The sequence below is a fragment of the Manihot esculenta genome, chromosome 18, assembly GCF_001659605.2.
Source record: "Manihot esculenta cultivar AM560-2 chromosome 18, M.esculenta_v8, whole genome shotgun sequence".
Lineage (NCBI taxonomy): Eukaryota > Viridiplantae > Streptophyta > Magnoliopsida > Malpighiales > Euphorbiaceae > Manihot > Manihot esculenta.
Window position 1 is genome coordinate 12761749 of NC_035178.2, and position 72089 is coordinate 12833837.

Sequence of the window (72089 nt, forward strand, 5' to 3'; positions counted from 1 at the left end):
ATAATAAAACATTTAAAAACATATGATATCATGGAATGCATCACATCACAGCTAATCACATCAAGGATGAACCTATCACCAATAACCCTCAACATGGTCCAACTGTGCCAGAACGTAGAATGGGTCCTGGTCTTTCCCTTACATAGCATAACATAACATGGTCCAACTGTGCCAGAACGTAGAATGGGTCCTGGTCTTTCTCTTACATAGTGCCAGCGAACGTAGAATGGGTCCCACTGGTCTTACTTTCCGTACCGTACATATCACATCGTCATATCATAGATCGAGGGCTATGGATCTCCAGCATTCATCCACATCATCATTTAAAATGTGCAATGCAACATATTCGTGAATTCTAATGCAAGCAACCTAATTCATCACATGGCATTCATGATGCATGAACATGCTCAAAATTATACGATTAATTTGCTTAAAAACATAAAGGTTTATTCCACTCACCTCTGGATAGCTCTGACCAGACACTGGGGCAACAGACTCACTGCTGGGGTACTTGGTTCCTCGGGTCCGAACCTACACAGGTGGACTCAAATGAGGGACCAAACAAACATGAACATAACTCTAAACTACTCCCCAAAAATCCCCTAAAACATCATGAAATAATCATAGAGAAACATGCAAGAAATGGCTGAACAGGGCACTTTCGGTGGCAGGTTCGGCGGCACCTTCGGCGGCCGAAACTCCCAGACAGAGGCGAAACTCATGCATGTTCGGCGGCATTTTTGGCGGTCGAAACTCCCAGACAGAGACGAAAGTCTCCTTTCGGGGGCAAGCTTCGGCAGCCAAAGGCTGCCTCCACAAGCACGTTCGGCGGCCGAAAGTTCCTTCGGCTGCCGAACCTGGTTTCTCCCAGAATGGCAGAAACTCAGCTCCCTTATGCATTTATGCCTCCAATCTCATCCAAACATGCATAAACCTATTCTACAACACTCATACACAAGCATACAAGTTCCTAGGGGCATCAACTAGCTAAAACCCCATCTATAACACATTCAACATACATTTGCAAGCCACATTGATCAAAATCACATTAAAAACCCATAAGCTCAACATAAGCTACACATGCATTTTCTACCCCATGAACTTGCATAAAACTTGTTTAAAACATAATGTAAGCTAGAGATCGACTCTTACCTCTTGAAGATCGAAAGTGGAGGCGATCTAACTTGGAGTTGGGAGAGATTTGAGTTCTTGAACCTCAAAGCTCCAAAACTTGCTCAAAACTCGGAAATCTTCAAAACAAGATGAAAACTAGTGAAAAACTTGAAAGATCTAGAGGAAAAACATCAAATATCGGTGAGGGGCGGCGGAAAGCTCACCTTGGCCGAAAATGGGGAAAAGCTCGCCCGTTTTCGGCTAAGGGACCCTTTTATAGTGGCTGGCCAGGCCACGTTCGGGGGCCGAATGTGCCTCCGCATGCATGCCATGTTCGGCGGCCGAACTTGAGGTTCGGCGGCCGAACCTGGACTTCCCTCACTTATGCTTTCGGGGGCCTAAAGGCGCTCCCGAAGGCATGCATGTTCGGCGGCCGAACCTGAGTTTTCCTCTAAGGTTGTTTTTGTGCAAAAACTCATTTCCATTTTACTTAAAACCATGAAATACCTTAAAACATTTTATGAAAACATGATTCTACCCTACTAGAGGCCTCCGACATCCGAGATTCCACCGGACGATAGGAATTCCGATACCGGAGTCTAGCCGGGTATTACATTCTCCCCCTCTTAAGAACATTCGTCCCCGAATGTCCCTCAACTAGCACACATAGCAAGGCATAAAGCATAATATACATACATAACACATAAACACATAGAGATCTAACCTTAAAAGAGATGAGGGTACTGCTGGAGCATAGACTCTCGTGTCTCCCAAGTGCATTCCTCCAAATTGTGGTGGTTCCACAAGACTTTCACCATCGGGATTTCCTTGTTCCTTAACTTTCTGATCTGGGTGTCTATGATCCGTACTGGCTGTTCAACATAGGTGAGATCCTCTTGGACCTCCACATCAGGCTCACTAAGAACCTTGCTCGGATCTGACACAAACTTTCTCAACATTGAAACATGGAAAACCGGATGGATTCTTTCCATTGAAGCAGGTAAATCCAGCTTGTACGACACATTCCCAATCTTTTGCAAGATTTCAAAGGGTCCGATGTATCGTGGGGCTAGTTTACCTTTCTTTCCGAAGCGAACCACTCCTTTCATAGGAGACACCTTGAGCAATACCAGATCCCCCTCCTGAAACTCTAACTGCCGTCTGCGGATGTCTGCATAACTCTTCTGTCTGCTTGCAGCAGTCTTGATCCTTTCTCTGATTATGGGTACTACCCTGCTGGTAATCTCTACTAGCTCAGGCCCTGCCAAGGCCTTTTCTCCAACCTCTTCCCAGCAAATAGGTGATCTGCACTTCCTTCCATACAAAGCTTCATATGGAGCCATCCCGATGCTAGCATGATGGCTGTTATTGTAGGCAAACTCCACCAAAGGTAGATGCTGCCTCCAAGAACCGCCAAAGTCCAGCACACACATTCGGAGCATATCCTCTATGGTCTGGATGGTCCTTTCTGATTGTCCGTCCGTCTGTGGATGGAAAGCAGTGCTAAAATCCAACCTAGTACCCATGGCATTCTGCAGACTCCGCCAAAACCTGGAGGTGAACTGGGGCCCTCTATCTGACACTATCGAAACAGGAACCCCATGCAGTCTGACGATCTCATCGACATACACCTGCGCTAACTTGTCCACAGAATAGCCACTCCTGACAGGGATGAAGTGAGCAGATTTGGTGAGTCTGTCCACAATCACCCATATGGAGTCCAATCTGTTGGACGCCGCCGGTAACCCCACTACGAAATCCATAGCTATATTTTCCCATTTCCACTCTGGAATAGGTAGCGGGTTAAGCATTCCAGCCGGCTTCTGATGTTCCAGCTTCACCCTCTGACACACTTCGCAGGCTGACACAAACTGTGCCACTTCTTTCTTCATAGCTGTCCACCAATAAACCTTCTTTAGATCTTGATACATCTTGGTGGCTCCGGGGTGAATGCTGTATCTTGCATTATGAGCCTCTCTCATAATGTCTCCTTTTAGCCCTATGTCATCTGGTACACATAGTCTGCTCCCATAGCGGAGGATCCCCTTGCTGTCGAATCTGAATTCACTATCATTGCCTGACTAAACAGTCCTGGCAATCGTCACTAACTCCGGGTCCTCATGCTGTTTCTGAGCCACCTGCTCCAGAAACACGGGTGCCACTCTCATCTGGGCCACCAAGGCACCTGTACCAGACAACTCCAACTGTAGACCTTCCTCAACGAGCTTGTAAAACTCCTTCACCACTGGCCTCCTTTCTGCCGATATGTGGGATAAACTGCCGAGTGATTTCCGGCTTAAGGCGTCTGCCACAACATTCGCCTTACCCGGATGGTACTGAATCTTGCAATCATAGTCACTCAGCAGCTCCACCCATCTCCTCTGTCTCAAATTCAAATCTCTTTGACTCAGGATGTACTGCAGGCTTTTATGATCTGTAAAGATCTCACATTTAACCCCATAGAGGTAGTGCCTCCACATCTTGAGTGCAAAGATTACTGCTGCCATCTCCAGGTCATGTGTGGGGTAGTTCAACTCATGCTTCTTCAGCTGCCTAGAAGCATAAGCAATCACCCTCTCGTTCTGCATTAGTACACAACCCAGTCCCACACGGAATGCATCACAAAAGACCGTAAAGTCCTCATCACTGGATGGCAGAGCTAACACTGGTGCTGAAGTCAACCTCTTCTTAAGCTCTTCAAAACTCTCTTCGCACTGGTCGGTCCACAGAAACTTCTGATTCTTCCTGGTTAGTCTGGTTAGAGGAGCTGCTATTTTCGAGAAGTCCTGAACGAACCTCCTGTAGTAACCTGCCAAACCCAAGAAACTCCTGATCTCCGTCACTGAAGTGGGTCTAGGCCAGTTAGCCACAGTTTCTGTCTTCTTGGGGTCCACCTCAATCCCATTCTCTGACACTACATGCCCCAAGAACGAAATGCTCCTCAGCCAGAACTCACACTTAGAGAACTTGGTATACAAGCCATGTTCCCTCAAGGTCTGCAAGACCAACCGCAGATGATGGGCATGCTCCTCTGCATTCCTAGAATACACTAAGATATCATCTATGAAGACAATAACGAAGTGATCCAGGTATTGGCTAAACACTCTGTTCATGAGATCCATGAATGCTGCAGGGGCGTTGGTTAACCCGAACGGCATTACAAGGAACTCAAAATGCCCATATCTGGTCCTGAAAGCTGTCTTTGGCACGTCTTCTTCTCTTATCCTCAGCTGATGGTACCCAGATCTCAAATCTATTTTGGAGAAACAACCCGCTCCGGCTAGCTGGTCGAATAGATCATCGATCCTTGGCAGAGGGTACCTATTCTTGGTAGTGACTTTGTTCAACTGCCTGTAGTCGATACAAAGTCTGAGGGACTCATCCTTCTTCCTTACAAACAAGACTGGAGCACCCCAAGGTGAGGTACTCTGTCGGATGAAGCCCTTTTTTACCAGCTCTTGCAACTGTTCCTTCAACTCCTTCAACTCGGCTGGGGCCATCCTGTAGGGAGGGATAGAGATCGGTCTAGTTCCAGGCACTAACTCTATCTCGAACTCTATCTCCCTAGCAAGTGGTAAACCTGGAAGCTCATCTGGAAAGACATCCTGAAACTCTCTGACAACTGGCACTGAGGCTGGCTCCCTGACCTGACTGTCTAGCTCTCTCACATGAGCTAAGTACCCCTAACATCCCTTCCTAAGCAACCTACGAGCCTGAAGAGCTGATATCAGACCTCTAGGTGTGCCCCTCTTGTCTCCTCTGAAGACGACCTCTGACCCATTCTGATCTCTGAACCTGACTACCTTGTCCCTGCAGTCCAAGGTAGCACCATGGGTAGATAGCCAATCCATCCCTAGAATGACGTCAAAGTCTGTCAAATCTAGAACCACAAGGTCGGCGGAGAGGCATCTTCCCTCAACAAAAACTGGACTGTACTGGCAGACTGACTTTGCCACTGACGGGTCACACTTGGGTCCACTGACCCATAGGGGACACTCTAACCCAGAGACTATCAGACCCAACCTCTCAACGGCTCTCGGAGCAATAAATGAATGAGATGCACCCGGGTCCATTAAAGCATACACATCAGAACACCCAATGACGAGATTACCTGACACCACGGTGTTGGATGTGTTAGCCTCCTGCTGAGTCATGGTGAAGATCCTGGCTGGAGCTGATGGACCTTCACCTCGGGAACCAGAAGAAGAGGCTGCCCCTCTCCCTCTACCTCTGCCGCTGCCCTGAGTTGTGGCTGGAGCTGCTGGCTGTGCCACACTACTAGAAGCTGTCTGCTGGGGCTGGCCCATAAAAGGTGCTCTAGGACACTCCCGAGCTATGTGTCCCTCCTGTCCACATCTGAAACATGTATTAGTCCCAGCTCGACACACTCCCCTGTGCGGCCTTCCACATCTCTGACATTCTGTACCATCTGAGCCTGAGCTCGAGCCACCGCCAAATCCCAGACCGGACTTCAGCTTATTCCAAAACTTATTCTTCTTCGGCTTCTTGGTGGTGTTGTCCCACCTCTTCTTACCTGAGCTCTGAGAAGAGAGACCTGGCCCTCCTCTGCCTGGGGTCTTGACCCCTGAAGACTGGGTCACTGGCTGCTTCACTGACCCCTCAACTATAGCACTCGCCTCCATTCTTCGAGCCATATCCACCACAGTGTGGAAACTTTCCCTCTCAACTGACTGAATCAACGAGGAGTACCTAGAATGCAGCTTCATAACATACCTCTTGGCTTTCTTCGTATCGGAATCTAGAGCTTGCCCTGAAAAAGGCAATAGCTCTAAGAATTTATCCGTGAACTCCTCCACACTCATGTGCTCTGTCTGCCTCAGTTGCTCAAACTCAATCATTTTCAGTTCTCTGGAACTGTCTGGAAAAGCCCATCCCGCGAACTCATTCGCGAATTCCTCCCATGACATACCGTCTAGTCTCGGGTCCACATAACACTTGAACCATTCCCGTGCCTTCTTGCACTTTAAAGTGAACCCTGCCATCTGAATGGCCCTGCTATCATTCGCCCCTAGCTCATCAGTTATTGTCTTCACTACTCTCAGATACTCAAAGGGGTCATCCCCTGACTTGTACTTGGGAGCATCCAGCTTGAGGTAATCTGTCATCTTCACTTTGCTCCCATCGACTGAGCTAGGTTTGGGAGGTTGAGTAACTGGGGCTGCTGGTTCTGTAGGTGGTGGAGGTGGGGGCGCAGCATTCCCCGAGGTGGGGTTTGCCGGGTTAGGATAGAAGGGTGAGGGTGGATAAGCTGGGTACTGTGTATAAGGTGGATAGAAAGGTGGATAAGGCATGTAGGTAGGGTAGGGGTTAAAGCTGGAATAGTCCGATGTACCTCCCATCGGATACCCTGAACCCTGTGGAAAGGGAGAATAATGGGGTGAAAAACCATACCCCGAGGCCTGAACGCCTTCCTGAGACTCCCCTGTCCCTTCTCCCTCCATGCTCACATCCAGGTTCCCATCCCTCCTCTGATCCTCTTCCATAACCTCCCTCACATCTGAAGAACTTCCTCCTCTATCTGTCCCCCTTCTGCTAGCGTCAAAAGACCTTCTAGGGTCCCTTGACACTCTTTCTCTGTTGGCTCTACAAGACATTGCCCTAGGCAATGTAGGAGGACGGGCGCTCGTGCCCTCATCCTCAGGTGGCACTCCAGTCAATCTTGCAGATCGACGGGTTCCTCTCATCATATTTCTGAAAAACAGTACACATCATACAAACATTAGCATCATATGGTTCATGTGGGCACACATGAACCCTCATCACATATACATCATTCATATCATAGCATCAATGCACATGTATATAATCATGGCATTTCACATCATCATACAAGACAGGACTCCACATCCTATCCTAGTGGACATGATCTTCCTATTGTGCTTGACTTTCTAGAACATCTATGAGCCCGACACCCTAGGTCTGATCCTATGAACCTAGGGCTCTGATACCATTCTGTAACGACCCGAAAATCGGACCGCTACCGACGCTAGGATCCGGGTTGGCTTAAGGCCGCCAAGACCCGTAGCAAGCCTGACATTCATCATGAAAACCTGTTTAATCCCATACATGATCAACAACATACATAAATATTTAAAACTTTTCTTTCACTCATAAGCCAAACTCAACCTGAACATACTCATAATCATAATCATGACCCCTCTGTGGGATCTCATCAATGCCCCAATGGGCGATACATCATAAGATGAGTTGGCTTTCATGAACATTATAAAACATTTATGATCATGTAACAAAAGGGATACCTCATACACAATGTCAAGCACAATCTCTAAACCTCAATATCATTACATGACTGAAACTGTACTTTTACATAACATTAATACATTTATCATGTCCACACTATCTATTACATATACCAGACTTCATTACTCTTGTAAACCTCCTGGTCTACCCTGTACCTGCAATCCTGGGGAAATGGGAGAGGGGTGAGCTACTAGAGCCCAGTGAGCAGAATAATAAAACATTTAAAAACATATGATATCATGGAATGCATCACATCACAGCTAATCACATCAAGGATGAACCTGTCACCAATAGCCCTCAACATGGTCCAACTGTGCCAGAACGTAAAATGGGTCTTGGTCTTTCCCTTACATAGCATAACATAACATGGTCCAACTGTGCCAGAACGTAGAATGGGTCCTGGTCTTTCTCTTACATAGTGCCAGCGAACGTAGAATGGGTCCCACTGGTCTTACTTTCCGTATCGTACATATCACATCGTCATATCATAGATCGAAGGCTATGGATCATCCAGCATTCATCCACATCATCATTTAAAATGTGCAATGCAACATATTCGTGAATTCTAATGCAAGCAACCTAATTCATCACATGGCATTCATGATGCATGAACATGCTCAAAATTATACGATTAATTTGCTTAAAAACATAAAGGTTTATTCCACTCACCTCTGGATAGCTCTGACCAGACACTGGGGCAACAGACTCACTGCTGGGGTCCTCAGTTCCTCGGGTCCGAACCTATACAGGTGGACTCAAATGAGGGACCAAACAAACATGAACATAACTCTAAACTACTCCCCAAAAACCCCCTAAAACATCATGAAATAATCATAGAGAAACATGCAAGAAATGGCTGAACAGGGCACTTTCGGCGGCAGGTTCGGCGGCCGAAAGTCCCTCCAGAGCCGAAAGTCAGGCAAGTTCGGCGGCACCTTCGGCGGCCGAAACTCCCAGACAGAGACGAAAGTCTCCTTTCGGGGGCAAGCTTCGGCAGCCGAAGGCTGCCTCCACAAGCACGTTCGACGGCCGAAAGTTCCTTCGGCTGCCGAACCTGGTTTCTCCCAGAATGGCAGAAACTCAGCTCCCTTATGCATTTATGCCTCCAATCTCATCCAAACATGCATAAACCTATTCTACAACACTCATACACAAGTATACAAGTTCCTAGGGGCATCAACTAGCTAAAACCCCATCTATAACACATTCAACATGCATTTGCAAGCCACATTGATCAAAATCACATCAAAAACCCATAAGCTCAACATAAGCTACACATGCATTTTCTACCCCATGAACTTGCATAAAACTTGTTTAAAACATAATGTAAGCTAGAGATCGACTCTTACCTCTTGAAGATCGAGGGTGGAGGCGATCTAACTTGGAGTTAGGAGAGATTTGAGTTCTTGAACCTCAAAGCTCCAAAACTTGCTCAAAACTCGGAAATCTTCAAAACAAGATGAAAACTAGTGAAAAACTTGAAAGATCTAGAGGAAAAACATCAAATATCGGTGAGGGGCGGCGGAAAGCTCACCTTGGCCGAAAATGGGGAAAAGCTCGCCCGTTTTCGGCTAAGGGACCCTTTTATAGTGGCTGGCCAAGCCACGTTCGGGGGCCGAATGTGCCTCCGCATGCATGCCATGTTCGGCGGCCGAACTTGAGGTTCGGCGGCCGAACCTGGACTTCCCTCACTTATGCTTTCGGGGGCCTAAAGGTGCTCCCGAAGGCATGCATGTTCGGCGGCCGAACTTGAGGTTCGGCGGCCGAACCTGAGTTTTCCTCCAAGGTTGTTTTTGTGCAAAAACTCATTTCCATTTTACTTAAAACCATGAAATACCTTAAAACATTTTATGAAAACATGATTCTACCCTACTAGAGGCCTCTGACATCCGAGATTCCACCGGACGGTAGGAATTCCAATACCGGAGTCTAACCGGGTATTACAGTATATAGGATGGGCACCAGGGCCTTCTTCTATGCCTTTTCAATCATTTACTCCAACTCCTTGCAATTATGATCAGATTAGAGGGGAAGGCATGGCTAGCACGTCGTTCGACTTCTTCTCCCTTTCGCAACCACATATTACATCAGAGTCTGTTTTTTCAGCACTTCCTCGACAATTACTGGATGATCCCTCAAACCGACTTAGCTTGTTTTTTTTTTTTCAGATTTTCTTGAGTTATTTTCTACAACCCCTTATTCAGGGGATTTCGGCTTTGCAACTCAGGATCCAATTGTTAGGGAGAGTTTAAGACATCGATCTCAACCTCCTCATTTAAATCTATCTATGGCAAACGATGATGTTGAAAATTCTCAAGAGGCTCAATAGGAGCCATCATTTGACGGGCGTCGGTATAACAAAGGCGCCCTAATAAGAGGAGACCACGACATTATAGTACGGGCGGTCATTTACATGGTCATCATTAGACATTATTAAGAATATTATGTGAATTTTGTATAATTGTATTTAATTGTTATTAACATCATTCTTATTTTTTAAATTAAATTTGTTTATATCATTATTTTTCACTATTATTTATTGATTATAAATTATTAACTTCACCTAAACATCAATAAAAAATTTATAAATTTTTTATAAATTTTAATTTTAATATATACAAATGACACATAATATTAATTTATTACTAATAATATATTAAAATTTGTAAGATTTTAGTAAATTTTGTATTCAATAAAAATTACATATATTTAAATAATAATTATATATAATATATTTAAATTATAATTATATATAATATATTTTAATTTTTTTTAGAATTGCCGGAGAGGGAAGCGCCAGACATCCTTTTCGACTGCCATCTGGCAGCCCAATCCCAAATCCACAAATATTTCTATTAAAAATCCCACCCCTAATTTGGCAGAAAACCCATGTTTTTTATGTTCTTCATGATGAACTATAGTTTCCAAAGTCATTCAAAGAACCTGAAAGATTTTTTTGCTATAAATGAAAAAGCAAAATGGAATGGAGAACCCCAACAAGGGGCAGAGGGTATTTAAAGAATCCAAGAACCAACAACTCAATGGCGGCTTCTTTAGGTGAGAAGTGAATCAATTATAGATGTTCTTGCAGTCCTTCAACTTTGGTAACCAATAATCAGTCCCCATTCAGAGTTTTGACGAATATGATGAAGTCCGAAATACCTAAGACAACTTTTAGAACTCGTATTGGGCATTATGAGTTTCTCGTTATACTTTTTTGGTTAACTAATACTCCCGCTGCTTTTATGAATATCATGAATAGGGTGTTCAAGCCCTACTCATTATATTTATTGATGACATCTTAGTATAGTCCCATAGCAAGGAAGAGCATGAGATGCATTTACGGATAGTACTTCAAATTTTGAGGAATAAGCAACTGTATGCTAAATTGAGTAAATGTGAGTTCTGGCTTGATCGGGTAGTTTTCTTAAGACATGTTATGTAACGCCCCGGAAATCCGGACCGCTACCGGCGCTAGGATCCAGATCGGCGTAAGGCCGCCGGGACCCGTAGCAAGCCTAACATACATCCTGTTTACCTGTTTAATCCCATACATGATCAACAAACATACGTAAGAATTAAAAACTTTTCTTTTTCTTCATACACCAAACTCAACCTGTGCATGCACTGTATTCATCATATACATAAATATTAATCCCTCTGTGGGATGTCATCAAAGCCTCAATGGCAATATATATTCTGTGTTGAGTTGGTTCACATATACATCATAAAATAAGATCATGTACGTACCAAGGGATTAACATCTACTATGGTCAAGCACAACTCTATCCTCAATAACATAGTTACATAAACATAACCGTTCAAACTTTACATTACATTCTTATCATTGTCATGTCCACATACTCTAGCTATTACATACATATGACTTTTCTCTTCTTTTCTTCTCTATCAATCCCGTACCTGCAAACCTGGGGGTTAGGGGAGAGGGGTGAGCTAAAAGCCCAGTGAGCAGAAACTAAAAACATTATATTAAAGTTCATGCTTTCATGAGATGCATCATAACACAGACAATTCACATCAAGGGTGAACCCGTCACCAATTAGTCCCAGCATAGTCTCGTGCCAGGCCGTAGCATGGGGTCCTGGTCTTCCTGTCATAACATGCATAAAGTCTCGTGCCAGGCCGTAGCATGGGGTCCTGGTCTTCCTGTCATATCATATATTAAGCCTCGTGCCAGGCCGTAGCATGGGGTCCTGGTCTTCCTGTCATAACATACATTAAGTCTCATGGACTAATTGGATCATACAGCATTCACCCACGACCACAAAGGAAAATGCAATGCAACATATTCGTGAACTAATGCAATCAGCCTATTACATATCATCATGATGCGTGAAGCATGCTCAAAACATTCAGTTATTTGATTTAAAACATTAAGCTTGTTTCCACTCACCTCTGGCTAGCTCTGACCAGACACTGAAGCAGCTCACTCACTGCTGGGGTCCTCGGTTCCTCGGGTCCGAACCTACACAGGTGGACTCCAATGAGGGACCAAACATATATAAACATAACTCTAATATATCCCCCAAAAACCCCCTAAAACATCATGAAAACATCACAGAAAATATGCATGAAATGGCTGAACAGGGCACCTTCGGCGGCACCTTCGGCGGCCGAAAGTCCTGGACAGAGACGAAACTCAGCTAGGTTCGGCGGCACCTTCGGCGGCCGAAAGTGCCAGACAGAGATGAAAGTCTCTTTTCGGGGGCACCTTCGGCAGCCGAAAGCTGCCTCCACAAGAGGGGTTCGGCGGCCGAAACTCCCTTCGGCTGCCGAACCTGGTTTCTGCCAAATGGCAGAAACTTGGTTCAAATGAACCTCCTGCCTCCCAAAACCATAAATCATGCATATTTCTCAACCAAAACACACATACAAGTTCCTAGGGGTCTCAAACATGCATATACCCCATCTACCACACTTCAAACATACACAAACAAGCTACATTGCTCAAAATCACAACTTAAACCCATAAACCTACACATGAACTAAACATGCCTTTAATCCCCAAAGATCTTCATAAAACTTGTGTTAAGCATAAAAAGAGTTCAAGATCGACCCTTACCTCTTGAAGATCGAGAGTAGAGGCGATCTAACTTGGAGTTGGGAGAAATCTAGCTCCTTGGGCCTCCAAGCTCAAAACTTGTTCAAAACTCAGAAATCTTCAAAACAAAGTTATAAACTTGTTAAAACCATGAAAGATCTAGAGGAAACACTCAAGATCGAGGGAGGAACGGTGGAGACTCACCTTGGCCGACAATGGGAGAGAAAAAGCTCGCCCGTGCGGACCAAGGGGACCCTTTTATAGTGGCTGGCCAGGCCACGTTCGGGGGCCGAATGTGCCTCCGCATCCATGCAATGTTCGGCGGCCGAAAGTGAGTTTCGGCGGCCGAACCTGGGTTTTCCTCAAAAGATTTTTCATGCAAAAACTCAATTAATTCCATACTTAAAAACATTAAAAACATGAAAACATTTTATAAAAACATGCTTTCACCCCTTCTAGAGATTTCCGACAACCGAATTCCACCGGACGGTAGGAATTCCGATACCGGAGTCTAGCCGGGTATTACATTCTCCCCCCCTTAAGAACATTCGTCCCCGAATGTTCCTCAACTAATACATGCATATCATAAACATAACATACACACATATAGCACATGGAACACATCTCAACTAACCTTAGAAGAGGTGGGGGTACTGCTGGAGCATGGACTCCCGGGTCTCCCAAGTGCATTCTTCCAAATTGTGGTGGTTCCAAAGGACTTTCACCATCGGGATTTCCTTGTTCCTCAACTTTCTGATCTGAGTGTCAAGAATCCGCACTGGCTGTTCAACATAAGTGAGATCCTCTTGGATCTCCACATCAGGTTCGCTAAGAACCTTGCCCGGATCTGACACGAACTTCCTCAACATGGAAACATGGAAAACCGGATGGATTCTCTCCATAGAAGCAGGCAAGTCCAGCTTGTACGATACATTCCCAACTTTTTGCAAGACCTCAAAGGGTCCGATGTACCGTGGAGCTAGCTTACCCTTCTTACCAAACCGAACCACCCCTTTCATTGGAGACACCTTGAGCAATACTAGATCCCCCTCCTGAAACTCTACCTGTTTCCTGCGGATGTCTGCATAACTTTTCTGCCTGCTGGTGGCAGTCTTTATCCTTTCTCTGATCATGGGCACCACCCTGCTGGTGATCTCTACAAGCTCAGGCCCTGCTAAGGACCTCTCTCCTACCTCTTCCCAGCAAACGGGTGACCTGCACTTCCTCCCATACAAAGCTTCATATGGAGCCATCCCTATGCTAGCATGATAGCTGTTATTGTAGGCAAACTCCACCAAAGGTAGATGTTGCTTCCAAGAACCGCCAAAATCTAGCACACACATTCTGAGCATATCTTCTATGGTCTGGATGGTCCTCTCTGACTGTCCATCAGTCTGGGGATGGAAGGCAGTACTGAAATCTAACCTGGTACCCATAGCACTCTGCAGACTCCGCCAAAACCTGGAGGTGAACTGGGGCCCTCTATCTGACACTATAGATACCAGGACCCCATGTAACCTGACAACTTCATCCACATAAACCTGCGCTAACTTATCCACAGAGTAGTTGCTCCTAACAGGAATGAAGTGAGCAGATTTGGTGAGTCTGTCCACAATCACCCATATGGAGTCTAGTCTGTTGGATGTTGCCGGTAACCCCACTACAAAATCCATGGCGATATTCTCCCATTTCCACTCTGGAATCGGTAGCGGGTTAAGCATTCCAGCCGGCTTCTGATGTTCCAGCTTCACCCTCTGACATATTTCGCAGGCTGACACAAACTGTGCCACTTCTCTCTTCATAGCTGGCCACCAATAAACCTTCTTTAGATCTTGATACATCTTGGTGGCTCCAGGGTGAATGCTGTATCTTGCATTATGAGCCTCTCTCATAATGTCTCCTTTAAGCCCGATGTCATCTGGTACACATAGTCTGTTCCCATAGCGGAGGATCCCCTTATCATCGAATCTGAACTCACTGTTTTTGCCTGACTGAACAGTCCTGGCAATCTTCACTAACTCTGGGTCCTCGTGCTGTTTCTGAGCCACCTGCTCCAGAAACATGGGTGTTACTTTCATCTGTGCAATCAAAGCACCTGTACCAGACAACTCCATCTGTAAACCTTCCTCAATGAGCTTATAAAATTCCTTCACCACCGGTCTCCTCTCTGCCGTGATGTGGGATAGACTGCCAAGTGATTTCCGGCTTAAGGCATCAGCTACTACATTAGCCTTACCCGGATGGTACTGTATCTTACAATCATAGTCACTGAGCAGTTCTACCCATCTCCTCTGCCTCAAGTTCAAATCTCTCTGACTCAAGATGTGCTGCAGGCTCTTATGATCTGTGAAGATCTCACATTTTACCCCATAGAGGTAATGCCTCCACATCTTGAGGGCAAAGATAACCGCTGCCATCTCCAGATCGTGTGTGGGGTAATTCATCTCATGCCTCTTTAGCTGTCTAGAAGCATAAGCGATCACCCTACCATTCTGCATCAACACACAACCCAAGCCTACTCTGGATGCATCACAAAACACTGTGAAGTCCTCATTGCTAGTTGGCAGAGCTAACACTGGTGCTGAAGTCAACCTCTTCTTGAGCTCCTCAAAGCTTTCTTCACATCGATCGGTCCACTCGAACCTCTGATTCTTTCTGGTCAATCTGGTTAAAGGAGCTGCAATCTTGGAGAAGTCCTGTACGAACCTCCTGTAATAACCAGCCAAACCCAAGAAACTTCTGATCTCTGTCACTGAGGTGGGTCTGGGCCAGTTAGTCACAGCCTCTACTTTCTTGGGGTCTACCTCTATTCCATTCTCTGACACTATATGCCCCAAGAATGATATGCTCCTTAACCAGAACTCACACTTGGAGAACTTGGCATACAAGCCATGTTCCCTCAAGGTCTGTAATACAATCCTCAGATGATGGGCATGCTCCTCTGCATTCCTGGAATACACTAGGATATCATCTATGAAGACAATAACGAAGTGATCCAGGTATGGTCTGAATACTCTGTTCATGAGGTCCATGAATGCTGCAGGGGCGTTAGTTAACCCAAACGGCATTACAAGGAACTCATAGTGCCCATATCTGGTCCTGAAAGCTGTCTTTGGTATGTCTTCTTCCCTTATCCTCAGCTGATGGTACCCAGATCTCAGATCTATTTTGGAGAAACAACCCGCTCCTGCTAGTTGGTCGAATAGATCGTCGATCCTTGGCAATGGGTACTTATTCTTGATGGTGACTTTGTTCAACTGCCTGTAGTCGATACAAAGCCTGAGGGATCCATCCTTTTTCTTCACAAAGAGTACTGGAGCACCCCAAGGTGAGGTACTCGGTCGGATGAAACCCTTGTCTACCAGTTCCTGCAACTGTTCTTTTAGCTCTTTCATCTCGGCTGGTGCCATCCTGTAGGGAGGGATAGAGATAGGCCTAGTTCCAGGCATCAGCTCTATTTCAAACTCTATCTCCCTTGCAGGTGGTAGTCCTGGAAGCTCGTCTGGGAAAACATCTAAAAACTCATTGACCACTGGCACTGAGGCGGGCTCTCTAACCTGACTGTCTAGTTCCCTCACATGAGCCAAAAACCCCTGACATCCCCTCCTAAGCAACCTACGAGCCTGAAGAGCTGATATCAGACCTCTAGGTGTACCCCTCTTGTCTCCTCTGAAGACGACCTCTGACCCATCCTGACATCTGAACTTAACTACCTTGTCCCTGCAGTCCAAGGTAGCACCATGGGTAGATAGCCAATCCATCCCTAGAATGACGTCAAAGTCTGTCAAATCTAGAACCACAAGGTCGGCGGACAAGCATCTTCCCTCTATAAAAACTGGACTACACTGGCAGACTGCCTCTGCCACTGACGGGTCACACTTGGGTCCACTGACCCATAGGGGACACTCTAACCCAGAGACCATCAACCCTAACCTCTGAACGGCTCTCGGTGCAATAAAAGAATGAGATGCACCCGGGTCCATTAATGCATACACATCAGAACACCCAATGATGAGATTACCTGACACCACGGTGTTGGATGTGTTAGCCTCCTGCTGCGTCATGGTGAAGATCCTGGCTGGAGCTGACGGACCCTCACCTCTGAACCCTGCTGAAGAAGAGGCTGACCCTCTCCCTCTGCCTCTGCCACTGGCCTGTGTAGCAGCTGGAGCTACTGGCTGTGCCACACTTCCTGAAGCTGTCTGCTGTGTCTGTGCCATAGGAACTGCTTTAGGACATTGCCATGACATATGCCCCTCTTGCCCACATCTGTAGCAGGTCGTCGTCCCATACCGGCATAAACCCCTGTGTGGCCTACCACACTTCGCACAAGCCGCATTATCTGCCCCAGAACTAGAACCACTGCCAAATCCCAGACTAGACTTGACCTTGTTCCAGAACTTATTCTTCTTACCCTTGGGCTTACCCCATCTCTTACTGCCTGAAGCTGCTGCACTCAAGGTAGAGGGATCTAACCTTCCCCCACCCGGAGTTTTAGAACCAGAAGCTTGTGCCACTGTCTGTTTGACTGTCCCCTGAACGATGGCACTAGCCTCCATTCTCCTAGCCATGTCTGCTATGGCGTGAAAACTCTCTCTATCTGCTGACTGTACCAAGGAGGAATACCTGGGATGGAGCTTCATGATATACCTCCTCGACTTCTTCTGGTCTGTGCTAAGATCTTGCCCAGCAAATGGCAGCAACTCCATAAACCTGTCAGTATATTCGTCTATACTCATGTCATCAGTTTGCCTCAACTGCTCGAATTCTATCATCTTCAATTCCCTTGAACTATCAGGGAAGGCCCATCCTGCAAATTCATTAGCGAACTCCTCCCATGATAAGCTATCCACCCTCGGCTTCACATAGTTTTTGAACCACTCACGGGCCTTTTTGCATTTCAAGGTGAAACCAGCCATCTGAATGGCTCTACTATCATCGGCCCCAATCTCCTCTGTGATCATCTTGACCTTCTCCAAATATACAAACGGGTCATCACCTGACTCAAACTGGGGAGCACCCAACTTCATGTAATCTGTCATTTTAGCCTTACTTCCCCCAGATGAGCTAGGTTGGGGTATCTGGGTATCTGGGACGGTAGGTGCTGGTGGTGGAGGAGGTACAGCATCCCCTGGGGTAGGGTTTGCTGGATTTGGATGGTATGGTGGAGGTGGGTACATTGGGTACTGTGGATATGGTGGGTAGTATGGTGGGTATGGCATCTGTGTGGAGTAAGGGTTAAAACTAGGGTAATCCGATGTACCTCCCATCGAATACCCGGGATTTTGGACTCTGTAACGCCCAAACTGCCATCCCTCCTTTGATCAACATCCATCTGATCCCCCATATCCTCTGACATACCTCCCTGTACTGTTCCTCTGACTGATCTGCTTCTTCCCAGATCTAAAGACCTTCTAGGGTCTCTCACTGCTCGGTCCCTGTTGGACCTACTTGACATTGCCCTAGGCAATGTTGAAGGACGGGCATCAGTGCCCTCGTCCTGAGGTGGCATTCCAGTCAATCGCGCAGATCGACGGGTTCCTCTCATCCTGTTTTCTGAGAAACAGTAAACATCACATATACATTAGCATCTTATGGTTCATGTGGGCACACATGAACCCTCATCACATACATATCACATCATTTATGCACATGCATTTTATCATGGCATATCACATCATCATAGCAAGACAGGACTCTACATCCTATCCTAGTGGACATGATTTTTGCCTATTGTGCTTGACCTTCTATAACTTCTATGAGCCCGACACTCTAGGTCCGATCATATGAACCTAGGGCTCTGATACCACTCTGTAACGCCCCGGAAATCCGGACCGCTACCGGCGCTAGGATCCAGATCGGCGTAAGGCCGCCGGGACCCGTAGCAAGCCTAACATACATCCTGTTTACCTGTTTAATCCCATACATGATCAACAAACATACGTAAGAATTAAAAACTTTTCTTTTTCTTCATACACCAAACTCAACCTGTGCATGCACTGTATTCATCATATACATAAACATTAATCCCTCTGTGGGATGTCATCAAAGCCTCAATGGCAATATATATTCTGTGTTGAGTTGGTTCACATATACATCATAAAATAAGATCATGTACGTACCAAGGGATTAACATCTACTATGGTCAAGCACAACTCTATCCTCAATAACATAGTTACATAAACATAACCGTTCAAACTTTACATTACATTCTTATCATTGTCATGTCCACATACTCTAGCTATTACATACATATGACTTTTCTCTTCTTTTCTTCTCTATCAATCCCGTACCTGCAAACCTGGGGGTTAGGGGAGAGGGGTGAGCTAAAAGCCCAGTGAGCAGAAACTAAAAACATTATATTAAAGTTCATGCTTTCATGAGATGCATCATAACACAGACAATTCACATCAAGGGTGAACCCGTCACCAATTAGTCCCAGCATAGTCTCGTGCCAGGCCGTAGCATGGGGTCCTGGTCTTCCTGTCATAACATGCATAAAGTCTCGTGCCAGGCCGTAGCATGGGGTCCTGGTCTTCCTGTCATATCATATATTAAGCCTCGTGCCAGGCCGTAGCATGGGGTCCTGGTCTTCCTGTCATAACATACATTAAGTCTCATGGACTAATTGGATCATACAGCATTCACCCACGACCACAAAGGAAAATGCAATGCAACATATTCGTGAACTAATGCAATCAGCCTATTACATATCATCATGATGCGTGAAGCATGCTCAAAACATTCAGTTATTTGATTTAAAACATTAAGCTTGTTTCCACTCACCTCTGGCTAGCTCTGACCAGACACTGAAGCAGCTCACTCGCTGCTGGGGTCCTCGGTTCCTCGGGTCCGAACCTACACAGGTGGACTCTAATGAGGGACCAAACATATATAAACATAACTCTAATATATCCCCCAAAAACCCCCTAAAACATCATGAAAACATCACAGAAAATATGCATGAAATGGCTGAACAGGGCACCTTCGGCGGCACCTTCGGCGGCCGAAAGTCCTGGACAGAGACGAAACTCAGCTAGGTTCGGCGGCACCTTCGGCGGCCGAAAGTGCCAGACAGAGACGAAAGTCTCTTTTCGGGGGCACCTTCGGCAGCCGAAAGCTGCCTCCACAAGAGGGGTTCGGCGGCCGAAACTCCCTTCGGCTGCCGAACCTGGTTTCTGCCAAATGGCAGAAACTTGGTTCAAATGAACCTCCTGCCTCCCAAAACCATAAATCATGCATATTTCTCAACCAAAACACACATACAAGTTCCTAGGGGTCTCAAACATGCATATACCCCATCTACCACACTTCAAACATACACAAACAAGCTACATTGCTCAAAATCACAACTTAAACCCATAAACCTACACATGAACTAAACATGCCTTTAATCCCCAAAGATCTTCATAAAACTTGTGTTAAGCATAAAAAGAGTTCAAGATCGACCCTTACCTCTTGAAGATCGAGAGTAGAGGCGATCTAACTTGGAGTTGGGAGAAATCTAGCTCCTTGGGCCTCCAAGCTCAAAACTTGTTCAAAACTCAGAAATCTTCAAAACAAAGTTATAAACTTGTTAAAACCATGAAAGATCTAGAGGAAACACTCAAGATCGAGGGAGGAACGGTGGAGACTCACCTTGGCCGACAATGGGAGAGAAAAAGCTCGCCCGTGCGGACCAAGGGGACCCTTTTATAGTGGCTGGCCAGGCCACGTTCGGGGGCCGAATGTGCCTCCGCATCCATGCAATGTTCGGCGGCCGAAAGTGAGTTTCGGCGGCCGAACCTGGGTTTTCCTCAAAAGATTTTTCATGCAAAAACTCAATTAATTCCATACTTAAAAACATTAAAAACATGAAAACATTTTATAAAAACATGCTTTCACCCCTTCTAGAGATTTCCGACAACCGAATTCCACCGGACGGTAGGAATTCCGATACCGGAGTCTAGCCGGGTATTACATGTTATCTCAGCAGATGGATTTTCGGTTGATCCTAAGAAGATTGAAGCAGTAGTCAATTGGGACCCTCCAACTAATGTTACAGAGGTTAGAAGTTTTCATGGCTTAGTAGGGTATTATCGCCGCTTTGTTCAGGATTTCTCCATCATTATAGCACCATTGACTAAACTCCTTCGAAAGAATGCAAAGTTTGAATGGATAGATTAATGTCAAAAGATTTTTGAGAAGCTTAAAACATATCTTACATCAACTCCAGTCCTTATCTTACCCTCAATTACAAGTGGATTTGTGGTGTACAGTGATGCATCTCGCAAGGGTTTAGGTTGTGTACTTATGCAACATAGGAAGGTGATAGCTTATGCTTCTAGACAACTTAGACCACATGAATTAAATTATCCCACCTATGACCTAGAATTAGTTGCAGTTGTGTTTGCATTAAAGACATGAAGGCATTATCTTTATGGCGAGACTTGCCAGATTTTTACAGATCACAAGAGTTTGAAGTATCTTCTGACACAGAAGGAGTTGAATTTAAGGCAGAGATGGTGGATTGAGTTACTTAAGGACTGCGACTGTACCATTGAATATCATTCAGGCAAAGCTAATGTAGTAGCTAATGCCCTTAGTCGTTAGTCCTTTGTAATTTAGCTTATCTCAAAATAGTATGGCTTCCCTTGTTACTAGATATCAGATCCTTAAGGATAGAACTAGCAATGGATGATGCAGGAGCGTTATTGGCAACTCTCAAAGTTCGACCAATTTTGATAGAAAAAGTCAGAGAAGTCCAAAATCAAGATAAGCAGTTGAGTAAGATCAGTAATGAAGTAAGAGATGGCACCCATACCGACTTTTCCCTAAGGAAGGATAGGACTTTAATGTTTAGTGATAAATTATGTGTACCCAAAGGAAAGCTTGAAGAGAGAAATTATGGAGGAAGTCCATTGTTTTGCTTACTCTATGCATCCGGATAGTACAAAAATGTATAGAAATCTTAAGGAAAATTATTGGTGGCCAGGCATAAAGAAAGAAATAGCTGACTTTGTGTCCACATGCTTAGTATGTGAACAGATTAAAGCAAAATATCAACATTCAACAGGAAAGCTGCAACCGCTCTCTATTCCAGAATGGAAGTAGGAACACATTATTATGGATTTTATTTATGGGTTGCCTCATACTTCGTGTGAACATAATGCAGTATGGGTGATAATTGATAGATTAACCAAGTCAACACACTTTTTGCCTATCAGGATAGATTATTCTTTAGACAAATTAGCAGAGATCTATGTCAATGAGATTGTGCAGATCTGAAGAGAAGGGATATTGAATATAATGTTAGTGACAAGATATTTCTAAAGATCTCTCCTTAGAAAGGGATTGTACATTTTGATAAACGTGGAAAATTGAGTCCACAATTCATAGGACCATATGAGATTTTAAAGAAAATTGGATCAGTTGCTTATCGTTTAGCAATACCTCCAAAGCTATCACAGATTCATGATATCTTTCATGTATGTATGTTAAGGAGATACTGAAGTGATCCTTCCCACATCCTCTAGAAACGACCTATCGAGTTGGGAAAAGATTTAACATATGAAGAAGAGCCGCTAGAGATCATTGACAAAAGAAGAGAATGTTCTAAGGGGCAAGATAATACCCGTAGTTAAAGTTCGATGGAGTAACCACTCTACTAAAGAAGCTATTTGGGAAAAAGACGAGAATATGTGAATTCAATTTCCACATTTATTCCATTCACCAGGTATATAAAATTTCGAGAACAAATTTTTTTTAGGAGAGAATAATTACACTCGACCCATTAAAAAAACCTATAAACTTATATATAAAAAAATTATTAAAATAAAATTTAAAAAATAATAAATAAATAAAATTAATAAAATTAAAAAAAATAAAACATTAAAAGCTCTGGTTTAGGAAGGGTCCCGAAACCAGAGCATTCATCATCTTCTTTAAGATGAAGAAAACAGAGCAAGCTCTGTTATTTAAAAAAAAAAAATTCCTTTTTTAATCCAAATCTTCTCTTTCTCAACCCAATCAATCCATAAATTTTCAAAAATTCTCAGCTAGATCCTTTTTTAAACCAATATCATAAACGGAAATTTAATAATTTTTTTCAGAAACGCCAATATTTGGATATGTGTGTTTTATCCCTTTTATTCAGATTATTACGATATAATTTATTTTCTCTACCATTAAATATTGATTTTTGTTATTTGAGAATTAAAATGAGATGAGTTTTAGTTAGATCAATTAACGAGATTATTTTTTTATTTATTGATGATTTTCATAAGTTGATCCAAATAATATTAATAGTTTATTGTGTATTTTTATTAAGTCTGTATAATTTTGGAAGATCTAGTTATATAAGAATATTGCTGAATTTTTCTTAAAAATATATATATATAATATAAATATATTCAAAATTCGCATTTCACGTTTTATATTTTCATCCTAAAATATTTATTTATCACTTAATATGTTATTTTTTCTCTTAATTTTAGGAGATAACCTAGCATCCAGTATAGATAATAGGAGTGTTTCTGCGATCTAAACATATTTTGTCCTCAGTACAGGTGAGTGGATACTTTTCTTAAATATATATTTATATATATACTATTTTATTTATCTAAAATGAAAATGGATAAAATAAATTCGTATTTATTGAATGAATGAAAATTGAATTTAAAGCACAACTGAATAAATACCCGATTATACTATGTATATGCACCGAACAGATAACACCTGATAATAGGTGATTTATTTTAAGCTTATCATATATTTATATTATTTTTGGGATAGCGCTTGATATATACACAGTCTTTGAAGCGTATGTCAGGTGGTCACTCTCTAGGGTAGCTCTGCAAATGTGTATGACCAGTATTTTATTATTTTTTGGGTCCATATTGTTATCATAGAGCCTAAAATGACAGCATTGCTCTCATACTATTATTATTTTGTTTTATCGGATTTGAAATGCTAACATTATCTGCAGACAACATGTTATTAGTCTATGCGAATTTTATTTATCATATTTATAATTTTTAGATTCATTATCTAGCAATGATATCTTAGCAATTTATATTCAGTTTAATTTATGTTAATTGAATTAAATTATATTTATTCAGCTGACCTATTTTAGCTAAATATGGAATACTATTAAATCCCAAAATTTTATCTTTTCTCATTTATTATTTATTTATCTGCTTATCAAGTAAATTGTACTCACTCTTTATACTTTTAATATTATAGATCCTTTTTGGTGATTCACTTTTAGCTGTCTACATCTTTTAATTTTATTTTTTATTTTCATTTTGTTGGTCAGAATCTAGGAGATCGAACCAATCCTAAATTCTTTATAACTTTTTATAATTTTAAAAAATAATATATAAATTATGCTGGATATATTTTATTTAATACAAATGTATTGTGAATTGACTAGATTAGCTATAAATCTTTTTTTTATATTTTAATATTTTAAAATTATAACAACTTTTATTTATATATATATATATATATAACAACTTATAAATATTCATATATATATATATAATTCTATCAATCTTTTTCTAATCATATCCATCTCTAAAATTAACAATTTGAGTCTCCAAATTCCATATAGTTTGCAAATCTAATTCCAACTTTATCCGCTCCTATCTCATTTGCTACGGCTTCAACTATTTCCAAAGCGAAACGGCAGCGGCTCTCCAGAGATCCACCGTACTGATCCGTACGGTCATTCACCTAATCTTTCATGAACTGATCAATTAAGTAACCATTTATTGATTAATAATAACTAATTATCGTATTAAATTTTTATTTATATCTAAATATTTTCAAATTTACACTGTAAAACTTCATTTGCAAAAAAAAAAAAAAAAGCAATTATTTAAAATAATTTTGATACATTAATCATCTAAATGACCATTATTTCAAAAAACAGTTATTACAACACAAATATTTTCTACATGAAAGAGGAATTTATTTTCCCAAACACATCCTTCCATCATCCATCAAAAAGAAGAATCTCTTGATGGAAGAGAAGGATTGAACAAATATAAGTAGCACTGCTCCTGCAAGAAACTTGATTAATTCACTCTTCAAGAAATGGGTAATCAGTATAACCAATTACAGGATCAGAAGTATAGAATGTTTCTCTGTTGTACTTGTTGAGAGGAGCATTTAGCTCAAATCTCCTTGGTAAATCAGGATTTGCTAGGAAAATACGACCATAAACAACAAGATCTGCCCGATTTTCAGCTATAGCTTGATTTCCATCTTCCCTGTCATAACCTCCTGCAACAAGAAAAGTTCCTTTGAAAGCCTTTCTCATAGGCAGAAGACTCTCTGAACATTCAGATTTTTCTCCTACTATTTTCATTCTTGGCTCAACCATGTGGCAGTAAAGAATTCCATATTTATTCAAGGAATCAGCCATGTAGAGTCCCAAAGCATGAGGATTTGAGTCTCCAGATTCCATATAGTTTGCAAATGGAGATAATCTAATACCAACTTTATCTGCTCCTATCTCATTGGCTACAGCTTCAACTATTTCCAGAGCAAATCGGCAGCGGTTCTCCAGAGAACCACCATATTGATCTGTGCGATCATTCACCTGATCTTTCATAAACTGATCAATTAGGTAACCATGAGCACCATGGATCTCAACTCCATCAAACCCTGCAAGGCAAATAACAAGATAATAAAAGCAACAGAGTAGAGCATTAGAATTGGTTACTAGTTCAAATGCTCCTTAACTTCTAAATTTGAAGAACAATGAAAGGCCATGAATCACATTTGTCACTATTGAGATCATACGAAACAGCAGATGAGTATTTCATTGATCAGTGATTAATTCAATAACTCTAAAACATTAACCCTTAAGCAATCCAGTGTTATTTAAACAGCCTACCAGCTTGAATTGCATTCCTCGCAGCGACTCTAAAATCATTCACGACTTGTGGAATTTCATCTGTTCTTAGTCGCCTTGGAGGTGTGAACCGTGCAACATCAATGCCATTGGCTCGAGGTTGAGGGGTCAAAGGCTTGTCCGAACTCGAGACTGGAGCTTGCCCATTTGGCTGAAAACCTGTAAAGACCAACTATTGATGTAAAATCAAGGTGCCAACAAAGAGGAGCATTCACTAATAGAGTGATTCCATATGTGAATTTGAAAGGAATAGCCGAGAGTTGTTAAAATCATTAAGAAACTAATAAAAGGAGAAGATCCTCATGGACAACTAGAATGAAAATTCTTTGCTAGAATTAAGTCACTACAGCAATATAAACAAAAACCATTTACCATATCAAAACCCCAAAGAGGAAGTCATTTTGCATGCTCAAAAAACATGTGCATGTGAATCCCCTATATTAACTAATGGGAAATTCAATTAGATGAGATACCGCCAATGTGTGGCAAGTAGAACTGCGTTGGAACCAACAAAATATTGTATACTTTAAGGAGGCTTGAGACATCCAAATAGTAATTTAACCTCAATAATCGGATAAGAAAATATGCCATTAAACTCTTTTACTGAGCTACAATCACCTGCATATGCACTAATGGAGCCAATCCCAATTGACTGTTAACTTCTTAGGTATAGCAATTGGTGTCACTTGGTTAAATTTAAAACATAGTAACTCCTATATAGCTTCTACAGATGAGTAGCATGCACCCAATAATTGATGCCAGAATGACAAGAGAAGCCTTTTGACAATATCAATTATCAAGTTCATCCAAAGTGACAAAACCAACATTATATTTAAATAGTATCAACAAATACAAACGTCCCAAGCACACACCTGTATTTGAAACTCTTCCAACATGCCAAATTTGACAGAAGAATATACCGCCTTTGGCATGAACAGCATCTACAATGGGTTTCCATGCTTCAACTTGTTCTTTGGTCCAAATACCAGGAGTATCGGGATACCTTTAGTAAATGAAAACACAAAAGTAACGTTATTATGAGATATCAAAAGTCCATTTCAGGAAAGCAAATACCAAAATTTGCTTTTCCCCTTCCAATTGTGAACATAAAAATGGCCAAATAGACTCATTAAAGTATAACAGAAGTTACCCTTGAGCAGTGTCAGAAACTCCCGTTGCTTCAGCTATAAGAAGACCCCCTTTGGTAGTTCTCTGAGAGTAATACAAGATGGCATGAGGCTGAGGAACATTGTTGTATGATCTCTGCCTGGTTAATGGTGCTAGAACAATCCTGAAAGATAAACATTGATTAAATGATGAATCAATATCATCAAGCTTTAAACTTTCTAAGCCAACGAGGTCAGCAAGTAAAACTCAGTCCTTATAGAAGTAAAAACACGAAGAGAAAACATTCGATTAGCTTCTATAAAATCATCAACGAAAGAGTCAACTCCAAAATGGGCTGCGTTTAATCTCAGAAAACAACACCCCTGCCTCTGAGATCTGAAGATGGGGAAAAGAACGGATTTCCCATATAGAATATTATTCCATATAGGACTTATCACAAATACCTGTTCCTTATATATTGGAAACAAATGCAAAATGCAAGACACAACAAAATCCACAAACCGAAAGCATCGTCATCAAATAACACCAAAACCCAGTAACAAAAAAAAATCCAAACAATGGGATTCTGAAGAATGAGAGCATTAATATTACCTGTGAGAAAGATCGAACTTCCCCATCTTGTAGGGAGTGAGAAGAGGAATAATGGGGGATTGAGCAGACATGTTAGCGATGTTTTTCTGGTCTTCCTGGTGAACTATAGTTTCCAAAGTCATTCAAAGAACCTGAAAGATTTTTTGGCTGCAAAATGGAATGGAGAATCCCAACCAGGGGCAGAGGGTATTTAAAGAATCCGAGAACCGACAACTCAACGGCGGCTTCTTCAGGTGAAAAGCGAATTGATTATAGATGTTCTTGCAGTCCTTCAACTTTGGTAGACCAATAATCAGTCCCCATTCAGAGTTTTGACGAATATGATGACGAATGGCTTTTGCTTTTTAGGGGGTAATTACAATTATTAGCGTTGAATTCAACTAAAATTAATTAAATATTTAAATTAAATTGATTCAGTTATTTTTAATATATTTAAATTCTTCTTAATTGAAATAAAAAATTTCACAAGAGTTTTCCTACTAATGTTCTCTTTTGGAATGTAAAAATTTATTTTTTTTCTAATTTATAAATATTTTTTTAAAAAAATAAAATTAATATAATTTTATAAAAAATTATTTAAATTTTTTATTATAAAATGAATTCCACCAAATGATGTTAAGAAGTCTCATTCTTAATTAAATTCTGAAGATTCTAATTCAAGCTTTTTTAATCAAATAAAATATTATTAGTTTGTTAAACAATTCTTAGTTTAATTTCCAATTATTTAAATATTAGGGCTACTCATTTTTTTAGAAATAATTTTAATATCATTAGGATAATTTTTTTTCTTCTGTAATTGAGTTCTTATAAAAGATTTTTTTAAATTATTAATTATTTAGTTTTTTTATTAATTATATAGATTAAATAGTTGTTATTTTTAAATTATATAAACAAAATAATAATATTTTAAAATTACATAATTATATAATTATTCTTTTAAATTATATAAACGTTTTTCTCGTTGGGCTAAAAGACTTTAAATTTAACTAGAAAATAATTTTTTATTAACACCACGTGGCAGCTAACCATTAGATTTAGACTCTCTGATATACGAACTGACCTATGACTACGATGTTTTTCCTTTTTTTTTTTTTTTGTTTTTTTGTCAAAGCCTATAACTAAAATGTTGATCCAACCAAATGAATTTTCCCCACAAATTGTCCACATACATTCAATCCTTTAAAATAAAAGAAATAATAATAATAATAATAAAAACCTTGAATTCACGCTGCTCCTCAACACGAGCTGCGGCAATTTTTCAAAACCGTAATCATGACATGGAAATGACAAAAAGAAAAAAATAGATAAAGGATTAGAGTTTGGAGCTTGTCGGTTTACAGACATTCACCTGAAAGCAAGTTCGGTAATATTAACTGTAGTAATAATTATTAACTGTTTTATCAAAATATAATTATTTTATGGACTGAATTTCTTAATTTTTTGTGTTCAGTTCAAAAATCAAGAATAAGTACACAGTTGAATTTAAACTTTAATCTAATAATTTAATTTCATATAGGTACTAAAAGTGAAATTTTCCATAAACAAAACATATTTTATAATAGAACAGCAAAATATGCATATTGGCACGTGTGCTTTCCTTTACCAGTATAATCTCTCTTTTTTATATTAAGAATTATGTAAAAATTCAATTCAATTGATTTATTTTAATAATTTTTTATTTAAAATAAAAAATTTAATTATTTTTATTTTATAAAATTTTATTTTTAAAAAAAAGTTAAAATCATACATGATTTTAAAAGAAAAAAAGGAATTTCTTGACAGAAGAGCAAGAATTGGGCATTTCTCTGCAGAAACTCAATCAAGCAGTGGATTCAAGAAATGGGTAATCTGTATAACCAATTACAGGATCATCTATATAAAATGTTTTTCTATTGTACTTGTTGAGAGGAGCATTAAGCTCAAATCTCTTTGGTAAATCAGGATTTGCTAGGAAAATACGACCATAAACAATGAGATCTGCACGATTTTCAGCTACAGCTTGATTTCCATCTTCCCTTCCATAACCTCCAGCAACAAGAAAAGTACCTTTGAAGGCCTTTCTCATGGGCAGAAGACTCTCTGGACATTCAGATTTCTCTCCGAGTGTTTTCATTCTTGGCTGCAATATAGAATTCCATATTTATTCAAGGATTCAGCCATGTAAAGTCCCAAAGCTTTAGGATTTGAGTCTCCAGATTCCATATAGTTTGCAAATGGAGATAATTTAATTCCAACTTTATCTGCTCCTATCTCATTTGCTACAGCTTCAACTATTTCCAAAGCCAAACGGCAGCGGTTCTCCAGAGATCCACCATACTGATCCGTAGGGTCATTCACCTGATCTTTCATGAACTGATCAATTAAGTAACCATGAGCCCCATGAATCTCAACTCCATCAAAACCTGTAAAGCAAACACTAGTTTGAATGCTTACTAAAATTCTAAACTTGCATTCACGAAGTGATTAATTCAATAACTCCAAAAACTTGAACACTTGTGGGCTCTGTGTTATTTAAAATGCCTACCAGCTTCCATAGCATTCCTTGCAGCAATTCTAAAATCATTCACGACTAGTGGAATTTCATCTGTTGTTAGTCTCCTTGGAGGTGTGAACTGTTCAACGTCAATACCATTACTTCCAATTTGAGGAGGCAAAGGCTTTGTCTGTACTAGAGATGGGAGCTTGCCCATTGGTTGAAAACCTGTAAGACCAACAATTGATGTAAAATCAGGATGCAGACAAAGGGGAGCATTCATAAAAAAGAGAATTTTATTATGTGAATTTGAAAATAGCTGAGCATGGCCATATTATATATATATACTATGAAACCAAATCGGCATATCATTTAAAATTCAAGAAAGGAAAAAAAGGAGGGACAAGACTCCAATCCTGCAGAATAAACCCAGTTTACAGCCATAGCAAACAAATGGACGACAAAATTTGCTAATGATATAAATTACTTAGCAATCTTACACGGGACCCACTATAATCAGTGATTGTAATAAAATCTTTGCACATACAACGGTTGTATGATAAACTTTCTCCGCAAGTGCTCACCTGAATTTGAAACTCTTCCAAATGACAAAAGAATATACCGCCTTTAGCATGAACAGCATCTACAATGGGTTTCCAAGCCTCAACTTGTTCTTTAGTCCAAATTCCAGGAGTTAAGGGATATCTATAGTAGATGGAAACAAACCAGAAATGTTATTATGAGACTTCATTAATTTTTTCCAAATTAGGAAAGCAAATACCAAAATTTAGTGTACCCTTTTAAATCTTGAACATAAAGAATAGCCAGCTAGACAAATAAAGTATAACAGAAACTCCCGTTGCTTCAGTTATAATTAGGCCCCCTTTGGTGGTTCTCTGAGAGTAATACAAGATGGCATGTGGCTGAGGAACATTGTAGTAAGATCTCTGCCTGGTTAATGGTGCTAGAACAATTCTGAAAGATGAACATTAATTAGTGAAGAATCGATATCATCAAGCTTCAAACTTTCTAATTAAGCCAACGAAGTTACCAAATAGAATTCCTCCCTTGTAGCAGTAAAAACACTCGAGGGAAAACATTTGATACCTTCTATAAAATCATTAAGCAAGAAGTCAACTACAACATGGGCTGCATTTACTTTGAGGAAACAACACCCACACCTCTGATATCTGATGATTGAAAAAGAAATATTTGGATTTTCTATGCAAGAGTATTGCTTTAATAAACAAAAAACACCTGTTCCTTGCAGGACTTATCACAAACACTTTGTCCTTATATATTGGATACAAATGCATACACCAAAAGTATCATCATCAAACAACAGCAAAACCAGTAACAAAAAGTCAAAATAATAGAATTCTTAACAATGTGGGGGTTATCATTACCTGTGAGAAAGATCGAGCATCCCCATCTTGTATGGTGTGAGAAGAGGCATTGTGTGGGACTGAGTAGACATAGTAGCGTTGTTTGAGTTCTGTCCTTGCTGAAATTTTAGTTTCCAAAGCCATTTACAAGTTGCAAGAACTTCAAAGATATTTGCTAGAAATGAAAATTGAATGAAAAGAGAATGGGATGGAGAAGCCTTGCAGGGGAAGTGGGTACTATAAAAGAATCCGATGTCCAAGAACAGACAAGCCTGTGGCGGCTTCGATGTAAACACCAAGTGAAGGTTCCTCCAAACATTCAGCACAGGTTCAATGGCTCTCTCCCTCTGCAATTTGACGTAGATAATGATGTAGGGGAAAGGTTCTACATGGTTTTTCTTTTTTGGATAACTTACAGCATATTTAAATGGCTAAATGCATGATTTTTAGCATTATTTTAATCTCTTAATTTTATTTTTTTTTATTTTTTCATTTTTAAATTTTGAATAATTTTATTATTGCAATTGCATATTATTTTTGTAACTTTTATTTATGAAATAATTTAATTTATGTGACGAGATATTCATACACTAATTGTAAAAATTAAATTATTATATAGTTTAAAAATTAGAAAGATAAATAAGATGAATTTTGTATTAATCAACTTAAATATATATTTATTTTTGTAGAAAATATTTACTTTATTAGTGATTCGAACCTTCAAATTAAATTATTTTAACTTAATTAGAGAAACTAAATAGCATAAATCAGTCTTATTAGAATTCTTATCAAATCTATACAAGATTGATTTGAATCTTATGGGGGAATTGGAAATGTAACTGGACATGAATCATTAGAATCGAAACAGAATCGCAAGAATCAAATGATTCACCGATTCATGAAAGTAAGCCAGAAACTTGATGAACATCAATGCTTCAGCTAGAAAAATAATTAAGTAGTGGATTCAAGAAATGGGTAATCAGTATAACCAATTACAGGATCAGATGTATAGAATGTATCTCTATTGTACTTGTTGAGAGGAGCATTAAGCTCAAATCTTCTTGGTAAATCTGGATTGGCTAGGAAAATACGACCATAAACAATGAGATCAGCAAGATTTTCAGCTATAGCTTGATTTCCATCTTCCCTGCCATAACCTCCTGCAACAAGAAAATTACCTTTGAAAGCCTTTCTCATGGGCTGAAGACTCTCTGGACATTCAGATTTTTCTCCTGTTGTTTTCACTCTTGGCTCAACCATGTGGCAGTAAAGAATTCCATATTTATTCAAGGATTCAGCCATGTGAAGTCCCAAAGCTTCAGGATTTGAGTCTCCAGATTCCATAAAGTCTGCAAATGGAGATAATCTAATTCCAACTTTATCTGCTCCTATCTCATTGGCTATGGCTTCAACTATTTCCAAAGCAAAACGGCAACGGTTCTCCAGAGATCCCCCGTATTCGTCTGTTCGATCATTCACCTGATCTTTCATAAACTGATCAATCAGGTAACCATGAGCCCCATGGATCTCAACTCCATCAAACCCTGTAAAGAACATTAGTATTGGTAGCTAGTTCAAATGCCACTTAAAAGTTGTATGTTATGACAAAAGCACAATACTAAGAACACACACTCAAAATCACAATAATAGGAAGAGAAACCCAACAAAATTAATTTAACGTGGTTCGACCATAAAGTCTTCATTCACAGGCAAAGTGGAGATTTACTTCTAATATGATTGAGAAAACATTACAAGTATTTATAACCCCTCCATACCACAGGGGCGATTCTCCCAACATAGATTTTCATGTTTTATTCAATTCGAGCAGCGGAGCAGAATTTTTTGGGTCAGGTCATAATTCAGCTCATAAGAAAATATATTTAAAATTCAAGCCATATAATTGAGATTCTAAAACTTGAAGAACAAAAAAAGAAAGAATATGAATCACATTTCTCACTATTGAGATCATATGAACCAGCAGACGAGTAATTCACTGATCAGTGATTAGTTCAATAACTCCAACGACATTAACACTAAAGCAAACCAGTGTTATTTAAAAAGCCTACCAGCTTCAATTGCATTCCTTGCAGCGATTCTAAAATCATTCACAACTTGTGGAATTTCATCTGTTCTTAGTTGCATCGGAGGTGTGAACTGCGCAATATCAATGCCATTAGCTTTAAGTCGAGGGGCCAAAGGCTTGTTTGTACTCGAGATTGGAGCTTGCCCATTTGGCTGAAAACCTGTAAACACCAACTTTTGATGTAAAATCAAGATGCCTACAAAGAGGAACATTCGTAAATAGAGAAACTTTTCATGTGTGAATTTGAAAGGAATAGCTGAGAATGATTAAAAACACAAAGAAACTAATAAAAGGAAAAGATCCTCATGGACAACTAGAATGAAAATATCAATTATCAATGACAAAACCAACATTCTATTTAAATAGTGGCAACAAATACAGACGTCCCAAGCACACACCTGAATTTGAAACTCTCCCAACATGATAAATTTGACAAAAGAATATACCGCCTTTGGCATGAACAGCATCAACAATGGGTTTCCACGCCTCAACTTGTTCTTTGGTCCAAATACCAGGAGTATAGGTGTACCTTTAATAAATAAAAACAAATGAGGAATTTTATCATGAAAGTTCAATTATCCCAATTTAGGAAAGCAAAACAAAAATCTGCTTTCCCCTTTCAATTTTGAACATGAAAAATGGCCAGCTAGACATATTAAAGCACAACAGAAATTACCCTTGAGCAGTGTCAGAAACTCCCGTTGCTTCAGATATGAGAAGACCCCCTTTGGTAGTTCTCTGAGAGTAATACAAGATGGCATGAGGCTGAGGAACATTGTTGTAAGATCTCTGCCTGGTTAATGGTGCTAGAACAATTCTGAAAGAGAAATATTGATTAAATGATGAACAAATATCATCAAGCTTCAAACTTTCTAAGCCAACGAAGTTAGCAAATAAATATTGTTTGTGGCAGTAAAAACAAGAGAGAAAACATTTGATTATCTTCTATAAATTCATTAAGCAAAGAGTCAACTACTAGACGGACTGCATTTACTTTGAGAAAACAATGCCCCTGCCTCTGACATCAGATGGTGGAAATAGAACAGCTGACCCGTAAAAAGAATATTAGTCCATCTAGGACTTATCACAAACACTTGTTCATCGTATATTGAAAACAAATACAAAATGCAAGACAACAAATCCACAAACCGAAAACCTCATCATCGAAAAAACACTAAAACCCAGTAACAAAAAGGTTCAAAACAATGGGAGTCTGAAGAAGGAGAGCATTAATATTACCTGTGAGAAAGATCGAACTTCCCCATCTTGTAGGGTGTGAGAAGAGGAATAGTGGGGGATTGAGCAGACATGTTAGTGATGTTTAAGTTCTGTTCTTTTTGGTGAACTTTAGTTGCCAAAGTCATTCAGTGAATCTCAAAGATTTTAAATGAAAATAAAAGGAAAGCAGAATGGAATGGAGAATCCCAGCAGGAGAAGAGGGTATTTAAAGAATCAAGAACCGACAAGCCGGCGACGGCTTCTTGAGTTGAAAAGCAAATGAAGGTTCTACCCATCGTTCTACTCTGGTAGACTAATCAGTCCCCATTTCAGTTTTGACGTTTACGATGACGAATGGCTTCTCCTTTCAAAAACTTTTTACAGGTAAATTTTACTTTAATACATAAATTTTAATATAATTATTAAATTAACTTCTATATTTTTAAAATTAAATATTTAAATATTTATATAAAAATTAATCTTTCCTTCCGTTATTAAATTAAAAATTAAGATAATTACACATATGAAAAAATAATTTTTTTAAAAATACTTTTTATTCTATTCATTTAAGTTATTAAGAATTAAAATATTTAATGAATAATAATTAAAAAAAATTAATTTAATTTGATAATTTAGATTACAGTTAATATTATAATACTAATATTATTAAGAACTAAAATATATTATGTTAAAAGTTGGAGTGGGGTCAAAGGCTAGGAGTAGTTAAATATCTAAAAAAAGACTTTTTTTTTTCAAAATATTTTTATTATATCCATTTAATTTTTAAAGGATTAAAATATTTTAATTAAATATAATTAATAAAAAAATTAGTTAAAATTAGTTAAATTCGATATGTAGATTGCAGTTGATATTATGATATTAATATTATTAAGAACTGAAATATATTATGCAATAATAAATAAATGATTAAATTGTTTAATATTTATTGAGTTTATTTATTAGATTGAAGTATATTATGAAACGATATTTGAAAAATCATATGTTTAATAAAAATTATAATTTTAATTAATTAAATTTAAAAGGAATCAATAAATACATTTCACTCATATAACGATAATTAATAATAGAATAATTGATTCTTGAACAATTTAAAAATATAAAAGTCTAAATGTTTGATTTTAAAAATATAAAAATTTATTTATTAATTATATTAAATTTAAAAACTAAAATATAATTTTATTTAGCTTAATATATGCTAGTAGATTATTATTTTAAAATATTTATAAAATGAAAAAATTTAAATATTTAGATTAATTTATATTTATATTCAAAACTTTATAATAAAATCATTTTTTTTTAATTTTTCGCAATTATAACTAAAATAATTAAATTAAATCTAAAAAATTTAATAATAAATTATAATATAATTTCTAAAATATTATATTAATAACATATATAATTCTTTAATTTAAATTTTATGTTAAAAGTAAATTTATTTTACATTTATCATATTATATATTATACTGAATAAATATTTATTATAAATTAATTAATTTTCATTACATAAAATATCATATATAATATTATATATTAAAATATTTTATTAAATATTTATATTCAACATTATAAATTATATGCATATTTTTAATGTATACATAATATTAAATAAAATAAAAATATTATATGTTTTAATTTATGAAATCATCTCTTTAGGCCATTTTAAATTAAATGGGATATGGATTATAAAATTATTTAGGCCAATAATATCAATAATATTACTGGAGATGAGAAGTGATGTACTCGAAATAGAATTATATTGCGTTTGGCCAATTTGTAAGAAAGAGAATGTGCAATGGTAGGCACCTACGACAACCACCATGACACTCAAATCAATAAACTAAAAAAAATGATAAATGTAAATTGTTTAGAATGTAAGAGTAATTGTATAATAATTGTGTGTCTTGATCTCAGTAATCATTAGTTTTTATATTATAAGAAAATAGAGTTAATTATAGTATTTTTTAGAAATCCAGCTGATTTCGGATAATTAATTAGAGATTCCATCGACTAATTGATCGGAGATCCTGTGATTATAGGTGTAACTGGAAACTATTGAATTGTGCCTACTAATGGTAACTTTATGTGAAAACTCAACATTTTTATAAAAGAGCGAGTATTGATGAAAAATCAAATGCTATGGTGTCCGGATTTTCCTTTCCACGGATGGAATCATGTATCGACTTATCAGCCTATTAGACCCTTGCTACGTGCTCTGTTGATGGTCGTTGAATTCGTCAATTAAAATTGATTTTCTTTTTTTAATTTAATAATTCTTATAAATAGGATAAATAAGATCAATCTCACATATACCTTAAATTTATTTAATTTAAATGTCAAGCAAAAAAAATGAAGATTTATTTAAAACGAAAAATAGAAGAAGGAAATTTTTATTTTAATTTTAAAAAATTTAAGAAGAAATAAAATAAGTATGATAAAATGATGGAATAAACAATTAATTTAAAAGTTCAACAGAAATTAATCAAAATAGAGAGGTTTAACAGTTAATTATTGATTCAAAATGTAATTCACTTAATTTTCAATTGTTTAGTTATAATGTTTAAACAAGCGAATTCTATTAATTTTTTCTTAATACTAAATTAATTTGTAAATTGCTAAATTAATTTTTAATTAATTAATAAATTCAATAAGCGTGCAGATTTAATTAATTAATTACTTTAAAAAAATAAGAATTCAAACTTAATTAACAATTGCAAAATAATTATTTAAACCAAATCAGTAAATTTCTTAACATAAATAGATATGTTAATTGCTACTTGTATTAATCCAATTAAACAATTACACATTTACTTAAGTTAATTAGTAATATATTATCTAATTAGGATATTGAATAGGTCTCTTAAATTTTTAAAAAGACAACAATGGTGGTGGTATTCTCTGAAAATAGAAAAAGAATAAAAACATAAATTAAAATAAAGAGGAAATAAGATTAAATCTCACAACTTAAATAAAATCTCAACTAGATTAACTTTCAACTGAAAGAGAATATTTAGCCACTAAGAGTCATAATAAAAATACAAAAAAATAAGAAGTAGAAGAAGAGAAGAAAGGTTTGGCTGGAGGGATCAAAAGATGAAAATAAGGGGTAAATTGAGAGATGAAAAGATATATTTCTAATTTCTAAATCGGTCTTTATATGTTTTTTTGAATATAAAAAATAATAAATATTTAAAATTTAGAAGAAAGAAAATAAATTAATAAATCTTTTTGTTGTTGTTATCCTAATCCTCGATCCGATCGTATTTGCAGCTATAAAGACCGATTTCTTTTTGGATCACAGCTCCATCGAGTTTGGATCACAGCCTTAGGCAAGGCAAAACCTTCCAGTCTAAAACAATCTCTGCTGGTTTCTTTTTACACTTTCAGCTCCAAAATTGTTTAAAATCAAAATCCAAGTAAAAATCCAATTGTTTACCATCAAAATCATAATAAAATTATGGAAATTAATATTAAAAAAGTTGAGTTTTATAACTCATCACCTGTTTCATGGTGACAGCTCATAGTTTACTTTAGACGATTGTTGTGTTACATCAAAGGTCCTCCGCTAGTCTTTGATTCTTCAAATTCGAATGTGACAGTTATCTTCACGAGCTTGGGCACATGATATATCTAGGTTGGCTTTCCACACTCACGTTGCTCTGTCTGGCCCTGATCATAAAATAACTTAAGTTTTTTAACGGGACTTAACACCCGTCTTGTGACTCGCCTAGCAGACACCTGCCTCGTGGCTATGGAATAAATTAGAAAAAATAATAAATCAAACTTAAAACTCGATTGGGACCAACACCTGGTCATTTAGCCTAGCAGAAAGCCACCATGTTGTACTTTTTGGCAGAAACTTAATTTTGTCTTTTGGCATTAATGCCCGAAGACTCGCTTGGCGGTTATCCGCCTTGTAGCACTTTTTGGTAAAAACTTGATTTTGTCTTTTAGAACTAACATCCGAAGACTCGTCTGACAGTTACCCACCTCGTGGTGCTTTTTTAGCAAAAACTTGTCTTTTGGGACTAGCACCTGAAGACTCACCTGGCGGTTGCTCACTTCGTGGCGCTTTTTTGGCAAAAACTTATCTTTTGGGACTAGCACTGAAGACTCGCCTGTCAGTTTTCTGCCTTGTTGCCTGACATAAAATGTCTTAGAAATTTTTTATGAAGCGGGACTAAAAACTAGTAGAATGGCCTGGCGAATACCCACCTTGTGGCCTAGTATAGAATGCCTTAGAAACTTTTTGTGAAGTGAGACAAATCGCGTGGCCTAGCGGATACCCGCCTCGTAGCCTGGCATAAAATGCCTTAACAATTTTCTATGAAGCGGGACTAATACACGATCGTGTGGCCTGGCGGATTCCTGTCTCGTGACTTGGTATAAAATGCCTTTAGAACTTTTTGTGAAGCGGGACTAACACCCGTCGCGTGGCCAAGCAAAACCCGTCTTGTGACCTGGTATAAAATGCCTTAGAAACTTTTCATGAAGAGGGACTAACACTCAGTAGCTTGGCATAAAATGTCTGGTTTAGCAGGACTAACACTCGAATTATGATCTAGCAGAATTCGCCTTGTGGCCTAGTATTGAATGCCTTGTTTTGTGGGACTAACACCCAGATTATGACTTGGCGAAACTCATCTTGCGGCCTGGTATTAAATGTCTTGTTTAGCAGGACTAACAACCAGATTATAGCCTAGCAAATATGCACTTTAGGCTTGAAATGCATTATAGAATTTCTTATAAACGTGGCACTAACACTCGGTTATTGGGCCTAGTGGATACTCGCCTCGTGGTTTGGCATAAAATGCCTTAGTTGATGGGACTAACACTCGATCATCGAGCCTGGCGGATACCCACCTTTTTGTTAGGAAACTCAGAGATTACTGCAATACAAAACGTGCAGTGAAAAATGAAAAAAATTTATGTTTCCCTACTAGGATCCAAGGGCTTCGTTTATTTCGAAAAGAAGGATACGAGACTAACCTGTTAGACTCGACGAGAAGATACAGTTTCGGACTAATGGTGCTGCTTTTGAAACGAACACCCTCAATGGTATCCAAACGAACGTCTTTTACCCTTCTAGAGTGCTAGCTCTCTCAAAGATGGATAAACTATGTGCTCTTCCAATCTGCAGCTCAAAACGATTTCTCTAAAACCGTTACTCCTACAATTCACAGAAGAAGTTTTTATTTGTTTTCAGTCTTTTGTTTTCCTATACTTCTTTTCGTAAAAGAGTTGTGTTCATAATCAACTATCACAATCTCGCAGATACTCAAATATCTTACGTGATAGTTTGTTTTGATAAGGAAAACCAAAGAATTTTTTATCTGTAACAGTTATAGATAGACTGCAGATCATTTAAATATTATTATCTTATAATAATAATTAATATTAATAATAATAACATCTTTATTATTATTAATTATACTAATGGGCTTTTAGCCCATTAATATGACATAGCACATCAATAACGTTCTTTTGTGCGTGACCCAATAGGCTCATATTAATTAGCAATAGGCCAAGTCCCACCAGGCCCATAAATCATAAGCGGCTTCTAGCAAGACATTATGACTACCCAACTAATATGAGGATCGATAGTCCGATAAAGCCTAATAATAGAATATGTATTAATCCATTTGTCACACGATATCTAGTTTGAACATAAGTTATGGTCAATGTCAAACTTATAATGTTCAAATTTGTGATTTCTCGATCTCTAAGTAGACTGATAAAATCAAATGATATTGATCACACTATCAATTCATTTGAGCACGACCATGCATTTCTCAATCTCACTTATCGAGGGGCCCAGAAGATATCTCTCTCAAACATAGGGACAAATTCTATCTTGATTGTTCAATATTCTCTATATAATTTCTATTATGCTCAATCATAACCTTTATGATTGTCTGATTAAAGACAATGTTTGGTTATGTCAAAACATAACAGTTCTTATGTTGGAAACTATGACAATCTCAAGTCAAATGATTAAGACATAACTACTTTGAGATTCACTTATGACAATAACCCATGTAGTGATCTCAATGCGTGTCTATCCAATACTTTGTTCTCTAACAAGTATCTATAATTATTGAATTATATCAACATATACATAATCATCTCATGATTATCAATCAATAATCATACTAGTCATATTTTATTATTATCACCATAATAATAAATAACCAGGGATGTTTAAACATTATTATGAACATGCAAACAAATAATAATGATAATAAAATCTCTTTTATTAATAACCAAAATGACATACAAAAATGTCCAAGATAATGGCCTAGGGCAAATACACTAACACTTTTGGCTTGGCATAAAATGCCTTGTATAGCAAGACTGACACTCGGATTATGGTCTGGCATAAGATGTCTTATTTAGCGGAACTGACATCTAGATTATGGCATGAAGGAACCTGCCTTGTGGTCTGGCATAAAATGCCTTATTTAGTGGCACTAACACTCGGATTATAGTCTGGCGAAACCTGCCTTGTGGCTTGGCATAAGATGCTTTGTTTACCGAGACTGACACCCAGATTATGGTCTGGCTGAACTCATCTTATGGCTTTTAATGAATGCTCTTTAATTTTTTTTGAAGAAGGTAACCCCATCGTTTCTTGTCACTGAATAATACAACATATAAAAAAAATATCGTTAACTATTATTGATAAAATTTTCTCAGATTACAAATATTTCAGGAGTGGGAAATGACTCAACTATCTAACTTGGCCAGCTTATAAGACCTTGGACGAATAACTTTCGAGATTCTAAATGGTCCTTTCTAATTTTCGTCCAACTTACCAGACCCGGCATTACCTCCTATTGCATTTGTTTTTTTAAGAACTAAGTCCCCGTGACTTGACTCTACCGTTGAACATTCAAGATATTTTTTGCAAACCGATTATTTTTTCCCTTACCATTGCTTAGTCTTCCTGCAATTATATGAATAACCCCTACAGGTTCACTGTCAGAGGTGGTTTTGTGAGTTGTTATCTCGGGTTCAGATCTCCTCTCTTCCCTACTCTTTCTGGCAAACTTTCAAAGTATAACGTCCCTTATTAACCTCTCGATCTCGTCTTTTAATTGCCGACACTCCCCTATTATATGTTTATGGTCTTCATGAAAGTAGCAATACTTGGTCTTGTCTCGCCTTTCAGCTCTCTCAGGATTGAGCTTGGGAGGCCACCTGACCTCTTTGTCATTTTTCCTAATCCTCATTAGAATACGTGTTTGTGAGTCATTCAATGGAGTATAGTTTTTATACTTACTTTGCTCATCTCTTCTTCGAGAGACTAGGTAACTTCTATGGTCTTCTTCATATCCTCACCTCTCCATCTTTTGATTTTGCTTTTGACTCATTCTTTTGTCTTCTCTCAATGCTTGGACTTTATCATCCAGCCTGATGTACTTTTGGGATTTGTTCATTAATTGTTGGTACGTACCGGCTGGGTTCTTAATTTAAGGAATCTATGAACTTGACATTGCATGTTCCTTTCTTCAATGCTTCACATGCTATCTCATGATTTAATTCCTCCACCTATATTGCTTATGCATTAAACCGTGAGATAAAACTCCTTAAAGACTCGCCCTCTCCTTGCTGGATCTTCCGCAAGTCAGAGGAGAGCTTTTTAGGAGATATACAAGTAATAAACCTGGATCTAAATAACATAGTAAATTGTGTAAAATTCTGAATTAAACATGGGTTTAGATGTTGGTACTATTTCTGAGGTAAAACTCCTTAAAGACTCGCCCTCTCCTTGGTAGATCTTCCGCAAGTCAGAGTAGAGTTTTTTAGGAGGTATACAAGTAATGAACCTGGATTTGAATAACATAGTGAATTTTGTAAAGTTCTGAATTAAATCTGGGCTCAAATGTTAGTACCACTTTTTAGCTAAACCTGTGAGTGTTGACGAAAACACTCGGCACAACATGAAGTCATTGACATCCTAAAACTGCATGGTAGTCCTAGTGATTGCCAGGTGACTTCTGGGATCTACTGTTCCATCATATTTATCCAAGTGTAGCAGCTTGAAATTTATTGAAAAAGTTTATGCTAAGATCTCTTCTAACAGGGGGCGAGACATTGTCCAGGCCATAGTCCTCCTTCTGCTCCTTCTGGTACCTTTGCATAGCCCAAACCAACTTCCAGTCGACGTTCTTCAAAGCCTCATTTGACGACTCTTCATCCTCCAGTTTGGCCTTCCCTTTGGATTGCGCTTGGATCGCTTCTATCCGAGTCATTGGGGTATCAATAGAAGCATCCTCCCTTACCCTGGGAGCCATAAATGATGCCTCCCCTCGAAATTTGTATTGCTCGAGAGTAGTCTGCAGCCTTTTGATTTATTAGAGCATTTGCTCATTATTTAGATTGTCGAGATTTGCTTCGTTGACCATAGAGGGCGTGTTTTATCCATTACTAGGAGCAGAAGAAATGATAGTGCCCTTATTGATAACAACCGTAGTAACCGCTTGTGAACTGCCGGTCATTTTGAGAGAGAGAAAAAAAGATTTTTTTTAAGAGAAAGGGAATAAGAGATCGATTTTAATTCAAATGAACAAAGAGAATTCAATGAATTTTTCAATAATAGAACCAAATAATGTGGTTGAAATAGAGCTGTGTTGCGATTGGCCAACCTACAAGAAAGAAAATGTGAGGTGGTGGGCACCTACGGCAACCACTCCGACGCTCAAATCAATAAACTAAAGTAAATGGCGAATGTAAGGAATTGCTTAGAACTCAAAAGTAGTTGTGTAAGAAATAAGTATATTAGTCTTTGCGATCATTAGCTTTTATACTGTAAGAAGATAGAGTTAATTATAGTATTTCCTGAAAATCTAGCTGGTAGCGGTTAATTGATAAGAGATTCCACCGGCTAATTGATCGGAAATCCCGTGATTACAGGCATAACAGGGATTTACTAAATTATGCCTGCTAGCGGTAACTTTATGTGAGACTCGCTCTCTTCAGGGGAAGGCGAGTCTTGATGAAAAGTCGGGTGTTATGGTGTCCCGGTCTTTTTTTCCACAGATGAGACTACGCATCAACTTATCAGACTCGTGACTCTATCTTATGGTGACAGTTCATAATTTATTTTGAACGATTATTATATTATATCAAAAAATAAATAATGAAATTAAAAAAAATTATTGAAATATAAATATGTATTTTAAAAATTAATTTATTAGTTAAATAAAATTTTAAGATTATATTATAATTTACCGTTAATTTTTACAGATTAAGTTTAGTTTCTTTTATTATAATTGTGATAAATAAAAAAATTTTAATTTTCATTATTCAAAATCTAAGTTTTATGTTTGTATTTTGAAATAATTGATATATGGCAGATTTTATAAAGTTAAATCACATTAACCATTAATCACATGTTCTCATGTGTTAATATGAAATTTAGTAATTAGCTTATTTAAACGAGTAATTATATTAAATTCAATGTTATTTATGTTTTAATAGAATAAATTTAATCGTTTTCTACGTTATGACTAATGTTTATTATTACGTCAAATTCTATTTCTTTATTAATTGATTTTAAAAATTCCAATTCAAGTATTTCTTATTTAAATAAAAATTCTTAATTTGTAAAAATATTCTTAATTTAATTTCCAATTATTCAAATATTTGAAAGGAAAATTGAAAAAAAAAAGAATTTTTAAAGGAAAATAACTTTATTTTCTTTCAATTTTTATTTTAATTAGAGGAAAATATAAAGGAGAAAAAAATTTCAAAAGAAAATAAGTTTTATAATCCACTCTCATATTTTCTCCATATTGAGAAAAATAAAAAAAAATAAAATTACAAATAATTCATGTATTTGTTATATTCTTTTGAATATTTAGGGTTAAAATTATAATTTTATTATTTAAAAAACAATTTTCTTACTTTTCTCCCTAATCATTAATTTATTTTATTTCCAATCTTTATTCTATTTGGGTAAAATACTTTGAATTTAACAGTTTTAAAATATAAAAGTTTATTTTTGACGGTAAAAAAAATAATTGATTCATATTAAATTTTTATTAGGACAAATTAACAGCACGCGAGTGGCAGCTAACCATTAGATTTAGACTTCCTGACGTATGCGCTTGCCTATAAACTATGACGTTGATCCGACCAAGTGAATTATCCCCATGTTCATCCCCCCCTACATTCAATCCCTTTTGCACAATTAAAAAAAAAATCAATGATTTATTACAAAACAAATATAAAATGAAATCTAAAAAAAATCATGAATGATCTCATTTTATTTAAAATTAAAAATTTTATAAATTAAAAAAATGAGTTATTTCATTCTAACCAGAAATTAGATGAAAAAAAAAGTAAAATTAAATTTTTATGAAATTTTTAATTCTAAAAAGATAATTTTCCATTTGGTATGGTTCATTTTGCAAGAAAATTTTAAATAAACTTTTACAAAATCATATATTATATTATTCAATTTTACAAATATAGTATTGATCGAGGTTCGACTTAATAAAAATTCAACTATATTCGATTCAATTTCTAAGTAAATCAAAGTCAAGCTCAATTTTTAGGTTCATTTAGTAAACGAGTTAAATTTAAATTTTATAGTATTCAATTTGTTGAAATTCATGACATCGATTCGTTTTCTGAATTCATGGGTAGACTCGCGATGAGACTCATAAATAATCTCATTAAGCAAATTGAGATTAATATTATAAAAAAATTAAACTCAAATTCTATATAAATTTTTTGAATCAAACTTAAATTTTCTTAATATATATTTATAAATAAATTAAAATTTTAATATATTATTATAATTCTTAATAAATTATTCGAGATTAAACCCGATAAAAGCTCAAAAATTTAATTCAGCCCCTCATTGAGCTTCTTCAATAATAATTTTTAAAACACTTGAATATTTAAATCATATTCAAAGTACGATGTAGAGTGAATATATCATATTTGATAATACTAATTATTAACTGTTTTAACAGATATCAAAGGTAAAAAATAAAGGATTTCTCTTAACCTTGAAACGCTATAATAATTTTTTGGATAAACTGTAATTTAGTCCCTCTGATTTAGTTAAATACAACTTTTCATCCTTCTGTTTTAAAAAACCTTTAATTTAGTCACTATAATTTTTAAAAACTATGCCATTGGTCCCTCCCATTAGATTTTCAGTTAAATCACTGTTAATTTTAATTAAAAGACTAAAATACCCATAACAGCTTCTTCTACTCCTGACCTCACCTACTTCCTCCCAAATGGCCACTTCGGCATTCAGGTCCACCACCAAGCGAACCCCATTGCGAAATCCTCTGCTTTGTCCACTGATGACTCCTCTTCTTCCAATCTGAGCTCCTCGACTCACCGCCGCTCTCGGAGCCTCAGCTGTTTCTCCCGGCCTTTGCCTCCGTCAGGGGATGACTTATCTGGCGACGCGCCTCTTCCAAGAGGGAGGTTCGTCAACACTGTTAGGGGATCGGATTTCCCGAATGTTACTCTCGATGATCTCGCTATTCAGTTCTTCGGTTCTGCTGATCAATAGGGGTGAGCAGTATTCGGTTCAAACCGAAAAAACCGACCGAACGGAACCGATTTGAAAATTTGGTTCGGTTTTTTATACATTTCGGTTCGGTTCGGTTTTTAATTTCAAAAATTTTGGTTATTTCGGTTCGGTTCGATTTTGATCAGAAAAAATCAAAAAAACCGAAGCGAACCGATTAGTGATAATAATATATTTTTTCAATAATATAGTGAAATTAAATCATATTAAGATTAAAATATTTTAATTAAATTTTAAAATATTAAAAATAAAGTGTAAAAAATAAAAAAATTATTAAAAATCGAAACCGATCAAACCGAATCGAATCGAACCGAATCAAACCGGTTCGGTTCGATTTGGTTTCTGACCAAAATCGGTTCGGTTCGATTTTTATAAACACTAAAATTTTGATTTTTGGTTTATTCGGTCCGGTTCGGTTTTGAACCGAACCGACCGAATGCTCACCCCTACTGATCGAGGCCGTTCTTATTCGAGAATTGAGGATGTCAGCTCTGGGGATAAAGTCAGTGTGTCGCAAAGAAGAGGGAGGTCCGTGTCAAGGCACGGTTCGTGAGTTGGTGAAGGGAAAGCTAGTGGTCGAAATGGCTATGTCGGGGGATGGGTTAATTCCGATAATAATTCAAGGAGGCGACGCTCTGTATCTGTTGTCCGATATCAAATTAGTGATTCTGAGGTGAAATTCTTTTCTCCTTTTTATTCTGTGATTTTTAACGCATCACAGCTTTGCTATGGTGTTGAAGATCTGAGTTTTGCATGTTTCGCTTTATAACTTGTGGGTACTTTTTGTTCTTAACGTTATAATGGTGTTTGAATCGGGTTGGATCAGGTAGAGGGTTTGATGTGAACAGATTATCAGCGGAGGAGGCGGAAGGAGTAGCAATGTCATTGCCAAACAGTGTTGTGTCGTCATTTTAGATGGATTTTGGGATTAGAAACAGAAGCTATAAAAGAGATATGGAAGCCATTGATGTCGAGAGAGTGTGGAAAGTATTAGAGAAGCTGTGGTGGACGAAGCAGAGGAGCTCCGATTGGAAGAAGATGAGTCATCAGTGGACGAAGCAGAGGATTTCGCAATGGGAGTTCGCTTGGTAGTGGACCTGCAAGTTATAAAGCGAGTGAGGTCAGGAGTAGAAAGGTTGTATTTTAGTAGTGGACCTGCAAGTGGCCATTTGGGAGGAAGCAGGTGAGGTCAGGAGTAGAAGAAACTGTTATGGATATTTTAGTCTTTTAATTAAAATTAAAGGTGATTTAACTGAAAATCTAACGGGAGGGACCAATGGCATAGTTTTTAAAAATCAAAGTGACTAAATTGAAGGTTTTTTAAAATTGAGGGACGAAAGGTTGTATTTCACTAAATCAGATAGACTAAATTGCAGTTTACCCTAATTTTTTAGTAATACTAGTTACTTTAATAAAGTTACTTACAGTTTTATTAGCCAATGATTATTTAAGTAGCGATTATTCAAATAATATAAGAAATAATATTTCGTAATTTATTTCCTTAAACTACTTAAATGCTATTTTTAAAATTATTATTAAGTAAGGTCATATTCAAATTACTGAATATCACCTATAGAGCAGTGGATAAAAAAAAGTTATATCTTAATCTTTAATTAATAAAAAAAGTTATTTTTTTATTTCTTTTAAAATTATCGTCCATATTTCTTTTATTGACTATAGTAAATATAAATTAATTATTATAACTGATGTGACAGAAATGAAGTTATATTGCCATTGGTCAATCTGCAAAAGAGAGAAACTGAGGTGGTTGGCATCAACGACAGCTACTCTGACGCTCAAATCAGTAAACTCGAGAATAAGGTAAGTGTAAAGAATTACTTGGAATTCAAGAGTAGGTGTATAAGAACTGTGTACATTTATCTCTACGATCATTAAATTTTATATTGTAAGAAAATGGAGTTAATTACGGCATGTCTTAAAAATCCGGCAGGTGCTGACTAATTGATAAGAGATTCCACCGACTAATTGATAAGAGATTCCACCAGCTAATTGATCGAGAATCCCGTAATTATTGGCATAATGGGGATCTGCTGGATGATATTCCCTAATAATAACTTTATGTGAAGATTCGACCTATTCAGGAGAGGGCAAGTCTTGATAAAAAAATCGAGTGTTACGATATTCAAGTCTTCTTTTCTACGAAGTGTATTGGCTTATCAGACCTTGCCACGTGGTCTTGTCTAATGGTGACAGCTTATGATTTACTTTGGGCGATTGTTGTGTTACATCAGAGGTTCTCCTGCTGATTTTTTATTCTTTAGATTCGAAAGTGACAGTTGTCTTCACGATCTTGGACACATGGCATATCTAGATTGGCTTTTTTTTTGTAATACCCGGCTAGACTCTGGTATCGGAATTCCTACCGTCCGGTAGAATCTCGGATGTCTAAAACCTCTAGAAGGGTAAAATCATGTTTTTATAAAATGTTTTCATGTATTTTATGGTTTTAAGTAAGAAAAAAATTGAGTTTTAAATGAAAAAGACTATAGAGGGAATCCAGGTTCGACCGCCGAACATGCATAAATCAGAGAAACTAAATAGCATAAATCAGTGATTCGAACCTTCAAATTAAATTATTTTAACTTAATTAGAGAAACTAAATAGCATAAATCAGTCTTATTAGAATTCTTATCAAATCTATACAAGATTGATTTGAATCTTATGGGGCAATTGGAAATGTAACTGGACATGAATCATTAGAATCGAAACAGAATCGCAAGAATCAAATGATTCACCGATTCATGAAAGTAAGCCAGAAACTTGATGAACATCAATGCTTCAGCTAGAAAAATAATTAAGTAGTGGATTCAAGAAATGGGTAATCAGTATAACCAATTACAGGATCAGATGTATAGAATGTATCTCTATTGTACTTGTTGAGAGGAGCATTAAGCTCAAATCTTCTTGGTAAATCTGGATTGGCTAGGAAAATACGACCATAAACAATGAGATCTGCAAGATTTTCAGCTATAGCTTGATTTCCATCTTCCCTGCCATAACCTCCTGCAACAAGAAAATTACCTTTGAAAGCCTTTCTCATGGGCTGAAGACTCTCTGGACATTCAGATTTTTCTCCTGCTGTTTTCACTCTTGGCTCAACCATGTGGCAGTAAAGAATTCCATATTTATTCAAGGATTCAGCCATGTGAAGTCCCAAAGCTTTAGGATTTGAGTCTCCAGATTCCATAAAGTCTGCAAATGGAGATAATCTAATTCCAACTTTATCTGCTCCTATCTCATTGGCTACAGCTTCAACTATTTCCAAAGCAAAACGGCAACGGTTCTCCAGAGATCCCCCGTATTCGTCTGTTCGATCATTCACCTGATCTTTCATAAACTGATCAATCAGGTAACCATGAGCCCCATGGATCTCAACTCCATAAAACCCTGTAAAGAACATTAGTATTGGTAACTAGTTCAAATGCTACTTAAAAGTTGTATGTTATGACAAAAGCACAATACTAAGAACACACACTCAAAATCACAATAATAGGAAGAGAAACCCAACAAAATTAATTTAACGTGGTTCGACCATAAAGTCTTCATTCACAGGCAAAGTGGAGATTTAGTTCTAATATGATTGAGAAAACATTACAAGTATTTACAACCCCTCCATACCACAGGGGCGATTCTCCCAACATAGATTTTCATGTTTTATTCAATTGAGTAGCTCTGCAGAATTTTTTGGGTCAGGTCATAATTCAGCTCATAAGAAAATATATTTAAAATTCAAGCCATATAATTGAGATTCTAAAACTTGAAGAACAAAAAAAGAAAGACTATGAATCACATTTCTCACTATTGAGATCATATGAACCAGCAGACGAGTAATTCACTGATCAGTGATTAGTTCAATAACTCCAACGACATTAACACTAAAGCAAACCAGTGTTATTTAAAAAGCCTACCAGCTTCAATTGCATTCCTTGCAGCGATTCTAAAATCATTCACAACTTGTGGAATTTCATCTGTTCTTAGTTGCATCGGAGGTGTGAACTGCGCAATATCAATGCCATTAGCTTTAAGTCGAGGGGCCAAAGGCTTGTTTGTACTCGAGATTGGAGCTTGCCCATTTGGCTGAAAACCTGTAAAACACCAACTTTTGATGTAAAATCAAGATGCCTACAAAGAGGAACATTCGTAAATAGAGAAACTTTTCATGTGTGAATTTGAAAGGAACAGCCGAGAATGATTAAAAACACAAAGAAACTAATAAAAGGAAAAGATCTTCATGGACAACTAGAATGAAAATATCAATTATCAATGACAAATCCAACATTCTATTTAAATAGTGGCAACAAATACAGACGTCCCAAGCACACACCTGAATTTGAAACTCTCCCAACATGACAAATTTGACAAAAGAATATACCGCCTTTGGCATGAACAGCATCAACAATGGGTTTCCACGCCTCAACTTGTTCTTTGGTCCAAATACCAGGAGTATAGGTGTACCTTTAATAAATAAAAACAAATGAGGAATTTTATCATGAAAGTTCAATTATCCCAATTTAGGAAAGCAAAACAAAAATCTGCTTTCCCCTTTCAATTTTGAACATGAAAAATGGCCAGCTAGACACATTAAAGCATAACAAAAATTACCCTTGAGCAGTGTCAGAAACTCCCGTTCCTTCAGATATAAGAAGACCCCCTTTGGTAGTTCTCTGAGAGTAATACAAGATGGCATGAGGCTGTGGAACATTGTTGTAAGATCTCTGCCTGGTTAATGGTGCTAGAACAATTCTGAAAGAGAAATATTGATTAAATGATGAACAAAAATCATCAAGCTTCAAACTTTCTAAGCCAACGAAGTTAGCAAATAAATATTGTTTGTAGCAGTAAAAACAGGAGAGAAAACATTTGATTATCTTCTATAAATTCATTAAGCAAAGAGTCGACTACTAGACGGGCTGCATTTACTTTGAGAAAACAATGCCCCTGCCTCTGACATCAGATGGTGGAAATAGAAAAGCTGACCCGTAAAAAGAATATTAGTCCATCTAGGACTTATCGCAAACACTTGTTCATCGTATATTGAAAACAAATACAAAGTGCAAGACAACAAATCCACAAACCGAAAGCCTCATCATAAAAAAAATAAAAAAATAAAAAAAAAAACACTAAAACCCAGTAACAAAAAGGTTCAAAACAATGGTAGTCTGAAGAAGGAGAGCATTAATACTACCTGTGAGAAAGATCGAACTTCCCCATCTTGTAGGGTGTGAGAAGAGGAATAGTGGGGGATTGAGCAGACATGCTAGTGATGTTTAAGTTCTGTTCTTTTTGGTGAACTTTAGTTGCCAAAGTCATTCAATGAATTTCAAAGATTTTAAATGAAAATAAAAGGAAAGCAGAATGGAATGGAGAATCCCAGCAGGAGAAGAGGGTATTTAAAGAATCAAGAACCGACAAGCCGGCGACGGCTTCTTGAGGTGAAAAGCAAATGAAGGTTCTTCCCATCGTTCTACTCTGGTAGGCTAATCAGTCCCCATTTCAGTTTTGACGTTTACGATGACGAATGCCTTTTCCGTTCAAAAACTTTTTATAGGTAAATTACACTTTAATTCATAAATTTTAATATAATTATTAAATTAATTTTTATATTTTTAAAATTAAATATTTATATTTTTAGTTCATAAAAAAAATTAATTTATAAATTCATTATTAAATTAAAAATTAAAATAATCAAACATATGAAAAGATATTTTTTTTTGAAATACCCTTTATTCTATTCATTTAAATTATTAAAAATTAAAGTATTTAATAAATGATAATTAAAGTAAAAAATAATTAAATTTAATTTCATTATATATATATATATATAGGAGGGAGAGATCCCAATTAAATTAATTTAGACCAAGCAACCCCAATACAATCTGCATTTAGCAGTAAGCCAGCCTCATAGTCTGGATTATCCAACCACACCAGTTCAGCCACTCCTGCCATTGCTAATCTCGCAAAATGATCACAACACTATTAGCTTCTCTAAATATCTTTTTAACTTTCACATCTCAATCTTGCTGCAAAAGGCTATTAATGTTCCTTAATAAATTAGCAATTTTGAAAGCTCCTTGACCTTGTCCTTGAACTAAAATCACAGCAGCTGCACAATTAGATTGTAATTCAATCTTTTCCACTCTCTTTTCTAAGCCAACTTTAAAGCACTGTAAATCCTCCACAACTCCGCTTCCAAATGATCACATCTACCCAAAGCAAGCATAAAACCACCAAGCCAGCGACCGAAATGGTCCCTAAAGACACCAGCACAACCTCCACCACGAGAATTCACACTCCCATCTGTGTTAACAGTTACCCATCCTAAGCCACCTGGTTGCCAAGTAATGAAAGACAAATACTTCAACTCATCCTTGTGCAGCGAGTCTCTCTGCCATGCCACTTGAACCATTTTAGTCTCCTTCAAAATAAAATCCGACGAGAGCTTAGAGTGGTGAGAATCACGATCAAAGATAAAGGAATTTCGCCACTTCCATAGTCACCATAGACCGATAGCAAACACAATATCCCAAGAAACACCATTGATTTGAGCATCAATACTCTGTAAATTAGAGGCCAGCCACCTAAACACATCATTGGTACGAAAGAAATTTGTAATACCCTGCTAGACTCCGGTATCGGAATTCCTACCGTCCAGTGGAATTTCGGATGTCAAAAACCTCTAGAAGGGTAAAATCATGTTTTTATAAAATGTTTTCATGTATTTTATGATTTTAAGTAAGAAAGAAATTGAGTTTTTAAATGAAAAAGACCATGGAGGAAAATCCAGGTTCGGCCGCCGAACTTGCATGAGTTTTGGCATCACCTTCGGCTTCCGAAGGTGGCTTGGCCAGCTACCTATAAGAAGCCCCATGGCTGAAAATGGGCGAGTTTCCTCCCCAATTCCGGCCAAAGGTGAGTCCATGCCCTCCCATGGTTCGTTTTGATGATTTTCCTCAAATCTTTCAAGTTTTAACGAGTTCTAGCTTGGTTTTGAAGATTTTTGGAGCTAAGATCAAGATTTGAAGCTTGGAGACCCAGGAGCTCTCTCCCTCCATTTCTCCAAGTTTAGGTCGTCTCTCCTCTCGATCTTCAAGAGGTAAGAGTGGATCTTTAGCTTATACCATGTTTTAAGCAAGTTTTATGAGATTTTTTTGTAGAAATGCATGTTTAGGTTAATGTTAACTTTATGGTTAATGAATGTTGTATGAGTTGTTATTTGTGTTGTTGTTGGGGTTTAAGATAGTTTGAGACCCCTATATGCTCATGTATGTGTGTATACATGTTTTAGAAGTGTTGAATGCATGATTGGAAAAGTTTGGGAGGCAATGTGCATAGAATGGCTGAGTTCTGCCACTTTGGGAGAACTCAGGTTCAGTAGCCGAAGGCACTTTCGGCCGCCGAACTTGCCTGTGGAGGCAAGCTTTCGGCTGCCGAACCCTGCCCCCGAAAGTTGGACTTTCGGCTCTGGAGGGCAGTTTCGGCCGCCGAACCTGCCGCCGAACATGTATGACTTTCGAATCTGGAGAGAACTTTCGGCCGCCGAATGTGCCACTGAAGGTGCATGACTTTCGGATCTGGAAGAGGGTTCGGCCGCCGAAGGTGCCCTGTCTAGCCTTCCTTTGCCTGTTTTGCATGAATGTTTTGAGGTGTTTTAGGGGGTTTTTGGGGAGTTGTTTAGGGTTATGCTAGTGTTTGTTTGGTACCTCATACGAGTCCACCTGTGTAGGTTCGGACCCGAGGAACCGAGAACCCCAGCAGTGAGCTAGCTGCTTCAGAGTCAGCCAGAGGTGAGTAGAACTGAACTATGTTTAAAATTAATGAAAGTTTTTAGCATGTTTCATGCATCATGAATGCCATGTATATATTAGGTTGTATTGCATTAGAATTCACGAATATGATACATTGCATAAATTGTTGTTGATGTGGATGGATTCTGGATGAACCTTTAGCCCTCAATATGTCGGATGTTGATGAAAGTCCAAGGCTGCCCATGTCCACGCATCCTGGCATTTATTTATGTATGATGATTAATGAAAGTCCAGGGCTGCCCATGTCCACGCGTCTTGGCATTATGTGATGATTATAGAAGTCCAGCGGAGCTCCGTCGAGGGCCGGGCACATTAGATTGAGAGGGTTATTGGTGACAAGTCCATCCTTGATATGAATTGTATGTGTTATGATGCATTCCATGAAAGCATGATTTATGATAATGTTTTATGGTTCTGCTCACTGGGCTTTTTAGCTCACCCCATTTCCTTAACCCCAGGTTTGTAGGTACGAGACAGTCCGGGAAGTCAGCTAGAGTAGGAAGGCTTTATGTATGTAATAGTTAGTAAGTGGACATGAGAAAGAATATGATGTAATGAATAGTATTGAACAGTCATGTAATGTAATGATGTTATTGAGGTATAGAGTTGTGCTTGACCCTAGTATGTATGGTTAATCCCTTTTATATACATGATCTATGTAATGTGTTAATGATGTTTTATGTAAACCAAGCTTAATGTATGATATGTTACCCCATTGGAGCATTTGATGAGGGCTTCAGTGTGAGGTTTATATTTATGATGATGAGTATGCACAGGTTAAGCTTGGTAAAGGAAAGAAAAAGTTTACTATTCTATGTATATGGATGATCATGTATGGGATTTATCAGGTATACAGGATGTATGTTAGGCTTACTACGGGTCCCGGCGACCTTAAGTCGATCTGGATCCTAGCGCCGGTAGCGGTCCGAATTCCAGATCGTTACAAAATTATTCTCAATTTATTCAGCACCAAGCTGATTCCACAATCGCATTGCCAAAGGGCAATCTCTTAAAGTATGGAAGATCGTTTTCGGTGCAGAAGAGCATAAGCCACAACCATCAAAATTAGTGAAACCTCTCTTCTTCCTCTCTACGTTACACATGATTTTTCCATGAGCAACCTCCCATATAAACATTCTAACCCGCTGTGTTCCTCTAGCCTTCCATATCCATTTCCAAATCCACTGATGGTTTTCCCCATTAGAATTTAAAAGAACTTCATATCCTGATTTAACAGAATACCTACCCGATGAGTTTCTGCTCCAAATCATGCCATCAGCATCCTCAACACCATTAGATAGAGTTAATGGTTGCAAGAAGCTCAAAATATTTTGGGGAAGAACTTTCCTCAAAACATCCCAATTCCATCTTACACCCTCAATCCAGTAGTTGCGAATCTTGTCTGATAGACACAAATGGGAAGCAGGCACCAAAGCGAACTCAATCAAAGGTCTTATAAACAGCCATGAATCTGTCCAAAAGAGTATCTCATTCCCAGAAATCACAATGTGACTGATTCCTTTACAAAGAAGCTCCAAATCAAAACACACCGCCCTCCAATTCATAGATGTTTCACTTTTCATCTTCATATCCCATGAAGCTCTACCAACAGCATATTTCTTAAACAAACATTTAGCCCAAAGCTCATCACAACTATGCAAAGCTCGCCATGCCAGCTTGCCCACAAGCGCTTGGTTCATGTGTCTCATACAACGTATACCTAGTCCACCCATATATTTAGGCTTAGTCACCATGCAGATCTTTTAAATATTATTATCTCATAATAATAAATAATTAATAATTAATATTATTAATAATAATAACACTTTATTATTATTAATTATATTAATGGGCTTTTAGCCCATTAATATGTCATAGCGCATCAACAACATTCTTTTGTGTGTGACCCAATAGCCTCACATTAATTAGCAATAGGCCCAGTCCCACAAGGCCCATACGTCATAAGTGGCCTCTAGCAAGACATTATGACTACCCAACTAATATGAGGATCAATAGTATGATAAAGCCTAATAAATAGAACATGTATTAATCATTTTATCACACGATATCTAGTTTGAACATAAGTCATGGTCAATGTCAAACTTATAATGTTCAAACTTATGATTTCTCGATCTCTAAGTAGACTGATAAATTCAAATGATATTGATCACACTATCAATTCATTTGAGCACGGCTATGTATTTCTCAGTCTCACTTATCGAGGGGCCCAGAAGATATCTCTCTCAAAGAGAGGGACAAATCCTATCTTGATTGTTCATTATCCTCTACATAATTTTTATTATGCTCAATCATAACCTTTATGATTGTCCGATTAAAGACAATGTTTGGTTATGTCAAAACATAATAGTCCTTATGTTGGAAACTATGATAATCTCAAGTCAAAGGATTAAGACATAACTACTTTGAGATTCACTTATGATAATAACCCATGTAGTAATATCAACGCGGGTCCATCCAATATTTTGTTCTCTAACAAGTATCTATGATTATTAAATTATATCAACATATACATAATCATCTCATGATTATCAATCAATAACCATACTAGCTATATTTTATTATTATCAACATAATAATAAGTAACCAGGGATGATAATCATTATTATGTAACATGCAAACAAATAATAATGATAAAAACCTCTTTTATTAATAACCAAAACGACATACAAAAAGGCCCAAGATAATGGCCTAGGGCATATACACTAACAATCTCCCACTTGCACTAGGCCTAATCATACAAGTATCTAATACCCATAGACCTAGTGTGCTGATCATGCTTGACTTGTGAAAGAGGCTTGGTTAGTGGATCTGCAATGTTGTCATTTGTGTCTACTTTGCATATTTTGATATCTCCTCTATCAATGATCTCTCGAATAAGGTGATATCACCTGAGTATGTGTTTAGATCTCTGATGAGATCTGGGCTCCTTTGCCTGTGCTATGGCACCGTTTTTATCACAATAAAGGTCCATCCGGTTTTCCATATTTCCATGTTAAAGAAGTTCGTGTCAGATCCGGATAAGGTTCTTAGTGAGCCTGATGTGGAGATCCTAGGAGATCTCACCTATGTTGAGCAGCGGGTGTGGATCCTGGACACGCAGATCAAAAAGTTGAGGAACAAGGAAATCCCGATGGTGAAAGTCCTTTAGAATCACCATAATGTAGAAGAATGCACCTGGGAGACACGGGAGTCTATGCTCCAGCAATACCCTCATCTCTTTTAAGGTTAGTATATATGTGTTGTTATGTGTTTTTATGTGTTATGCCATGATATGTTTGTTTTGTGAACATTCAAGGACGAATGTTCTTAAGGGGGGAGAATGTAATACCCGGCTAGACTCCGGCATCGGAATTCCTGCTTTTCAGCGGAACCTCGGATGTCGGAACTCTCTAGAAGGATAAAATATGTTTTTACAAAATGTTTTTCATGTTTTTGATAGTAAATTTTGAGTTAAAGTTTTAAAGAAAGGAAAAGAAAGAGAATGAAGGAAGAGCCCAAGTTCGGCCGCCGAACCTCATGTTCGGCCGCCGAACATGGGGTGCATGCGGAGGCACGTTAGGCCCCCGAAGGTGGTCTGGCCAGCCACCTATAAAGGGGTCCCCTGTCCGAAATGGGCGAGTTTTTCTCTCCCCATTTTCGGCCAAGGTGAGTCTCCGCCATTCCTTGTCGATCTTGTGTTCTTCTTTCAAGTCTCTCATGATTTTTATGAGTTTTTATCTTGTTTTTGAAGATTTTTGAGCAAAGAACGAAGTTTTGAAGCTTGGAGACCCCGGAGCTGGATTTCTCCCACCTCCAAGTTTGGATCGTCTCTCCTCTCGATTTTCAAGAGGTAAGTGGAGATCCTACCTTTCTTTTATGTTTTATGAAAGTTTTGAGGGGTTTTAGGGAGTTTTAATGCATGTTTAGATTAGTTGTAAATGTTAGGGTTTATGTGAGTTAAATGATGCAATGTATGTTCATTGTTTGATAAAATGTATTGTTGTGGGGGTATAGGCTAGTTTTAAGCCCCTAAATACTTAAGAGTATGTTTATGCATGTTTTTGCTTGGTTTGGTTTGAGTTTGGAGGATTTTGGGTAGCAAAATATGCATGGAGGCTGAGTTCTACCATTCTGGAAGAACTCAGGTTCGGCAGCCAAAGCCATATTCGGCGGCCGAACCTGCCTGAGGAGGCAATTTTGGCTGCCGAACCCTGCCCCCGAAAGTGTGGACTTTCGGCTCTGGAGGGGAGTTTTGGCCGCCAAAGGTGCCGCCGAAGGTGCATGAGTTTCGGATCTAGAAGGGACTTTCGGCCGCCGAAGGTGCCACCGAAGGTGCATGACTTTCGAATCTGGAGGGGGTTTCGGCCGCCGAAGGTGCCGCCGAAAGTCCCCTGTTCAGCCTTCCTTTGCATGTTTTCTATGAATGTTTTGTGATGTTTTAGGGGGTTTTTGGGGAGATGTTTAGAGTCTTGTTAACGTATGTTGGTCCCTCATTTGAGTCCATCTGTGTAGGTTCGGACCCGAGGAACCGAGGACCCCGGTAGTGAGATAGCTGCTTCAGAGTCTGTTCAGAGTCAGCCTGAGGTGAGTAGAATGGATCTTTATATTTTAAAACAAATAAATTTCAAGCATGTTCACGCATCACGAATGCCTTGATATATACTAGGTTGTTTGCATTAGAATTCACGAATATGTTGCATTGCATACTTTGATGTTGATGTGGATGGATGTTGGATGACCCATTAGTCCTCGGTATGATATGATGACGATGATACGGTATGGAAGTCCAGTGAGGCCCATTCTACGCTCCTGGCACGATGTAAGAGAAAGACCAGTGAGGCCCATTCTACGCCCCTGGCACCATTGGAATGTGTAAAGGACTATTGGTGATAAGTCCATCCTTAATGTGATTTGTTTGTGATGTGATGCATTTCATGTGAGCATATGTTTTAATATACTGTTTTACTATTCTGCTCACTGGGCTCTAGTAGCTCACCCCTTTCCCTTAACCCCCAGGTTTGCAGGTTCGGGATAAACAAGGAAGTCAGCAAGAGTAAGAGTTCTGTGTATGTAATAGTTAGTTGTGGACATGAAAGATAATAGAATGTAATGTAATGTATAGAATTTTTATTGAGGATTAGTATTGTGCTTGACCCTAATGTGTATGGTTAATCCCTCTTGTTCATGATCATTATGAAATGTTTTAATGTTAAGAGATGTAAACCGAGCTTGATGTATATAATGTTGACCCAACTAGAGTATTTGATGAGGGCTCTAGTGTGGGGTTTTTGTAATACCCGGCTAGACTCCAGTATCGGAATCCCTACCGTCCGGTGGGACCTCGGATGTCGGAAACCTCTAGAAGGGTAAAACTATGATTTTATGAAATGTTTTCATGTATTTCATGTTTTTAAGTAAGAATTAAATGAGTTTTTGCATGAACAATCTTTGGAGGAAAACCCAGGTTCGGCCGCCGAACTTTGAGGTTCGGCCGCCGAACATGCATGCTTTCGGAGGGACTTTAGGCGCCCGAAAACTTTGAGTGAGGGAAATGCAGGTTCGGCCGCCGAACTCCAAGTTCGGCCGCCGAACCTTGCATGCATGCGGAGGCACCTTCGGCCCCCGAACGTGGCCTGGCCAGCCACCTATAAAAGGGGCACTTAGCCGAAATGGGAGAGTTTTCTCCCATTTTCGACCTCAGCGAGCTTCCGACCTCCCTCTCCCAAATCTTGTGTTTTTCCTTCAATCCCCACCATTTTCTTTGAGTTTTAAGGTTCCACAAAAGTTTTTGAGTGTTTTTAAGCAAGTTTGGAGCTTGGAAGTCTTGGAGCTAAATCCCTCCATTTTCCGAGCTAGGGTCGTTCTTCCTCTCGATCTTCAAGAGGTAAGCTTCGATCTATGCTTCCTTTATGTTTTATGAAAGTTTTATGCAAGTTGATGGGGTAGAATGCATGTTTAGGCTTGTTGTTAGGTTTATGGATTTATGTTGTGATTTGTACAATGTATATTGGAAATGTGTTCTTTGAAGTGTTGTAGTTGGGGTATATTATAGTTTGAGACCCCTAGAGGTGATGTATGATGTGTATGCATGTGTAGAAACAAGTTTATGCATGTTTTGAGGCGTTTTGGAGGCTGTGGACATAAGGGAGCCAAGTTTCTGCCCTTCGGCAGAAACTCAGGTTCGGCCGCCGAAGTGACTTTCGGCCGCCGAACCCCCTTGTGGAGGCAGTTTCGGCTGCCGAAGCCTGCCCCCGAAACTCAAGTTTCGTCTCTGTCTGGGAGGTTCGGCCGCCGAAAGTGCCGCCGAACCTGCATGACTTTCGGCTGCAGAGGGACTTTCGGCCGCCGAACCTGCCGCCGAAAGTGCCCTGTTCAGCCATTTCTTACATGTTTTCATGTGATGTTTTCAGGATGTTCTAGGGGGTTTTTGGGGAGTATTTTAGAGTCATGTTCATGTATGTTTGGTCCCTCATTTGAGTCCACCTGTGTAGGTTCGGACCCGAGGAACCGAGACCCCCAGTAGTGAGCCAGCTGCTTCAGAGTCTCTTCAGAGCTAGCCAGAGGTGAGTGGAATAAACTTTAAGTTTTAAAGCAAATTAATGAAATGTTTTAGCATGATTCACGCATCACGAATGCCATGAGATATATTAGGTTGTTTGCATTAGAATTCACGAATATGTTGCATTGCATACTTTGTTGTTGATGTGGATGAATGTTGAATGATCCATTAGCCCTTGTATGTCATGATAGCCTATGTGAGTCCAGGTGTGCCTGCTACGGCTCTACGCCCCTGGCACTATGACTGATTATGGAAGTCCGGGTGTGCCTGCTACGGCTCTACGCCCCCGGCATGTATAAGTAAGAAAGATAGGGGCTAAATGGTGACAAGTTCATCCTTGTTGTGAAATGTTTGTGTTATGGCGCATACATGAAAGCATGATTTGAATTTATGTTATATTATTCTGCTCACTGGGCTCTAGTAGCTCACCCCACTCCCTTTATCCCCAGAGTTGCAGGTACAGGATAGATCGGGAAGTCGGCTAGAGTGAAGTTAAGTCATGTATGTTGTAATAGATAGTAGTGGACATGAACATGATGTAATGAGTACTTATGACCATGTAATGTAATTAATGATTTGATGATGTATTGAGGATTATAGTAGTGCTTGACCTAGAGGTGTGTGAATCCCCATTATGTACAGAGTATTTAATGAGTAATGATGTTAATGACCATGATTATCCAAGCTGATATGTATGATGATGATACCCCATTGGAGTATTTGATGAGGACTCCAGTGTGGGGTTTATGTATGATTTTGTGCATGCACAGGTTTTGCTTGGATAAGAGAAAAGAAAATTTTTTTTTACAGATCATGTATATGTTGTTATGAGATGTGGGATTCCACAGGTTTAAAGGAGGAATGTAGGCTTGCTACGGGTCCCGGCGGCCTTAAGCCGATCTAGATCCTAGCGCCGGTAACGGGTCGGATTTCCGGGTCGTTACAGAGTGGTATCAGAGCCCTAGGTTCATATGGTCAGACCTAGAGTGTCGGGCTCATAGATGTTCTAGAAGGTCAAGCACACTAGGAAAATCATGTCCACTAGGATAGGATGTACAGTCCTGTCTATATGATGATGTGATATGCCATGATGATATGCATGTGCATAAATGCTACGATGTGATGCTATGTATGTGATGAGGGTTCATGTGTTTCCACATGAACCATATGATGCTAATGATTGCTTGTGCTATGTGCTGTTTTTCAGAGGATAGAATGAGAGGAACTCGTCGATCTGCACGATTGACTGGAGTGCCACCTCAGGACGAGGGCGCTGATGCCCGTCCTTCAGCATTGCCTAGGGCAATGTCCAGTAGGTCCAACAGAGACAGAGTAGCTAGAGACCCTAGAAGGTCTTTGGATCTGGGTAGAAGCAGATCAGTAAGGGGAACAGTGCAGGGAGGAATGTCTGAGGATATGGAAGTAGACCAGAGGAGGGATGGCAGTCTCGGTGTGAGCATGCCGGAAGAGGGCATGGGAGAATCAGAAGGAGGCACTCAGGCCTCGAGTTATGTCCAGCCACATCACTACCCACCCTATTCACACCATCCAGGGTATTCGATGGGAGGTACATCAGATAACCCCAGTTTTAGTCCTTATCCTCCACATATGCCATACCCACCTTACTACCCACCATACTCTCAGTACCCCATGTACCCACCTCCACCTCCCTATACCAGTACAGCAAACCCTACCCCAGGGGATGTTGCACCTCCACCACCACCAGTACCTACTGTCCCGGAAACACAAGTACCCAAACCTACCTCATCTGGAGGGAGCAAGGTCAAGATGACCGATTACATGAAGTTGGGCGCTCCTCAGTACAGAGCAGGCGATGACCCATTTGAGTATCTGAACAGGGTCAAGACTATTACAGATGAGATAGGGGCTGATGACAGTAGAGCCATTCAGATGGCTGGGTTCACACTGGAGTGCAAGAAGGCACGTGGTTGGTTTAAGAACTATGTGAACCCGAGAGCGGACAGTATGTCCTGGGAGGAGTTCGCAAATGAGTTTGCAGGATGGGCTTTCCCTGAGAGCTCTAGAGAGCAGAAGATAATAGAATTCGAACAGTTGAGGCAGACTGAACAGATGAGTGTGGAGGAGTACACAGACAGGTTCCTGGAGTTGTTGCCATATGCTGGGCAGAATTTGGACACAGATCAAAAGAAGTCAAGTAGATATATTATGAGGCTGCACTCCAGGTATTCCTCTTTGATACAGTCAGCAGAGAGGGAGAGTTTCCATGCCATAGTGGATATGGCTAGGAGAATGGAGGCTTGTGCCATCGTTGAGGGGAAGGTAAAACAGTCAGTGGCACAGTCTTCTGGTTCCAAGACCCCAGGTGGGGAAAGGTTAGACTCTTCTTCTCTGAGTGCAGCAGTTGCAGGCAGTAAGAAGTGGGACAGAGGCCACAGAAAATCTAAGAAGAATAAGTTCTGGAACAAGATCAAGTCAGGTCTGGGTTTAGGCAGTGGCTCAAGCTCTGGCGCGGAGGTTACAGCATGTATGAGATGTGGGAGACCACACAAGGGAGTATGTCTGGCAGGGACAAACACATGTTTCAGATGCGGACAGGCGGGTCATTTGGCTCGAGACTGTCCTAGAGCAGCCTTTGCAGCACCGTCTCAGCAGACAGCCTCCGGCAGTGTGGTGCAGCCAGTAGCTCCAGCCGCAACACAGGCCAGTGGCAGAGGCAGAGGGAGAGGGTCAGCCTCTTCATCAGCAGGATACAGAGGTGAAGGTCCATCAGCTCCGGCACGGATCTTCACTATGACTCAGCAGGAGGCCAACACATCCAACACCGTGGTGGCAGGTAATCTCATCATTGGTTGTTCTGATGTGTATGCCTTAATGGACCCGGGTGCATCTCATTCTTTTATTGCTCCGAGAGTCGTGGAGAGGGTGGGATTGATGGTCTCTGGGTTAGAGTGTCCCCTATGGGTCAGTGGACCCAAGTGTGACCCGTCAGTGGCAGAGGCAGTCTGCCAATGTAGTCCAGTTTTCATAGAGGGAAGATGCCTTTCCGCCGACCTTGTGGTTCTAGATTTGACAGATTTTGACGTCATTCTAGGGATGGATTGGTTATCGACCCATGGTGCTACCTTGGACTGTAGAGACAAGGTAGTCAGATTCAGAGATCAGGATGGGTCAGAGGTCGTCTTCCGAGGAGACAAGAGGGGTACACCTAGAGGTCTGATCTCAGCTCTTCAGGCTCGTAGGTTGCTTAGGAGGGGATGTCAGGGGTTTCTAGCTCATGTGAGGGAGTTAGATAGTCATGTCAGAGAGCCCGCCTCAGTGCCTGTGGTAAGTGAGTTCTTAGATGTTTTCCCAGACGAGCTGCCAGGGTTACCACCTACTAGGGAGATAGAGTTCGAGATTGAGTTAATGCCTGGTACCAGACCGATCTCTATCCCTCCCTACAGGATGGCACCAGCTGAATTGAAAGAACTGAAGGAACAGTTGCAAGAGCTGGTAGATAAGGGTTTCATCCGACCGAGTACTTCACCTTGGGGTGCTCCGGTTTTGTTTGTGAGGAAGAAGGATGGATCCCTCAGACTTTGTATCGACTACAGACAGTTGAACAAGGTCACTACCAAGAACAAGTACCCTTTGCCGAGGATCGACGATCTATTCGACCAGCTAGCAGGAGCAGGTTGTTTCTCCAAAATAGATCTGAGATCAGGGTACCATCAGTTGAGGATAAGGAATGAAGATGTACCGAAGACAGCTTTCAGGACCAGGTATGGGCACTATGAGTTCCTTGTGATGCCGTTTGGGTTGACCAACGCCCCTGCAGCATTCATGGACCTCATGAACAGAGTATTCAGTCAGTATCTGGATCACTTCGTTATTGTCTTCATAGATGATATCTTAGTGTACTCCAGAAATGCAGAGGAGCATGTCCATCACCTGAGGACAGTTTTGCAGACCTTGAGAGAGCATGGCTTGTATGCCAAGTTCTCCAAGTGTGAGTTTTGGCTTAGGAGCATTTCATTCTTGGGGCACATTGTGTCAGAACAGGGTATTGAAGTAGACCCCAAGAAGGTAGAGGCTGTAGCTAACTGGCCTAGACCCACCACAGTGACCGAGATTAAGAGTTTTCTGGGTTTAGCAGGTTACTACAGGAGGTTCGTTCAGGACTTCTCAAAGATTGCTGCTCCTATGACCAAATTGACAAAGAAGAATCAGAAGTTCATATGGACCGATCAGTGTGAGGAAAGCTTTGAGGAGCTTAAGAGGAGGTTGACTTCAGCACCGGTGTTAGCTCTGCCAAAAAGTGATGATGACTTCTCAGTATATTGTGATGCGTCCCGTGTGGGACTGGGTTGTGTGCTAATGCAAAATGAGAGGGTGATCGCTTATGCTTCTAGGCAGTTGAAGAAGCATGAGCTGAATTACCCCACACATGACCTAGAGATGGCAGCAGTGATCTTTGCACTCAAGATGTGGAGGCATTACCTTTATGGGGTAAAGTGTGAGATCTTCACAGATCATAAGAGCCTGCAATACATCCTGAGTCAGAGAGAACTGAACATGAGGCAGAGGAGATGGGTAGAGCTGTTGAGTGACTATGATTGCAAGATTCAGTACCATCCGGGTAAGGCGAATGTTGTGGCAGACGCCCTAAGCCGGAAATCACTCGGCAGTCTATCCCACATTTCAGCAGAGAGGAGGCCGGTGGTGAAGGAGTTCCACAGACTTATGAGTGAGGGATTACAGTTGGAATTGTCTGGCACAGGTGCCTTGGTGGCTCAGATGAGAGTGACACCCGTGTTTCTGGAGCAGGTAGCTCAGAAACAGCATGAGGACCCAGAGTTGGTCAGGATAGCCAGAACGGTTCAGTCAGGCCAGAGTGATGAGTTCAAGTTTGATGATAAGGGGATCCTCCGCTACGGGAACAGATTATGTGTGCCAGATGACATTGGTCTGAAGGGAGATATTATGGGGGAAGCCCATAATACCAGGTATAGTGTTCACCCTGGAGCCACCAAGATGTATCAGGATCTGAAGAGAGTGTATTGGTGGCCAGCTATGAAGAAGGACGTGGCACTGTTCGTGTCAGCCTGCGATGTGTGTCAGAGGGTGAAACTAGAGCATCAGAAGCCGGCTGGACTGTTGAATCCACTACCGATTCCAGAGTGGAAATGGGAGAATATAGCTATGGACTTCGTAGTGGGGTTACCGGCGACGTCCAACAGATTGGACTCCATATGGGTGATTGTGGACAGACTCACCAAATCTGCTCACTTCATCCCTGTCAGGAGTGGTTACTCTGTGGACAAGTTGGCACAGGTGTACGTAGATGAGATTGTCAGACTGCATGGGGTCCCGGTATCTATAGTGTCAGATAGAGGGCCCCAGTTCACCTCCAGGTTTTGGCGGAGTCTGCAGAACGCTATGGGTACCAGATTAGACTTCAGTACTGCCTTCCACCCACAGACAGACGGACAGTCAGAGAGGACCATCCAGACAATAGAGGATATGCTCAGAATGTGTGTGCTAGATTTTGGCGGTTCTTGGAGGCAGCATCTACCTTTGGTGGAGTTTGCCTACAATAACAGCTATCATGCTAGCATAGGGATGGCTCCATATGAAGCTTTATATGGAAGGAAGTGCAGATCACCTATCTGCTGGGAGGAAGTAGGAGAGAGGACTCTTGCGGGTCCGGAGTTAGTAGAGCTTACCAGTATGGTAGTACCCATAATCAGAGAGAGGATCAAGACTGCTGCTAGTCGGCAGAAGAGTTATGCAGATATCCGCAGAAGACAGCTAGAGTTTCAGGAGGGGGATTTGGTTTTGCTCAAGGTGTCTCGTATGAAAGGAGTGGTTCGGTTCGGGAAGAAGGGTAAGTTAGCTCCACGGTACATCGGTCCTTTTGAGGTGCTTCAGAGGGTTGGTAATGTGTCGTACAAGCTAGACTTGCCTGCTTCGATGGAGAGAATCCATCCGGTTTTCCATGTTTCTCTGTTACGGAAGTACGTGTCAGATCCGAGAAAGGTTCTTAGTGAGCCTGATATGGAGATCCATGAGGATCTCACCTATGTAGAACAGCCAGTGCGGATCCTAGACACTCAGATCAGAAAGCTGAGGAACAAGGAAATCCCGATGGTGAAGGTCCTTTGGAACCACCACAACTTAGAGGAATGCACCAGGGAGACCCGGGAGTCTATGCTCCAGCAATACCCCCATCTGTTTTGAGGTGAGTGTTAGTTGTTTTGAGTGTCTGTATGTATGCTATGCGGTATGTTATGTTTATGCCATGTTGATGCCATGTTTCATGTGTTAGTTGAGGAACATTCGGGGACGAATGTTCTTAAGGGGGGGAGAATGTAATACCTGGCTAGACTCCGGTATCGGAATCCCTACCGTCCGGTGGGACCTCGGATGTCGGAAACCTCTAGAAGGGTAAAACTATGATTTTATGAAATGTTTTCATGTATTTCATGTTTTTAAGTAAGAATTAAATGAGTTTTTGCATGAACAATCTTTGGAGGAAAACCCAGGTTCGGCCGCCGAACTTTGAGGTTCGGCCGCCGAACATGCATGCTTTCGGAGGGACTTTAGGCGCCCGAAAACTTTGAGTGAGGGAAATGCAGGTTCGGCCGCCGAACTCCAAGTTCGGCCGCCGAACCTTGCATGCATGCGGAGGCACCTTCGGCCCCCGAACGTGGCCTGGCCAGCCACCTATAAAAGGGGCACTTAGCCGAAATGGGAGAGTTTTCTCCCATTTTCGACCTCAGCGAGCTTCCGACCTCCCTCTCCCAAATCTTGTGTTTTTCCTTCAATCCCCACCATTTTCTTTGAGTTTTAAGGTTCCACAAAAGTTTTTGAGTGTTTTTAAGCAAGTTTGGAGCTTGGAAGTCTTGGAGCTAAATCCCTCCATTTTCCGAGCTAGGGTCGTTCTTCCTCTCGATCTTCAAGAGGTAAGCTTCGATCTATGCTTCCTTTATGTTTTATGAAAGTTTTATGCAAGTTGATGGGGTAGAATGCATGTTTAGGCTTGTTGTTAGGTTTATGGATTTATGTTGTGATTTGTACAATGTATGTTGGAAATGTGTTCTTTGAAGTGTTGTAGTTAGGGTATATTATAGTTTGAGACCCCTAGAGGTGATGTATGATGTGTATGCATGTGTAGAAACAAGTTTATGCATGTTTTGAGGCGTTTTGGAGGCTGTGGACATAAGGGAGCCAAGTTTCTGCCCTTCGGCAGAAACTCAGGTTCGGCCGCCGAAGTGACTTTCGGCCGCCGAACCCCCTTGTGGAGGCAGTTTCGGCTGCCGAAGCCTGCCCCCGAAACTCAAGTTTCGTCTCTGTCTGGGAGGTTCGGCTGCCGAAAGTGCCGCCGAACCTGCATGACTTTTGGCTGCAGAGGGACTTTCGGCCGCCGAACCTGCCGCCGAAAGTGCCCTGTTCAGCCATTTCTTACATGTTTTCATGTGATGTTTTCAGGATGTTCTAGGGGGTTTTGGGGGAGTATTTTAGAGTCATGTTCATGTATGTTTGGTCCCTCATTTGAGTCCACCTGTGTAGGTTCGGACCCGAGGAACCGAGACCCCCAGCAGTGAGCCAGCTGCTTCAGAGTCTCTTCAGAGCTAGCCAGAGGTGAGTGGAATAAACTTTAAGTTTTAAAGCAAATTAATGAAATGTTTTAGCATGATTCACGCATCACGAATGCCATGAGATATATTAGGTTGTTTGCATTAGAATTCACGAATATGTTGCATTGCATACTTTGTTGTTGATGTGGATGAATGTTGAATGATCCATTAGCCCTTGTATGTCATGATAGCCTATGTGAGTCCAGGTGTGCCTGCTACGGCTCTACGCCCCTGGCACTATGACTGATTATGGAAGTCCGGGTGTGCCTGCTACGGCTCTACGCCCCCGGCATGTATAAGTAAGAAAGATAGGGGCTAAATGGTGACAAGTTCATCCTTGTTGTGAAATGTTTGTGTTATGGCGCATACATGAAAGCATGATTTGAATTTATGTTATATTATTCTGCTCACTGGGCTCTAGTAGCTCACCCCACTCCCTTTATCCCCAGAGTTGCAGGTACAGGATAGATCGGGAAGTCGGCTAGAGTGAAGTTAAGTCATGTATGTTGTAATAGATAGTAGTGGACATGAACATGATGTAATGAGTACTTATGACCATGTAATGTAATTAATGATTTGATGATGTATTGAGGATTATAGTAGTGCTTGACCTAGAGGTGTGTGAATCCCCATTATGTACAGAGTATTTAATGAGTAATGATGTTAATGACCATGATTATCCAAGCTGATATGTATGATGATGATACCCCATTGGAGTATTTGATGAGGACTCCAGTGTGGGGTTTATGTATGATTTTGTGCATGCACAGGTTTTGCTTGGATAAGAGAAAAGAAAATTTTTTTTTACAGATCATGTATATGTTGTTATGAGATGTGGGATTCCACAGGTTTAAAGGAGGAATGTAGGCTTGCTACGGGTCCCGGCGGCCTTAAGCCGATCTGGATCCTAGCGCCGGTAACGGGTCGGATTTCCGGGTCGTTACAGTTTTTATGTATTTAGTTTCAGTGCATGCACGAGTCGAGCTTGGTAAATGAAAAGGTTTAAAATTTTTATGTAAATGTATGATCATGTATGGAATTTAACAGGTATAACAGGATGTATGTTAGGCTTGCTACGGGTCCCGGCGCCCTTAAGTCAATCTGGATCCTAGCGCCGGTAGCGGTCCGATTTTGGGTCGTTACACTATGATGGTGTGTTGAACATTCGGGGACGAATGTTCTTAAGGGGGGAAGAATGTAATACCCGGCTAGACCCCAGCATCGGAATTCCTACTTTCCGGCAAAATCTCGGATGTCGGAACCCTCTAGAAGGGTAAAATATGTTTTTATAAAATGTTTTCTCATGTTTTTATGGTTTTAATGAAGAAAAGAATTGAGTTTTGAAAGAAAAGACCAAGGAGGAAAAGTCCAGGTTCGGCCGCCGAACCTCATGTTCGGCCACCGAACATGATGGACTTGCGGGAGCTCTTTTGGCCCCCGAAGGTGGTCTGGCCAGCCACCTATAAAAGGCCCCTTATCCGAAAATGGGCGAGTTTTCTCTCCCTATTTTTTGGGCATAGGTGAGATTTCGCCCTCCCATGGTTGATTTTATGTTTTCCTTCAAATCCCTTCAAGTTTTGATGAGTTTTTACTTTGTTTTGAAGATTTTTGAGCTAAGATCAAGGTTTTGAAGCTTGGAGACCCCCAGAGCTAGATTTCTCCCCATCTCCAAGTTTGGATCACCTCTCCTCTCAATCTTCAAGAGGTAAGGGTCGATCCACGCCTTTTATGATGTTTTAAGTAAGTTTTAAGAAGGGGTAAAATATTAGGGTTTATGTTAGTTAAATGTTAAATGTATGCTAAATGTGATGTTTGTTGGGGTATAGATTAGTTTTATGCCCCTATATGCTTGAAAATGTGTTTATGCATGTTTTAGTATAGTTTGATGCATGTTGGGTTGTTGTGGGTGGCTGGTTATGCAAGGCAGAATCGGGATTCTGCCCTTTGGGAGAGCCCAGGTTCGGCCGCCGAACTTGCCTGTGGAGGCAGTTTGGCCGCCTAAACTCGCCCTCGAAAGTTTGGACTTGCGGCTCTGGAAGGACCTTCGGCCGCCGAACCCTACCCCCGAAAGTGCTTGACTTTCGGCTCTGGAGGGACTTTCGACCGCCGAACCTGCCGCCGAAAGTGTCCTATCCAGCATTCCTTTGCATGTTTTCTATGAATGTTTTGTGGTGTTTTAGGGGGTTTTTGGGGAGATGTTTAGAGTTTGTTTGGTCCCTCATTCAAGTCCACCTGTGTAGGATCGGACTCGAGAAACCGAGGAGGCTAGCCGTGCTAGCTATTTCAAAGTCAGCCAGAGGTGAGTAGACCAGAACTACTTTCTATTTTAAACGTAATTAAACTCCTAAGCATGTTCATGCATCACGATTGCCATGTTTATAGGTTGTTGCATTAGAATTCACGAATATGATGCATTGCATAATTTGCTGTTGATGTGGATGAATATTTGATGATCCATTAGCCCTCGATATGATATGCTATGTTATGATGTGAAAGACCAGGTGTGGCCTGCACTACGCCCCTGGCACTATGTAAGGGAAAGTCCGGGTGTGGCCTGCACTACGCCCCCGGCACAATTGGATATGTTATGATATATATATGTAAGAGAAAGACCACCCCCTGGCACAATTGGATTATGTAGAGGGTTATTGGTGACAAGTCCATCTGTGATGTGAATTGTTTGTGATGTGATGCATTTCATGATGGCATATGTTTAAATTGTTTTATTGTTCTGCTCACTGGACTTTAGTAGCTCACCCCTTTCCCCTAACCCACAGGTTTGCAGGTCAGAGATAGCGCTAGAAGTCAACAAGGGTAATGGCTAAGGCTTTGTTTTGTAATAGATTAGTAGTGGACATGATATGTAAAATAATGTAATGTAATGTAAGGCATTATCCAATGTTGTAATGAGGATTAGCATTGTGCTTGGCCCTAATGTATGGTTGATCCCTTTTTGTACATGATCTTATTTTAATGTTTTAATGATGTTATGTTGAACCAAACTTGATGTATGTAATGTTGGCCCAACTAGAGCATTTGATGAGGGCTCTAGTATGGGGTTTGTATGTATAAAGTTATGGTGCATGCACAGGTCAAGCTTGTTATATGGAAAGTTTAAAGTTTTTATGGAAATATTGATCATGTATGGGATTTTATCAGGTGTACAGAATGTATAGTTGGCTTACTACAGGTCTCGGCAACCTTAATTCGATCTGGATCCTAGTGTCGATAGTGGTCCGGTTTCCGGGTCATTACATAAATGACTAAACTATTTAATATTTATTGAATTTATTTATTAGATTGAAGAATATTATGAAACGATATTTGAAAAATCACATGTTTAATAAAAATTATAATTTTAATTAATTAAATTTAAAAGGAGCAATAAATATATTTCACTCATATAACGATAATTAATAAATGAAATAATTGATTCTTGAACAATTTAAAAATATAAATGTATAAATGTTTGATTTTAAAAATATAAAGATTTATTTATTAATTATATTAAAATTTAAGAATTAAAATATAATTTATTTTAATATTTATCTATGTAGATTATTATTTTAAAATGTTTATAGAATAAAAAAATTTAAATATTTAGATTAATTTATATTTATATCCAAAATTTTATAATAAAATTAATTTTTTTAATTTATCGCAATTATAACTAAAATAATTAAATTAAATTTAAAAAAATTAATAATAAATTATAATATAATTTTTAAATATTATATTAATAAAATATATAATTCTTTAATTCACATTTTATATTATAAATAAATTTATTTTACATTTATCATATTATATATTATAACTGAATAAATATTTATTATAAATAAATTAATTTCTATTACATAAAATATCATATATAATATTATATATTAAAATATTTCATTAAATATTTATATTTAACGTTATAAATTATATACATATTTTTAATATATATATATAATTAAATAAAATAAAAATATTATATGTTTTAATCTATAAAGTCATCTCCTTGATAATCTCATGGAAATTCATCTCTTAGCCATATTTTCATAAATTATTTGAAGTATTTAATATTTTTCTCACTTTATTTTACACATATATTTATAATATATATTAATTTATTAGTTTATTAGATAAAAAGCATCACATCCTACACCAAAAGGGAAATCGAAACGGAAAAGATTTATATAGCTAGCTCGGTAACTATTAAAGGGTTAACCATTTTGGGTAAGGTGAAATGTGGGTTTTAAATAATTTAAATTAAACATTTTGGATTAAAAGGGATATGGATTATG

At 38.9% G+C, this 72089-nt stretch overlaps 4 protein-coding genes across 5 annotated transcripts; all 4 read right to left on the reverse strand.

Annotated features, from left to right (window-relative positions):
• Positions 1 to 24316: 24316 nt before the first annotated feature.
• On the reverse strand, positions 24317 to 31274 carry LOC110606798 (putative 12-oxophytodienoate reductase 11). Of its 2 annotated transcripts, none has more exons than XM_043952871.1 (5): positions 30957 to 31274; positions 26509 to 26649; positions 26231 to 26361; positions 25341 to 25517; positions 24317 to 25108 (listed from the first exon to the last, which is right to left on the reverse strand). In XM_043952871.1, exons 1-5 carry the CDS (start codon positions 31025 to 31027, stop codon positions 24522 to 24524), a joined length of 1107 nt encoding a protein of 368 aa, XP_043808806.1. In that variant the 5' UTR covers positions 31028 to 31274; the 3' UTR covers positions 24317 to 24521. The 2 variants fall into 2 exon arrangements, with proteins under 2 accessions (XP_043808806.1, XP_021601480.1); XM_021745788.2 differs by lacking the exon at positions 30957 to 31274 and adding an exon at positions 27078 to 27387.
• LOC110606799 (12-oxophytodienoate reductase 1-like) lies at positions 28871 to 30125 on the reverse strand. Its single transcript, XM_043952872.1, has 3 exons — positions 29602 to 30125; positions 29328 to 29479; positions 28871 to 29196 (listed from the first exon to the last, which is right to left on the reverse strand). The coding sequence occupies exons 1-3, from the start codon at positions 29831 to 29833 to the stop codon at positions 28897 to 28899; spliced, it is 684 nt and encodes a 227-aa protein (XP_043808807.1). The 5' UTR covers positions 29834 to 30125; the 3' UTR covers positions 28871 to 28896.
• Positions 31275 to 31869: 595 nt separating the features above from the next.
• Positions 31870 to 34561, reverse strand: LOC110606797 (putative 12-oxophytodienoate reductase 11). Its single transcript, XM_021745787.2, has 5 exons — positions 34258 to 34561; positions 33695 to 33835; positions 33417 to 33547; positions 33002 to 33178; positions 31870 to 32479 (listed from the first exon to the last, which is right to left on the reverse strand). Exons 1-5 carry the CDS (start codon positions 34380 to 34382, stop codon positions 31887 to 31889), a joined length of 1167 nt encoding a protein of 388 aa, XP_021601479.2. The 5' UTR covers positions 34383 to 34561; the 3' UTR covers positions 31870 to 31886.
• A 14051-nt stretch (positions 34562 to 48612) lies between these two features.
• Positions 48613 to 51333, reverse strand: LOC110606122 (putative 12-oxophytodienoate reductase 11). Its single transcript, XM_021744884.2, has 5 exons — positions 51021 to 51333; positions 50438 to 50578; positions 50160 to 50290; positions 49744 to 49920; positions 48613 to 49222 (listed from the first exon to the last, which is right to left on the reverse strand). Exons 1-5 carry the CDS (start codon positions 51143 to 51145, stop codon positions 48630 to 48632), a joined length of 1167 nt encoding a protein of 388 aa, XP_021600576.1. The 5' UTR covers positions 51146 to 51333; the 3' UTR covers positions 48613 to 48629.
• Positions 51334 to 72089: the final 20756 nt, after the last annotated feature.

Coding starts and splice junctions, on each gene's coding strand:
- LOC110606122 (XM_021744884.2), bottom strand. CDS start 51,145: ATGACTTTGGCAACTAAAGTTCACCAAAAAGAACAGAACTTAAACATC. Junction 49,921..50,159: donor TGGGAGAGTTTCAAATTCAG/GTGTGTGCTTGG, acceptor GGTGTTTTACAG/GTTTTCAGCCAAATGGGCAA. Junction 49,223..49,743: donor AAGGAATGCAATTGAAGCTG/GTAGGCTTTTTA, acceptor TGTTCTTTACAG/GGTTTTATGGAGTTGAGATC.
- LOC110606798 (XM_021745788.2), bottom strand. CDS start 27,199: ATGACTTTGGAAACTATAGTTCACCAGGAAGACCAGAAAAACATCGCT. Junction 26,650..27,077: donor AAGTTCGATCTTTCTCACAG/GTAATATTAATG, acceptor TTTATCTTTCAG/GATTGTTCTAGCACCATTAA. Junction 25,109..25,340: donor GAGGAATGCAATTCAAGCTG/GTAGGCTGTTTA, acceptor TTTGCCTTGCAG/GGTTTGATGGAGTTGAGATC.
- LOC110606797 (XM_021745787.2), bottom strand. CDS start 34,382: ATGACTTTGGCAACTAAAGTTCACCAAAAAGAACAGAACTTAAACATC. Junction 33,836..34,257: donor AAGTTCGATCTTTCTCACAG/GTAATATTAATG, acceptor TTTCTCTTTCAG/AATTGTTCTAGCACCATTAA. Junction 32,480..33,001: donor AAGGAATGCAATTGAAGCTG/GTAGGCTTTTTA, acceptor TGTTCTTTACAG/GGTTTGATGGAGTTGAGATC.
- LOC110606799 (XM_043952872.1), bottom strand. CDS start 29,833: ATGAATGCTCCCCTTTGTCTGCATCCTGATTTTACATCAATTGTTGGT. Junction 29,480..29,601: donor AAGGAATGCTATGGAAGCTG/GTAGGCATTTTA, acceptor TTTGCTTTACAG/GTTTTGATGGAGTTGAGATT. Junction 29,197..29,327: donor TTGAAGCTGTAGCAAATGAG/ATAGGAGCAGAT, acceptor TCTATATTGCAG/CCAAGAATGAAAACACTCGG.